Below are 72,089 nucleotides of genomic sequence, written 5' to 3'. Positions count from 1 at the left end.
CAGATGGAGATTGAATGTCAATATTGATACACTGGTTCATGGTTATATCAATATCGTCATCGGTAATTGGTGACCTGATGAACTGCATGTCAGTTAAAGGATTTTTCTGCGCTACATTATCCATTAGTAAAATGATCTTTGATAGATACAGTTTATATCGTCATGGAGGGGAGGAACAACGAAAGGAACAGCAGGAAACAGGAGCGTTATGCTTCTTTCAATCAATCCATTTGGTAAGCAGGGAAACAGGCATGACGTGCTTTTGGTGCTCTGGTAGAGAAGCATGGAAGTGTTTTTATTCCAACGTTTTCTGGACCAATAAACTGAGAAAGCATTCAACTCGTTTACCCAACCCCCTGAAGACACACTGTTTTAAAGCTATCACTTTTATACTTATCAATGCGCTGGATCAAAACCATACTTTATGTTTTTCATTATAGATTCCTTTACATTTACGATTTCACCGACCAGGGAAAGAGGAGAAAAAGTGACATTATGGATGAAAAATCAATATTCATATTCCGCACATGAACTGTTCTCCTGGGTAAATAAATTAAATATGAGTATTTCACATCTGAAAGAAGAAAAGAAGAAAGAAATATGCCATGCTGACTGAAAATCCCTTATTCACTCTCAGAAAATACAGCAAATCATCACAATTTCACAAATATAAGTGATTCTTAACCAAACTCATACTACGCAATTTCATGGGGGTTAGTACCCAAAAAAAAGGGAGAACAATTTCTCTTTTTTGACTTATTTAAAGATCTATATCATGCTATTTTTAGGCATATATTATGGGTCTCAGATATATACAAATATATGAAAAAACATGTCATTGATCATGCATTTTAGACATCCCTCATATCCCTCTGTTTCAGCCCTGTTAGAGAATGGCTGATTCTGGGTCTAAAGCTTTAAAAAAACACAAGGTGAGTTCCTTTTTTTATTTCCTGCTTTTTTATATTCTCTCCAGTACAGGTTAGCTCTGAGTGTTAGCGATGCTTGCTAATGTAAACAAAGACCATATTACGTCCAAAACACGGCGGGCATTGTTTCTGATAGCAACGTTTCTTATAGGGCCGTGGGTTGAGCCAGCCCACATTTAGGATATTCCGTGATATCGGACACAAATCTGGATCAGCTTCGTTGTTCCCCCGTTTTTAGAGATTTGGGCACGGGAAAAAAAACGAGAGATAGTTTTGCTTTCTGACACTTTGTGAGTTCCCTGACACACCGGGGACACATATTGATGTATACAGACATTGAAAAGTGCATTTTGCATGATAGGACACATTTAAGACCTCAACTTATACCTGTGTACTCTCATGTTCCGATTAACCCAGCTTCCCCAAATGTCTTTCTTTTTGGTGTCTATATATGCCGGGATCCGGAGTCATGGATGATCCTGCGGTCCTGTGTCCTGGATCGCGAGCCCTGGATCTTGAGTCGTGGCTGTGGTCCTGGATCATAGGTCCTGGGTGGATATCTTCGTGGATTCATCTTCCTATTATACACACATGCATTTCCAAACATTTGGACTACCTATGTTGCAAATGTATTATCTTTTCAATTTACACACGGCATCTATTGCACGTCTGTCCGTCCTGGGAGAGGGATCCCTCCTCTGTTGCTCTCCCTGAGGTTTCTCCCATTTTTCCCTTTAAACTGTGGGTTTTCTCCGGAAGTTTTTCCTTGTACGATGTGAGGGTCTAAGGACAGAGGGTGTCGTATTGTCATACTGATATTCTGTACACACTGTGAAGACCACTGAGACAAATGTAACATTTGTGATATTGGGCTATATAAATAAACATTGATTGATTGATTATTGATAGAACTAAAACAATAAAACTAAATATCTAAATCCTAAATATATATATAACAAATTCATATTCATGAAATGTTATATGATACTAGCAGTTAGTTAAGCAACAGCACTTCAGGTGGGAATTGGTGGTAAAAGGTTAAAAAATAGAAGCAACTTAAATCCTGATCTTAGTTAATTGACAAGAAGTTTTGGATATTCATTGTAAGTCATTTATTAAGTAAAAATGTAAAATATGTTCTGGATCCAGCTTCCAAAAAGCTACTTTGTGTGTTTGTATATATACTAATGTATATTGGACATGTGGTGGTGTTGCATTTTGCAATTCGAAAACCATGCTTTGCGTAAATTTGACACTTTGCAAGATGTACTCTACACTCAATCAACAGACTAATTGCTAATGAACATACTTTTCAGTGGCAGCTTCAATCCACACCTAATCCAGAAACAAATATCTCACCCACAGTTGTTTCACACACACACACCCACCCACCCACCCACCCACACACACACACACACACACACACACACACACACACACACACACACACACACACACACACACACACACACACACACACACACCCACACACCCACCCACACACCCACACACCCACACACACACACACACACACACACACACACACACACACACACACACACACACACACACACACACACACACACACACACACACACACACACACACACACACACACACACACACACACACACACTGTACTCTAGGTGGCTTTGAAACACGCACACAAACATATGGAGTTGTTCTTTTATAATGGTTTTGTGCCAGCATATAACGGATGTCTCCTAACAGTCCCATTTATTCCCATCTCCAGCCTGTCCAACCAGCAGCACCAAACAAAGGATGGAAAACAGCACAGGGGACACAAACACATCAATCTGCCACCAAACTACACACACACAATCACAATAGATAGATAGCCTAATAGAGAGAATGGAAACAATGCTATTGAAGATTTTAACTGATACCGTAGTCATGGATTGATATGGATCAACTACATTGTTTGAAAACATTTAAAACACAGCTATTCTTATTCCTTTTTCTCTCTTTCCTGAGGGCGAGGGGAAGAATGGAAATCATAAGAAAGAGTACAGATCAATCAGCTGTCAGAACGCTGTGTCTGTGAGGCGGAGAGGGCCCTCGGAGATAAAGTGCGTCTGATACAGAGAGAGGATCTTTGATTGGAGCCAAAGCTTAATGGGGCACCGCGCTGAGAGCAGAATGGGCTCGCCTCAGGGATCACAGAGCTGGATATTTGATAGAAGCACACTGCTTTCATCTGGGCACACTCAAATGCGTACAACATCTCAGGGAAGAAATGGAGATGCTACCAAAACAAACACATTCTCCTTTATTGTCTCAAACTGTTGCACTGAAAGCACAAGCTGCAGCCAAGACAGCTACTTTTATTTAAATAGTTTTTTCATTGCACGTAATATTGTACCTCTGCTGCGGTCTCTCCATCTGTATTGTTATTTTCAAACCCCACGTTAAGTAGTGCAAAAACACAAACCTGTTGAATGCGGTAACGGAATTTGAAGCACAGCAGCGGAACGAATGAAACTCAAACACACACACATTTATGTATAGAACTATTACAACAACAATACAGCCTGCTAACGTGAATAAGCTTGTGCTAAACCCTGCCTGTGTGGCAGCCATTGATTAAAGGCCCTTGTTAGCATGCACGGCCCCTCATATGTTTCTGTTGTGTCATTGATAAGGCCTTTGTATTCACACTCGCTGAAGGGAGTCGGCTAATTAAAAAACCAGTGACAGCCAGATGCCACGAACAAAAGCATCAATCCCACTGTCGCAGATTTGCATACGCTTTAATTGTTGTTATTCTTTTCTTCTTGAAGTTTGTACAGTAAGGCTTACACACTCAAGATCTGAATGGAAGTTTCAGCAAGCTGGCTCTATTACAGATGTGTGAATCTGCGTTTACTCTTCCCGTACATGATCAATCTAACCATGTTACATTAATACCACAGTGTAAAACAATCCATACAATTATCTATGACTTTCAATATATCAAGTCATTTTAGAGATACATGTAACTTACACTGCAAATGAGTCATGTTGTTGAAGCATTTTAAGTACACAGAGTACTCAGGTGACATATTTCCTTCACTTTGTTCCCTCAGTATCAGGTGCTACTTTTTCATTGAATGTTGAATAATAGAGGAAACATTGACTGCGTAATTTCTAACATTCATCTTTGTTTCATCATATAATATTACAGACACTAGTCACATCCAAACTGCCAAGATGATCTTTCCTCAACTTGTGCAGCTGTTATATAGAGAAGTACTAGACTCTCACACCACATCAAAAAAGGGTGTGATCACAGGTACAATGAACCAAGTGTCCAGACCTAGTGTGATATTGGATGTGTTCAAAGGTTGAAGATAACTCCAACTTCTTCCAACAGAGTCCAGTGCAGATTTGCTTTAAAGCTAATGGTGGTTGACGGTACATTAGGAACAGTAGATGTGCACAGTGGGATGAGCCCAGGGTACGAATGCTCTGCTGATCGGTAAAGCTATTGTGAGACTAATAGCAGTCAGATTCCAAAAAGTTAAGTAAAGTGAGCATTCAGCAGCTTACACACATACACATGTATATTGTAAGTATGAACATAATAATGTAAAAGTATATATTACATTACATTGCATTTAGCTGACGCTTTTATCCAAAGCGACATACAATAAGTACATTCGACCAGGAAGACACAACCTTGAAGAAAACAGAATCATATAAGTACATCAGGTTTCATAGAGCCAAAACATTTCAAGTGCTACTCAACTGGCTTTAGATAAGCCAGTCCTTTATTAGTATAAAAGTGCTTCGTTAATAGTTCTATCGCTCGAAGTGGAGTCGAAAGAGATGAGTTTTCAGTCTGCGCCGGAAGATGTGCAAGCTATCTGCCGTCCTGATGTCAATGGGGAGCTCATTCCACCATCTTGGAGCCAGGATAGCAAACCCACGTGTTTTCGCCGATGGGAACTTGGGTCCCCCTCGCAGCGAGGGCGCAGCGAGTCGTTTGGCTGATGCAGAGCGTAGTGCACGCTCTGGGGTGTACGGTTTAACCATGTCCTGGATGTACGAAGGGCCAGATCCATTCGCAGCATGGTAAGCAAGTACCAGTGTCTTGAAGTGGATTCTAGCAGTTACCGGAAGCCAGTGAAGGGAGCGGAGGAGCGGAGTTGAGAGGCGTGTTGAGAATTGACAGTCAGAACTGATATCTTATGCTGCTCAAATTATGTTTTTCCTTTTCTTATTGATCCCTCTTTGTTGTATCTATTAAATAAAAACGTGAAAAAGATTAAACTGTTAGACAGCAGAATCAGGAAAATAGTAAACAATTTAGGGTATATGTTTAAACCTTTAGCTATAAATATGTTAGTGCTAATGTTTTATGGTCCCTTTACTGTAAGGTGCCCCGTGTTTAACACTAAATCAATGAGTGACAAGGCATGAAGAAGATTGCTTATTCAAGCACTTATTTGTAATGAGACAAGTGGTCAAAAACTTTACATGTGCATAATACAAGTACTCAAAATGACTGTAATTCCTTGCTTAAACAACAGCACATTTTGTAATGAGATCTGAAAATGGGAAAAGGTGAGGCTGGATCAAAGCATTTGGTAGCAAATCACTGATGTTATTCAACAACCTTCACAATTATTTGAGCTATTTTGTTCTTTGGGAAACAAAAGTGGCGCTTTCATATTCAGTGTTTAGGGAAATAAGAAGTAATGTTGCATTAATCTGAAAGCCAGCGACCTCGCTGTACAGACATATGCTTGCCACTCTAATTAAACTGTATGCAGTGGGGCATGGGGGTGTGCAGCAGACCCCTCCATGTGCATCCAAGCGTTAGCACAGAGGGGACTTCAGCAGGTGAGAGGTGAAGGAGCCATTTTCCTCCCTCTGCCAAACAGGGAAGCCACTTATTAGAAGATACTGAAGTGTCAGCAGCATCTCACACTGCAGGCACACTTTCTGTCGCAGCAGTCAAACACACATTCCCGAGTATACTTTTTCCTCCATACACCTCTGTGTGTTACGATGAACACGGTTGTGTCACCACGCTTATCTGCTTATCTTACAATCTTTCTACCTCCAAGCGTTCTGCTCTACAACTACGACTGTTCAGATGTAATTAGCAGCGGGTGGCACCAAAGATAATGTCATGAGGGACGAAGACACATGTTGTTAAGAAGAGACACTGTGGCGGCGGGGCTTTGGTGCTGTAGTTGATTTTTATTTTTCATCAGAAGTCTGCAGTGAAGTGTAACACGCTGAGAAGGAGAACACACTCCAGTCATCTCAATCACATCATGCAAGACAGCGGCAATGAAAGAAATGGATCCCCGCTGGTACGAACGGCTAAAGAAATCTCTTTTAAGACACCAGATGAATCTGAAAAATAGCTGCTTATATTTATCAAATCTGAAGATAGCCAGTTAGTTGTGGGCTTTCCAGTACTTCAAAATGCCAGTTTCATTTTAGAGATATATTACACATGTGTAAGTAACAAACTTTTATAATCACAGGTCTAATTCTGCTAGAATTTCAAATGCATTTTTTAAATTAAAACTAAAATGCTTCTTGTCACCGACCCACTGGAACAGAGGAGATGATGCATGCTGTTGTCATGCCTCAGTAAACAGGCTTTGTTTGATGAGGAGATTAGGAAGAGCTGATGGGAAGGGCTGGGTGGTATTACATCATTTTATTATTTGTGCATTCAAATACTAATTCAAGAATAAACTGGTTAAAAAAATACGTATTACACAGGATAAAAACATAATATGATAAAAGTCAGAAGATAAACAATACTAAAGGATTCAGATGAGGATTTGTGGAAGAACATGTCACAGGGATTTATATAATTACATTATGTTTTTAGATTAGACACATGTCAACTCCGTTTGTATAGGAGGAAGCACAATGTCAGCTACACCCCCCCCCAGACTGTGGGAGCAGGAAATGAAAAGGACCGCAGTGCACATTGGTTTTTTCTGATGATGATTCGTTTTTTTTATGCATTCTACAACTGATGAAAGGCGGAGAGAGAGATGGGAAAAGAGCTGATAAGTGCAGTCCATTCACCAGTCTGTTCACCATGTAGACCTCTCCACATATAGAAAATGACAGAGATTAAGCATTAAATGCAAATTGTCTTCTTCAAATACTGTGATGAAAATTTGAAAACAATCGCTACGGCTATCGTAATTTAGATTTGAATAGGCTTTATTGGCATGGCCATTTCAACAATGTCAAAACACAATACAAATATTTGGATAGTACACAATAATTGTATTTATTTGTCATTGCAATTGTTCCTGGTTGGATCTGCACACAGTTAGCTTAGCTTAACCTCATTAAACTCATGCTTATTTAACTGTCGCTATTTGTAGCTGTCATTCCTTCATGTAAAAGAACAAGTAACACACATTGCATTGAAAGTAGCTTGGACAGGATAATCCATCACGGTAAACATGAAAACCTAATTTAGTTGTGCCAAGGTTTCTGTCTGTTTTATCATCATTCCTCTGTGCCGGTGTTGAGTATTTTCATGTCAGTGTGCACATAATGTTTTGCTTTGCTCCTGTCAATCACACAACACCTACAGCCTCCTCCAGGAAAGAATGAGATCACTGCAGAACTGTCAATCTCTTTATGAAACCTGTAAATCCCAAGCTGCTAAAAAACATGTGTTTTTCCAGATGATAAAACATTTAAAATGCTACAGTATATTAATCATGGCATTCGCTGCAGAATGACAATCTGAAAACTTGAAAGATAGTGTAGGAGGTTGGGTTAACGATCTCATCATAACTCTGTGTCAAAATACAGTAATAGGTGATAGTAACAATGCAATGGTGTAATTTAAGTAAAAGCACTATATTCAAAATCTAATTTGAGTCAAACTAACCTAAGTATTACGTTTCAGATAAATAAAAACATTTATAAAAACAAGTTGTTATTAAGCAGAACCCTGTCAGGGTTAGGTTTGTATGCACCATAACTGTATATAATGTAATACAGCATTACAGCAAGTATACAGTTAGGAGGCAGGCTTTTAATTCATTTCACATAATTTACATAATTTTAACGTGTACTATATATATATATATTTTACTTATATGACATTTTTTGATAGGCTATACAATGATGTATCAATTACAGATCATGGATGTGATCTAGCTCTGTGCACAGTTGCTCCTTTTATGGAACCCATCATACCTATACAGCACCTCCCTTTATCCTCTTAAAACCCATCTGCCCGTTGGTGAGGAGCCTGTTTGGCATATTGTAAACTAGGAACAGAGAACAATGGCGACACTTTTATTGTGTAACAGCAAGGTAAAGAAAATAACTATAAACGTGGTGCAGGAAGAGGAGAACATATTTTCAGTAGGGAGTGAGCAATGGACCTTCCATTACAACTTGGACGTATTATCATGAAAGAACGTTTTAAATAAACAAAATAATACAAATAATAAAATGTACCAACACGTATAGCCACACACCCAGCAAGGGTCTCCACGTTTTATTTGGGCTCTGCCTTTTTGAGGTTTTACGAAACCTCAAAGAACTCAAGTAAAACTACTTAGTAACATCCACCCCTGCTGCATCAACTCTCAGGATCCCACTAAACTGTATTGACCTAAACATATAAGCAAACATAGTTGAAAAATGTTGTTAAAGAAATTGAAAAATAAAGGTATAAGAGACCTAAACTTCTATGGGGCATGTTATGGCCAAGTTAGGGGCCTCACCTTGTCTTTCTTTCCTTAAAAGTTTCCAAGATGCTATGACAGCGCTGAGTTATGAGCCGCTGAGCCCCCTCACTCAGAGCTGCTTAATCATGCACTACAGTGGAAATTGCCCAATACTGGGGCTGATTTAGTAGCCCATAGCTTCTGGTGTTGGAGTTCAGCGTCACATCATTACTTTTTTACACCTTACACTGATTTGTTTAGAGGGGCAACAGGCCTTGTTGTGTTCTGCGAGGGGATAAAATAAACACGAGGAGAGAGCGCAGTCAATTGCACTTCCCATGGACACTGCACTCCGAGGTGGGTTAGATAGAGTAGGGATCGACAAAAGAGGAATAACTACCAGGACCTGCTTCCACAACGCAATGTTCCCTTTCCCACATTTACAATACCTTCACTTGCGAGGGATCAGGTAGTTTTCAGTGTGGGCGTCACATGGGAGCATATTTATTGCTGTGCGTTGATCCTGCCCTGGGCTCGGCATCATTTCCATACTTCCTTTCATCATGGCTGTATAAGCCGGAGAAGGAGAAACAGTCCAAGATCATGACTGTACAGTGCATTTCTGCCAACGCAAGCCATGCATATATGGCGGCATAGATAGTGTATATAAGCATATTTATGGTGTCAGAGTTTTGCTTTAAGGTAAATATGATCTGGAAAGACAGAAAATAAGCCAATGCTGACGTTGTGAAGGAAACCTTTAAAGTATGTTGTGCATTAGAAGGATGTGACAACTGTTCATGCTTTTATCTGAACACAAAGACATTTCTCCAATCTCTGCTACAGAATGTGAATGCACTATCAACCAGGGCTTTGTCTGCATTACTAAGCAACAGCAGCATATCTTTAACAAAAACGGAGCTTTACAGATGCCAAGTCCCACACAAGCAGTGACTAATCTACCTGGAACAGCTATGCCACATGGGAATAATCTCGACATGGAATACTTCGGAGACCCATCTGTGCAGCAAGATGCGTGAGAGGGTGCACATGTACTGTACGCTGTTCCATATGTGAAGGAAGCTAAAGACAAAATGACAGGTAAAAAGGTGTATCAATCACAGAGATGACAGGCATCCTCAGGGCTCTTTTATTAATGTCGGTGCAACGACCCACCAACACCATCACGCCTGGTGTTCCTCAGACGTTGATGTTCTCTCTGCACAGGTGGGAGAAGAGGTACAAACAGGTGGGATGCTCGTTCAAATGAGGCAGCACAAAGCATGGCGTAGGTATTTTGACTGAAATTAGGTCGTAGGCACGCAAATGTGACCTGGCTGCTACAGAACAGATCAATGACACATAGCAGTCATTATTTTGAGTATGCAGGAAGAGTCGCATTAGCGAAGCATTTCGTTCTGTGCATCACCATTTTTCGAGGGAAGTTCAGCAGTTTATGTTTTGTATTAAAGGTCACCTATTATGCAAAATCCACTTCTTCACGTCTCTTCTACATCAACACGTGTCCCCTCTTCTTCATGTCTCTTCTACATCAACATGTGTCCCCTCTTCTTCATGTCTCTTCTACATCAACATGTGTCCCCTCTTCTTCATGTCTCTTCTACATCAACATGTGTCCCCTCTGTGTAAAGAGATTCTGAAAGTTTCAGGAACAAAGATTCTCTCTCTTTTTGTCCTGATCCATTTCTATAAAAACCTGTCTGAAAATGAGCTGATCAGATTTTGGCCACTTTATGATGTCATAACGATGTTTTGGCTTGTGTAACCATTAGCCAATCAGCAACCAAGGTAACCCCCCCCCCACCTCATCACCTGAATCTCCTCCTAGAGCTCCATTGAGTTCTTTGTAACCAAATCTCTCTCAGAGGGGCGTGGGGAGGGGCTCCTTATTTTCATCTAAAGTAACAGACAGAGAATCAGCACTTTGGAAACAGGGCTGAAACAGAGGGGATTATGGGATGCTGCTTGGGTGTTTGGAGCCAAGAGACATGTTTTGTATATATCTGAGACCTATAATATATTGATGAAAAACAGTATAATAGGGGACCTTTACAAATGCACGACCATAAATTACATTTCAAGATGAGATGAGAAACACTGCACCACTCCTCCGCTCCCTTCACTGGTTTCCAGTATCTGCCTGAATCCGCTTCAAGATACTGGTACTGGCTTGCTGCAGTATACTGTATCCACGACAGGGTTACACCATATCGTCTAGATAGAACATGCACCTTGCTCTGCATTGGCCAATCGGCTTGCTACTCCATCACTGCAAGTAGTATCAACAAGAACACGCCTGTTAGCTATCCTTCCTCCAAAATGGTGGAACAAGCTCTCAATTGGTATCAGGACAGCAGGAAGTCCACACATCTTCTATTGCAAAGTGAAAACGCACCTGTTTCGCTTGTACCTTGGCCATTAAATCAAACCCTTAAATAAATTGGAGGGCTTAGAGGGTTTAGCCTATTTTAAACTAATGCTCCGGGACTTACAAGGGTTTGCCTTTTTTGCAGTTTGTATGCATGTTCCATTTTGTTCTGAGTTTGTATTTTTATGGTTCATTGCACTTAGAATATTGTAATATTCTTTGGATAACAGTGTCAGCTTGTAATCGATAATGTGATGTAATATAATTAACTATGATTTGTTTCTATCCATTCAAACATGCCCATCTTCCCTTAGCTGCACATTTGGGTTGATTTGTGCTTTTCTGAACCATCCAGACATCAAAACGATCTATTTGGTTGAGATGTTGTTGTAATGTGTAACTGTGATTGGTGAAACCATGATGTAAAAGGCTGGGAGTGTACAGGTGGCCATAGCAGGAGCACTTGGACACACCCCCCCCCCCCCCCCCTGCTCCCAAGAGGCATGGCTTTGTAAAATAGTCATTGCTCTTATGTGATTGACATTGGGATTTAAGTGTTTATACCATCCATTCCTCCCAGCATGCTTCATCCTTTCAGCATGAGGTGATAAAAGGTGTGTCCAACCATCCTGTGCCATAATCATTGCAGAGCGCCGTGAACAATTGATTGTGGGTTTACAGATGGGAGAGAGTGGGAATGGTGGAGGAAGTGTGTGTCAAAGGAATAACGAGTAGTGAATGCAGGTTTGGTTCCCTCGACAACGGCAATCAATAAAGCATTACAACGATCACGGGAAGGGGAACAAGATGTTGCAGCCATCTGGAACTGGTTATGGTATTAATCCATTTGGGAAGGCCCACTCCCCACATACATCAACTACAAACAACAGATTCAATAGAACAACATGAGTGTCTCAGGCCCCACACTGCAGAGAAAAGGGTACAAATTATATTGTTGTTGTGGTGCTCCTTTAGAGATCTCCTTCCACTGTCAGTTGATATTGTAGCCACGAGAGGACAATACACACCTTGTAGTCTGGTGAAGCAACAAATTAACTTACTTAGTTTCATACTTGTTTTCATATCAGCATATTTGTAAGCTTGCTAATGTAATAATGTGGGTAAGATTAGAGAAGCATCACAAGTAAGCAATATATTGAAATGTATTCAAAAGAAAAACCTATTTTTCCAATTCAGCACTTCTATAATCTTCATGTTAGCATCACTTACAGCAGCATGTTTTATTATTTATTTTGTCAGATATATCTACTTATTGATTGCTGTCTGGATGTACAGAGCCTTAGGGTTTCAAGAGTAAGATTTCAACAAATATAAACACAAATATTTCCAGTAAATATTACTTTGAAATGTGTATTCAGGAGGATTTCCGGATGCAATAATAAGATCAATAACTCCTTCATGGATGTTCACTGTTCAGTGCAGTACCACAGTGTACGACACAACATCCAGGGTTTCCCACTGTGCCAACACATCACCATCTCTGGCCTCACGCCATCACTATTATAATGTAGCAGGTCGTCTGTAAACACATGCAGAGTTTGCTTTAGGATTGTCTGCGGGGGGGTCGAATGGGACAATTATCTGATGGCCCTTGAATGATATTGTCCACAGCTTCTAGGCTCACATTGGCTCTTGATGTAATGTTACATTTTAATGACCGAAAGAACGAGATCGCGGATACAAGCGGCCGAAATGGGTTTTCTCCGCAGGGTGGCTGGCGTCTCCCTTAGGGATAAGGTGAGAAGTTCGGTCATCCGGGAGGGACTCGGAGTTGAACCGCTCCTCCTTCGCGTCGAAAGGAGCCAGCTGAGGTGGTTCGGGCACCTAGTTAGGATGCCACCTAGGCGCCTCCCTAGGGAGGTGTTCCAGGCACGTCCAGCTGGGAAGAGACCAAGGGGTAGACCTAGGACCAGGTGGAGGGATTATATCTCTTTGCTTGCCTGGGAGCGCCTTGGGATCCCCCAGTCAGAGCTGGTTGATGTCGCCAGGGAAAGGAACGTTTGGGGCTTTCTGCTGGAACTGCTACCCCCGCGATCCGACCACGGATAAGCGGGAGAAGATGGATGGATGGATAGATAGCCCCAAAAATCTAAGCTATTAAATCAAGGAGATTAAAATATCAATGGAATATGTTTAAGATTTTAATAAGGAGATTATGGGTACTGTTTAATCTGCTTTTGTAATTGTATTAAATATAAATTAAATATATTAAAGTTGATTTTGGATAATCGCTGGTAGGTGAAAAGTATAAAAACATAATTTAGCTCAACAGATAAAGGTTTTATTTATTTAAAGCTTTTAAATACCCTGCTAAACTCCTTTTACAACTTTCCATTAACCTGACTTGACCAACTTTTTTTGTTGCGCAAATTAGTGACCAAGAATGTAATTAGCTATTAAAAAACAGCGATAAAAAAATGATATAGATAGGATAGCTACCTAGCTGCTAATTGTCTGAAAAGGTTACCATTCCGCTAAACAAAATGAGGATGTTAGATGATGCCCTGGTCAGAAATGTGACAGTGGACATTAATAACAAACTGTTCTGCAGAAAACTAAAATAGGATTAAACAAGGCTGGAATATTTAATGCTCAGCCAGATAGCGTTAATTGGCTTCAGCTGAAAGAAATATAAAAATGATTACCTTCCTCACAGAAGACTCTGCCCTTGATTTATTAGGAGCTGCAAGAAAATCGCAGTGATGGGGAAATATTAGCTTTAAGGGGTATGAAAACCTTAATAAACAAACATTGTCAGGAGGGCTGCGGATGATCACTGTGAAGAATTGGATGTTATTTTGCTGAGAAGGAATAAAGACATATAGCTAATGTTGCTCCATGTATGTTGGATGTGTAAACAGACAAGTGTGTGCTGTATCAACTTATCACCGTATCAACGTCACATGATAATAAGCCAATATTGTGTTTTCATACCTGAGGTCAAAAGCTTCCAGCTTAAACATTGTTATTTTAACTATGGATTTCCAAGTCCTATTTTTATCCTGCTTTGTGATTTTTTTTATATTTTAAAAGGCACTTTCTTTCTATTATTCAACTATTTATTACCTGTTTCTCTTTTTTATTGTCTTTTTAAAAGACATTTTATCTTATGTTTGATATGTCACTTTGATTTGCCTTGTGTCTGAATGCTGTCATACAAATAAAATGGCCTTGTTCCATTGCCACTAAGATGTTGAAATAACTTGAGTGTTTATGTTTATTAGCTTCACCAGCGTGCTTGTGTGTACTCTATAGCCCATAAGCCAAAGCTAAAGGTCACATTGACTTTTCGTGACAGTTTGGCAGAGTATACAGAGGGCGGTGCTGAGAGCGATAAATAGAGCCTTTTATGGCACATGGCATTACATATGTCAAAGCCTGCTAACAACAGTGTCTGTACGAGAAGAGACTGGAATGGAGAGAAGAGAAGATTGAAAGGGAGAAGACGAGAGGATAATGGCTTCTCCCTCTTGGACAAAGCATTTGGTATGATAAGAACAAGCTGGTGTACTTTCTTCAAACTATCATTTCCTTTCTCTGCCTCTCTCTGCTGTCTGGGATTAATAGCTAGCGTTGTGTTTGCGCCGCTGGGTTGTGCTGGTCAGTAAACAACCGGCAGCCACTCCTGCCTGGCTGCAGAGTACTCCATTAGGAGTATCTCCACTTCTTTACACACAGGATGCACACATATAATAAAGTTCCAAGCAGCAGTTTAGGATGCAGCAGCAGTCTGTGGCGAAATGAAGAAGATTGAAGATGTATGTGTCCAGGTATTGAGACAGACAGAGATCCCTCCTCACCAAATTACCCCCATCCTATACACCCGTGTGGAACACTTTGTCTAAATATATACGGCTCTACACGCACCCATGGGCACACACTTTCAATATGAACACACTCAGACACGCACACAAAACCATTAAATGTCACATCCTGTAGCAGATTATATCAGTGAGCAATTTTGTGCTCTCTGGTAACATCTAGGAGAACAAAACTGGCGGAAAATAAAAGCCATATTGAACGATATGTGAAAGGGGAAATCACAGGGATGGTCGGAAACCTCCATAAAAGGTTTAGAAGACGCACAGACTAAAGATAAGTAAGTAAGTCAATACTTGTAATAAGGCTCCCAGAGGAAAGACTGCTTAGTCCTGGTATAGAAAACAAGGAATCATATAAATGTACCACCTTATTGTGAATCGTACATGCTCAAATTCAATTCCAATAGTAGCTCTCCAATTGTACTACATCCATTCATGTCTGTTGTGTGGTTTGAGGGCACAAAAAAGCTGTTGCTAGGAACAAGTTTGACACCTTAAAGTATGGCACTGAGTTCTGTTGCTCTGCATGCCAGAAAAGAAAGTGCAATTATGTGCAGAAAGTGCCAGGGTTTGACAGTTTTACAGAGTCACCTGCTGACATGCTTGACACACCTACACTCCACATGTTTGGCGAGTGTGGCAAAGTAATCCACAGCCTCACATCTGCCCCCACACAAGCTGCTTTGTAGCGCAGTGTTTCTTACTACATGCTACATCCTCTGCTCTACCTCCAACACGTTTCTCCTCTTTCTCTATGTCCTGTCCTTTAAAAAACAATATAGTTCTCCGCACTCTCACCTAGTTACTTAAATGGAAAGTAGGCTATAGCTCAGATATTATGGATTATTGCATGAGGCTCTATTTATCTCTCTAGTTGGAGGCATTAATATAAACTTGTCAGATATGAGGCTTCATCTGCCTACAGAGGCTAAAAGAAATACCAGCAGGATGACAGCAATGACAAAGTGAGTCATACCTTTCTGTAGAATGGGAAAGTCAGATGATGTCAAAAAAAGCCACTGAGGAAAATCATTTAGGGAATTCATTTCCCCATGAAGGAAAACAGCTTCAAGCTGTGAGCAACACAACAACAGTCTTGCAGGTCCCGGCGCTAATCTACTAGTACATTTGAAATACTGTTTGTCTCAGTGCCTCTTTGATCCAACATCACACAGCGGAAGGTGATAGATATCTCATGCAAGGGTAAACACTCGCACCTCCATCACTCTGCTGGGCACTGGGCCCAGCAGCGCCACAAAGGGGTTCCAGTCACGCGTGGAGCGGGAGACAAACGACTTCACAGAGATGAGTTGTGTTTGTGATCGATTGTTATTGTGGCAAACCCAATGGATTCCCCCCTGCATGGCGGCCCAGACACCGGCACTTCTCTGGTACTCATTTACATCACTTGTTTTTCTTGGCATGGATAAAATATGTTCGATAACACCTGCGGTTACCTGCGCTCGTATTTCTAGTTAGTCTGTTGGCAGCTGTGGCTTCGTCTTTTACGCTGGGATTTCTGAGTGGTGGGAAAACGTTGTGGGATTGAAAAATTGGCATGTGAACACACACATACCTGTATGATCTAGCGTGCACAAAAGCAGATACAAAACCATCGCAAAATTGATTTGATAAAGAGCCGGTAGACCAAGATGGGAATGGCAACTCAGCCGCGCGCAGCACTGAGCAAGGACAGCTGTAAATCAATGGCATTGAGCTGCGTGGCATTATCAAATCCAAAAAGAAACCATAAACACACAGTACACCAGGAGTAGCAGGATTACACACACACACACACACACACACACACATACATACCATGTATACATCACTTCGGGGGACATTACATTGACTTACATGCATTTCCTGGAGTCTTATACTAACCTTAACCATAACCAACAAATGCCTAACCCTAACCCTAAACCTAACCATGTCTTCACCCTAAAATTAATTATTCCCCTCATGGGGACCTCCATTTTGTCCGCATAAGGGAGGCGAGTCCCCACACGTGACTGTGTAAACAGATTTAGGTCCCCACAAGTATAGTAATGCTAGGCCACACACACACACACACACACACACACACACACACACACACACACACACACACACACACACACACACACACACACACACACACACACCCTTGTCTTTATTACATTCTGGGGGTACCTGACCAGACCATCCCTTTTGGGGTCCACCCTTTCTGAAGGTTGTACAGCACTGTAAAAAATCAGGCAGAATCCTGAAGTGGACTCAAACAAAGATTTCACTTCAAATTATCAATCAGAGAAAGTAGAGGTCACTGACCGGACTATAACCCGTTTCATGGGGTCTTGTCAGGTACAGAGTTACAGGAGGGGTCCATATATACACACTGTCTGGCTTTTAGTCATGTGTGGGCTCCAAAAATACACTGTCTGGTTTAAAACATTAGTGGGGCCACTTAGCACACTATTACTAAACTTACTTTAGGTAACAATGCAACACCTTTGACTGTCAAAGTGAGGGCTATCATGATGCAGAAGGATTTTCACCTTTAGTGTCAACATGTAGCTTCTGTTGTGACACAATTATATTGAATTCTAATGTACTGATAGCATTTTAATTAATATTTAAGCTATTATAGTAATGCTTTTTATTAGTCTATTTAACCACTGTGACACAGGGATGTCTGAACTCGTGAATGAGACTCACAGTACATTTACTGAATTTGCATCAGTTTCCTTCTTTTTAAATAAAGAGGGGTTTGTGTTCTAAGTGTTAATTATTGGAGCCATACAAGTCATGCTTATATGGGTATTCTGCTTAAATAGTCATTGTAATTTCCATTTAAGCAATACAATGTTATTATAGAGCTTTCCAGTAAATACAAGGAGATTGTCGTTATTAGACTTTTAATTATTACATACAATACATTAGAATACATTATTATTTATATATATAAATATATATATATAATAATGTATTTCCAGATGATATTGAAAGAAATGAGGAAATTGAAAGTGTGAAAAGGGACAAGATTAAATTGTGTTAAGAAAAAAACAAGATAATATGAGAAACTAGAAGAGATGATAAGGTAGTTCAGATAAAAGGAAGATTACAAAAAAGAGATGAGATTTAAAAAGCATAGAGGTAAGAGAAGATCAAATAGATAAGGTTGAAGAGGAAATTGTGAATAATTCAGATAAAAGAAAAGGAGGTATTAAGAGGACATCAATGAGGGGTGAAAGAAGAAATAAAGTATGATCTATATATTTGTATAGCGGCTTACATCAAACATTTAACTTTTGCAAGCATTACACTTTACAAAAAAAAGTAATGGTGTCAACAGACATCAATGATCACTTTACATTTTGCTCTTGAGAGCTGTGATCCGATTCTTTATATAAAACTTTATGGCCAACCAATTTCTTTGTTTGAGTGCTTCTCCTTCCATTTTAAGACACTTATCGCAGTCGCTTTTCCGCGGAACGCGACATGTGTTAATGAAAGACATCAGGTGCTTCTCAACAGCTTGGATCTCCGTCTTTTCCCACAGCTTTTTCTTGAAAGGCTGCCGACCTGTATAAAAATGACAAATACATTATTTTGTGTTTTTCTGGAACTGCTATGGAAAAGTTATTTGAGAGAAAAAGTTGATAGAATTTATTTACATATTATGCTACTTGTTGTTATTCATATATGTCTGTCTCCATTTTATATTCTGTAATAAATCAATATTGATTGGTACAAAACATAATAATAAATAATAATACACATTAAGTAGTTTTACGACATTCTCCCAGAATGTCAGCAATAATTCTGATTCCATTGACCTTAGATATAAAGGGCATGGTGGCAGAAGTTTCAGAGGAGAATATCTCAAAACCTCACACATGAACGTACCAAAACTACTGCATAATCCTGGTGGTAAACTAGGTATACATTTTCTAATGCGTTTGAAATAACCCCTTTACATTGGATTGAAACAAAGAAAAATTGCTAACCAGTAACTGAAAATGCAAGAGAGCAAATAGAAGATGCAAATGTAATGTTATATATTCAAAAGAGTTAACATTATACACAAGCAGATCTAAAATATGTCAGTGTAGAACCATGAAACATTACATCAACCATGGAAGAGCATTCAGTAACAAAGTATGGTCTAAAAAGTTGACCTTTTTGCCTTCTCTCGGTCTGTGGTTGAGCGGCTGGTGGAGGTGTCATAGGGCCCTGTTGCGATGCTTCATCTGTATTGCTCCCATCTCTCATTGATGTTTTATTCTCCATCTGAGTGGATGTGACTTGACCCTCTGAAAACCAGATATACAAAATAATCAATTAGGTGTTGCAAGAAAATTAGATATATCCCGAGCTAAAACTCGAAGATTTGATCCGGCTTTTTTTAATGGGTGTATAATGGCTAAAAACTAAATCTGATCCTTTCTTTACTGTGTTCTCCCTCCTTTTGTCTATCCAAACAAACTTGTATTTCTACGCTGCTTTTATTTACAGCTGAGCTCTACAGTGTGAACTGGTTTGTAATATCAAAGTAATCTTTCATTCATATCACATCAGTAATTTAAGTCTTACAATTTTGTATTTATGACGCAATATTTAATGTATTTTTATGAAGTAGCTCAAAAATCTAATCAAAATTATGGTAATTACAACAATCTGACTTGCCGATACAGCTGATACAAAATGGTACAGTACTAAAGATCAGGATCATATCCCACAAACTTGAATGGGACATAGCATGGTCCCACTTAAAAATAATATTTACCTTGTGAGTCTGACTCACACGCTGTCTCATTGTCGCTGTCCATGTGCACATTCTCTGTAAGTTTGGGGTTAGAGGAAGGAGAATGAAGAATTAATTAGTAAAAGCACAATGCACTTAAATGTAGTCTGACATGCTCCAATAATGCCCTAGAAAAATATGTTTTTATATACAAGTACAATTACTTTGGAAACAGAAATGGTATTTCATGTATGAACATGTAAAAAAAGATTTTACCCTCAGGATCAATGCTGATGTCATCCAGGGTCTTGCCCTGGAATTCTGCCAGGCGTCCTTGCTCCAAGGCCATGAGAAGTTTGCTGATCTTAGCAAGCTGAAGGGTGCCCTCAGGAAGTCTGTAGAATTGCCGATGCACTCTTATGTCATGGCCGAGAAAATCTGCCAACAGATCCAGCTCTGTATTGGTGAGGTTAAGAACCTGAGACAGAGTTCCAGTTTGCTTGCGTAGTTTTGTAGAGGTGAGACTTTCAGGATTCTTTGCACCACAGGCCTTGGCAAAGTATCGAAGGCAATCAGAACCGCGGTAGCAGGTGAAAGCAGATGGTCTCGCAAACAAGTAAATGTTCTCCTTAGGAACCCCACATTCCTGCCGTGTGCCGACGAGCAGATCCAGTGCTTGCTGCATTGCTGGGGTCAAAAGCACAGGGACCTTTCTTCCCCTCTTTCCTCTTATCTCTATCCTCCTGAAGTATTTACATAGTTTCTTTTCTAGTTCTGACAGGGCAATATTTACATCTTCCTGAGGATGTGATGGATTTTGAGACAAATATGCAGATAGGGGCATTTTTGAAACTTCCCCTGCTCTACGTCGGTTAAACAAAATGACTTGTGTCAAAGTGACCTTTGCTAACTGTGACCATGTCTGGGGAGATTTATCTGCAGACAATTTAATGTGAACTTCTTGTTGTTGCACATCTAAATAAGAATGGAGAGTCTGGACATCTTTTGTAAATGGAAGCAACTGAGGAGCATTCCACTTGGATTCCTGAAGGGTTCTCAGTGATGCGGCAGAAATCAGTTCATTCCATCGGGTTTCATATACTCTGCGGAACGTACGAGCATCTTTAGCTGCTGAGTAGTTGCTCTGTACGTTTGCACGGCTTTCAACAAGCATTGACATCTTTTTCAAGCTATGTCCAATTTTAAGGGCAAGACTTGGGCACTTGTATGTATTGGTTTCACTGTCGAAGCCTGCCACATGTTTGACTGCTTGCACAACATACAAGAAATTGATGGGTTTGACATGGTCTTGAATAGTCTTTAAGGGAGTAGTTTTCCTCGAACATACCAGAAGCCTTCCAAGCTCCCTCAGTTTCTGCCGTATGTATTCATGCTTGCCAACATCATATCCAAGCCTGTTATACAGGTGCTCACCATACTCCATGATACATACATCAGATTTGACAGCAATGTAAACATCATCTTGAACCATGTTGTTTAACAGCTTCCAAAACTCTATCTTGACGCCAGGTGGTGGAGGTACTGCAAATGCAGACAGGGCCTGGGCACGGGTTTTGCCAGGTTTTTGTGGAACATCGGGTTTGAACTTGCAGATCTTCATGTGCCGCCAAAGGAGTTTCTTGTTGAACAATCCTTGACAATAAACACAATGGAGGAAATTCTGTGCTTGAGAGTCCTGTTTGGGTTGCTTGCGAGAAACAAGATTTCCAACGCCAGCATTTAATACCTCAACATTGTGGGCGAAGTTGCCTCTGTTTCTTAAATGTTCCAAATGCATTCTTCTTTCTTTAGAACCTTTTGGGAAGGACAAAGCCTGTGCAACGTCAGGCTTATTGTGATGCGCACGCTCCAAATGCCTTGCTATTTTTCCAACTCCTATCTTACAGTACAAACAATATTGCTTTTTGTTGTACATTCTTGACCCATCCTCCTTTTTACAAACGGCAGGTATGCAAGGTGAACGTGAACCTTCAGCTACTTTGTTTTCTGTAAGAAGGGAAGAGGCCCCATCAGGAAGATTTGGTTCAACTTCATGTGTCGAGTTTTCAGATACGGATCCAGTGTCGCCAACTATACTCTGTTTTAACGATTTACCCCCTATGGTTCGTGTTGTGGGACAGGATCCACTGCCTAAACATTGTCTTTTGCGTTTAATAATGGAATTGCTATCTCTTCTTGAGGGGGAGCGTCCTCTCTTGGGCACCTGCTGTGAAGAACTACTGTTCACTTGGGTTGGTAAGAGACATTCATCACTGATGTGAGACAGCTTTTGAAAGTATTGGCGTCCAAGCATGCTGTCTTTTTTGTGGACTATGTCAATAACTTCGCTTGTGTCTGTACCAGAAGAGTCTTCACTCGTTTTAGGAATATATTCCTCTCCACTGTCCGCTGAGCTGGGGTCAAAGAGCTCATCTGAATCAAACTCAATCTGGCTGGTCATCTTAAGAAAAGAAATTATAAATTACTTCACCTATTAAACAATTGCTATTCAGACTTTAAATTACAATGTATTGAAACCACCAGTAACAACATATAAGGATTAGTACATTGATCATCTCTACATAAATGTTGCTTACCTGTATGCTTTTAGTCCTCCTCAGCATTGGGAAAATATCTTTGTCTTCTTTGAGTTCAATGTCAGTACCTGGACTCCATGCCTGGAGTGTCCAAAATAAATGTATGTAGTTGGCATTTGTACCAATAAATCAATAGAAATATATATGATACATAATACATGAATACACGAAAAACTGAATGTATGACAATACCTGAGAGCTATCGTCATGGATGGCAATTCGGGACGGACTCTGAGATTCGTCTGAATCTGTGTAGTTTACAAGGGAAACCATCATCCCATATTTTTTCTTTAAAAGATAGGACTCTGTTTCACCTAAATGCTAAAGAAAAGAAAACATAGTAAAGAATATGCTAACATAACACGCAAACATTGATGTATGTATATGAACTAGCATTAAGAAAACTGAAAACGTTTGATATTTCTTTCATAACATGTACCATTTCATTGAGCAACGTGACATTAGATTTGTGTCAATATAGAGCAAAGCCATTACTTTAGCTTCTGGCTGAATCTATAACAGTGAATGAAATATAAAAAATAAATTATTCAAATGTTGAAGTGCTTTTTTCAAATTAATTAACTTATAATCATATGGAAAGAGTAACGGCTGACATTGTTAATATAAGTATACATTTAAAAAAACATTTAAATGTCTTGATTTAAAAACGTATGAAAACATTTCAATGATTTATTAGGACTAAAAAATGAATTACAGATAAATATTAAATTATCTTTCTTTTAAATGTTTACTTTATCATCCAATTACCATGGACCCCACAACAACAGGACCCCTGACATGTGTGTGTGAAACTACTCTGCTATAAGCCCTCTGACTGGACCCCATTTAATCACAAAAACCTGACTGTGTTCAGCAGCACACATTCAGAGATACACTGATCTACAGAAAAGCCAATTGAACCATCAAATGCCAATACCAAATATCAATAAAGCAGGACATTTGTAAATACTGAATTATTAGGGAAATGTAGTCAAGGGGAAAATCCATTGAAGACATACCTGTGTGTCGGAGATTGAAGATCTCTGAGGAGCTGGCTCACTCGTACTGGGGATCTCAGCCTCAGAAGACTCGATGGCAGTAGCTGGCTCTCCAACCTGAAGAATAATTCAACATTATTAATATATTGTTTCAATGCAACAACACTAAACGTGAACAGAAAACCTACACACAATGAGTAAGGAGGTATTGGATAATGTTTATGTGACTCATAATCGTTTTTAATATGATATGTTAAGTTGGCTCTGGTATCTGCTATAAATATGTTGCCTCATGTAACTCAAACAGTTAAAAAGAGGTGTAGGTGGAGTCTGGGAGCATGAATTGACCTCTCACCAACAGCTGGTATGAATGGTACAAAGCAAACTGAGCTAACGTTAGAGCACACATGTCAAACATGATGCTTCACCAAGTTTATGGTCAGAAAAACCAAAAGAAGTGTAGTTGAATGTGGTGATAGTAACACAGTAACGTGGACCCCACAACAACAGGACCCCTGACATGTGTGTGTGAAACTACTCTGCTATAAGCCCTCTGACTGGACCCCATTTAATCACAAAAACCTGACTGTGTTCAGCAGCACACATTCAGAGATACACTGATCTACAGAAAAGCCAATTGAACCATCAAATGCCAATACCAAATATCAATAAAGCAGGACATTTGTAAATACTGAATTATTAGGGAAATGTAGTCAAGGGGAAAATCCATTGAAGACATACCTGTGTGTCGGAGATTGAAGATCTCTGAGGAGCTGGCTCACTCGTACTGGGGATCTCAGCCTCAGAAGACTCGATGGCAGTAGCTGGCTCTCCAACCTGAAGAATAATTCAACATTATTAATATATTGTTTCAATGCAACAACACTAAACGTGAACAGAAAACCTACACACAATGAGTAAGGAGGTATTGGATAATGTTTATGTGACTCATAATCGTTTTTAATATGATATGTTAGGTTGGCTCTGGTATCTGCTATAAATATGTTGCCTCATGTAACTCAAACAGTTAAAAAGAGGTGTAGGTGGAGTCTGGGAGCATGAATTGACCTCTCACCAACAGCTGGTATGAATGGTACAAAGCAAACTGAGCTAACGTTAGAGCACACATGTCAAACATGATGCTTCACCAAGTTTATGGTCAGAAAAACCAAAAGAAGTGTAGTTGAATGTGGTGATAGTAACACAGTAACGTGGACCCCACAACAACAGGACCCCTGACATGTGTGTGTGAAACTACTCTGCTATAAGCCCTCTGACTGGACCCCATTTAATCACAAAAACCTGACTGTGTTCAGCAGCACACATTCAGAGATACACTGATCTACAGAAAAGCCAATTGAACCATCAAATGCCAATACCAAATATCAATAAAGCAGGACATTTGTAAATACTGAATTATTAGGGAAATGTAGTCAAGGGGAAAATCCATTGAAGACATACCTGTGTGTCGGAGATTGAAGATCTCTGAGGAGCTGGCTCACTCGTACTGGGGATCTCAGCCTCAGAAGACTCGATGGCAGTAGCTGGCTCTCCAACCTGAAGAATAATTCAACATTATTAATATATTGTTTCAATGCAACAACACTAAACGTGAACAGAAAACCTACACACAATGAGTAAGGAGGTATTGGATAATGTTTATGTGACTCATAATCGTTTTTAATATGATATGTTAGGTTGGCTCTGGTATCTGCTATAAATATGTTGCCTCATGTAACTCAAACAGTTAAAAAGAGGTGTAGGTGGAGTCTGGGAGCATGAATTGACCTCTCACCAACAGCTGGTATGAATGGTACAAAGCAAACTGAGCTAACGTTAGAGCACACATGTCAAACATGATGCTTCACCAAGTTTATGGTCAGAAAAACCAAAAGAAGTGTAGTTGAATGTGGTGATAGTAACACAGTAACGTGGACCCCACAACAACAGGACCCCTGACATGTGTGTGTGAAACTACTCTGCTATAAGCCCTCTGACTGGACCCCATTTAATCACAAAAACCTGACTGTGTTCAGCAGCACACATTCAGAGATACACTGATCTACAGAAAAGCCAATTGAACCATCAAATGCCAATACCAAATATCAATAAAGCAGGACATTTGTAAATACTGAATTATTAGGGAAATGTAGTCAAGGGGAAAATCCATTGAAGACATACCTGTGTGTCGGAGATTGAAGATCTCTGAGGAGCTGGCTCACTCGTACTGGGGATCTCAGCCTCAGAAGACTCGATGGCAGTAGCTGGCTCTCCAACCTGAAGAATAATTCAACATTATTAATATATTGTTTCAATGCAACAACACTAAACGTGAACAGAAAACCTACACACAATGAGTAAGGAGGTATTGGATAATGTTTATGTGACTCATAATCGTTTTTAATATGATATGTTAGGTTGGCTCTGGTATCTGCTATAAATATGTTGCCTCATGTAACTCAAACAGTTAAAAAGAGGTGTAGGTGGAGTCTGGGAGCATGAATTGACCTCTCACCAACAGCTGGTATGAATGGTACAAAGCAAACTGAGCTAACGTTAGAGCACACATGTCAAACATGATGCTTCCCCAAGTTTATGGTCAGAAAAACCAAAAGAAGTGTAGTTGAATGTGGTGATAGTAACACAGTAACGTGGACCCCACAACAACAGGACCCCTGACATGTGTGTGTGAAACTACTCTGCTTTAGTCCCTCTGACTGGACCCCATTTAATCACAAAAACCTGACTGTGTTCAGCAGCACACATTCAGAGATACACTGATCTACAGAAAAGCCAATTGAACCATCAAATGCCAATACCAAATATCAATAAAGCAGGACATTTGTAAATACTGAATTATTAGGGAAATGTAGTCAAGGGGAAAATCCATTGAAGACATACCTGTGTGTCGGAGATTGAAGATCTCTGAGGAGCTGGCTCACTCGTACTGGGGATCTCAGCCTCAGAAGACTCGATGGCAGTAGCTGGCTCTCCAACCTGAAGAATAATTCAACATTATTAATATATTGTTTCAATGCAACAACACTAAACGTGAACAGAAAACCTACACACAATGAGTAAGGAGGTATTGGATAATGTTTATGTGACTCATAATCGTTTTTAATATGATATGTTAAGTTGGCTCTGGTATCTGCTATAAATATGTTGCCTCATGTAACTCAAACAGTTAAAAAGAGGTGTAGGTGGAGTCTGGGAGCATGAATTGACCTCTCACCAACAGCTGGTATGAATGGTACAAAGCAAACTGAGCTAACGTTAGAGCACACATGTCAAACATGATGCTTCCCCAAGTTTATGGTCAGAAAAACCAAAAGAAGTGTAGTTGAATGTGGTGATAGTAACACAGTAACGTGGACCCCACAACAACAGGACCCCTGACATGTGTGTGTGAAACTACTCTGCTATAAGCCCTCTGACTGGACCCCATTTAATCACAAAAACCTGACTGTGTTCAGCAGCACACATTCAGAGATACACTGATCTACAGAAAAGCCAATTGAACCATCAAATGCCAATACCAAATATCAATAAAGCAGGACATTTGTAAATACTGAATTATTAGGGAAATGTAGTCAAGGGGAAAATCCATTGAAGACATACCTGTGTGTCGGAGATTGAAGATCTCTGAGGAGCTGGCTCACTCGTACTGGGGATCTCAGCCTCAGAAGACTCGATGGCAGTAGCTGGCTCTCCAACCTGAAGAATAATTCAACATTATTAATATATTGTTTCAATGCAACAACACTAAACGTGAACAGAAAACCTACACACAATGAGTAAGGAGGTATTGGATAATGTTTATGTGACTCATAATCGTTTTTAATATGATATGTTAGGTTGGCTCTGGTATCTGCTATAAATATGTTGCCTCATGTAACTCAAACAGTTAAAAAGAGGTGTAGGTGGAGTCTGGGAGCATGAATTGACCTCTCACCAACAGCTGGTATGAATGGTACAAAGCAAACTGAGCTAACGTTAGAGCACACATGTCAAACATGATGCTTCACCAAGTTTATGGTCAGAAAAACCAAAAGAAGTGTAGTTGAATGTGGTGATAGTAACACAGTAACGTGGACCCCACAACAACAGGACCCCTGACATGTGTGTGTGAAACTACTCTGCTATAAGCCCTCTGACTGGACCCCATTTAATCACAAAAACCTGACTGTGTTCAGCAGCACACATTCAGAGATACACTGATCTACAGAAAAGCCAATTGAACCATCAAATGCCAATACCAAATATCAATAAAGCAGGACATTTGTAAATACTGAATTATTAGGGAAATGTAGTCAAGGGGAAAATCCATTGAAGACATACCTGTGTGTCGGAGATTGAAGATCTCTGAGGAGCTGGCTCACTCGTACTGGGGATCTCAGCCTCAGAAGACTCGATGGCAGTAGCTGGCTCTCCAACCTGAAGAATAATTCAACATTATTAATATATTGTTTCAATGCAACAACACTAAACGTGAACAGAAAACCTACACACAATGAGTAAGGAGGTATTGGATAATGTTTATGTGACTCATAATCGTTTTTAATATGATATGTTAGGTTGGCTCTGGTATCTGCTATAAATATGTTGCCTCATGTAACTCAAACAGTTAAAAAGAGGTGTAGGTGGAGTCTGGGAGCATGAATTGACCTCTCACCAACAGCTGGTATGAATGGTACAAAGCAAACTGAGCTAACGTTAGAGCACACATGTCAAACATGATGCTTCACCAAGTTTATGGTCAGAAAAACCAAAAGAAGTGTAGTTGAATGTGGTGATAGTAACACAGTAACGTGGACCCCACAACAACAGGACCCCTGACATGTGTGTGTGAAACTACTCTGCTTTAGTCCCTCTGACTGGACCCCATTTAATCACAAAAACCTGACTGTGTTCAGCAGCACACATTCAGAGATACACTGATCTACAGAAAAGCCAATTGAACCATCAAATGCCAATACCAAATATCAATAAAGCAGGACATTTGTAAATACTGAATTATTAGGGAAATGTAGTCAAGGGGAAAATCCATTGAAGACATACCTGTGTGTCGGAGATTGAAGATCTCTGAGGAGCTGGCTCACTCGTACTGGGGATCTCAGCCTCAGAAGACTCGATGGCAGTAGCTGGCTCTCCAACCTGAAGAATAATTCAACATTATTATTGATAAGACGGTGCATTTACCTGATCCAAAAATTAGAAGGTAGAAACAACTGTTAGTCTAAATGCGAGGAAAGAGAATAACTCCTAATCTAATATTTACTAACACACCCATAAGAAAATAAATCGTTGTCAAATCTACTTGAAATTTTGCAAATATATTTTTCAAACCTGTTTTCTCCAAGGCCAATCAGTTCCTCCGTAATCGTATATTATCTCTTCTCCAGGATTAATGTCTCGAAGAGCAAAGAGACAGAGGTGTGGCTTGTTCTCTGCCATGACCTTCTTCATTTTGCAGTTTGGATGTTTGTGGTCATCATTGACTAATCTTCCTAGACTGGAATCTTCTTGTGCAGCATCAACACTTAATAAATAAAAATAAACCACGTTTTATGTTCATAAAATAACAACTTGCAACTCAATTTCAAATATGTAAAATTGTATTTAGGACTTACCACCATGTTCTTTCTTGCCAGTAGAAGTCAAACATAAAGACAGCACAGCTGACATGATATATCCTCCTCCTCTTTTGTGATTCTTCAGAATGTATTAATTCCCCTCTGTACTCCACCACAAAGTCTCCTTTTTGGAAATGAGAAGTGGCAAAGACCCCTCGACCTATCCCAATTACAGGTTATTATTAAAATGATTAAATGTACAGTTATTCATCTTCTTGCCATGGTTTTTTATTAAAATCCACCAAAACTAGAGTTTTATATTTATAGTAATAATAGTTATTAGCTCTGGTTTGGTTTATACATTATCCTGGCACACTAGACCAGGCAAACAATTCAGCTTTCCCACCCTTCAATACAACATCTCTCAATAGTATGAGGATGCAATTAATGCAACAGTACTTTAATCAATGAACTCTAAGTACTAGTAAGGTTGTAGGATCTGATAAAACTTTGAACATAAAAACACAAATTGTACTGATGACAAAAAGACATACCTTTAAAAGAGTTGATGTACATCACTTCCAATTTTGCAGTCTTGTCAACTGCCTCGCTTGCATGTTCGATCGCATCCTTGAGGGGGGGTTTCCTGCGTCTCAGTCCCGCCATAGTGTATCCTATAATCAAAAACAATGAAGCGTTAATGTGACCAGACACCACCATAATTATTGCAATTCATTCAAATACTTTAAGTATTAGACAACTACATCTAGTTGATGGATTGAAGTAGGGCTGCTCGATTATGGCAAAAATCATAATCTCGATTATTTGGGTCAATAATTGATATCACCATTATTAAAAACGATTATCCATTTACCTTGAAAACATCAATTTATTGGAGAAAAAAAATGTGAACAGTATGTTCTAACAGTTGATTACCCTGAACTGTAATTACAATTCAACTGAAAAACCAATAAAAAAATAATTTCCAAAAAAATAAATAAAAATATAATCGTTTTATTTCAATTACATTGTTTTCGTAATCGTTGCAAGCCATAATCGTAATTGCGATTAAAATACGATTAATTGAGCAGCCCTAGATTGAAGCAGACTAAGCAGGTGTTTCAATGCTAGCAACGTTAGCTAACGTTAGCTAGCCTGCTAACATGAGGTAGCAATCTCTCCAAAGTGAAATTATTAATATACAAAACCTGTTGCTATAACTGTTTTTTACTGAGTTACTTCATGTTGATTGCTACATTTTAAAGCATGCAAACACATTTTCATAGTCTGAATGTAAGCTACCTGGTTAATGTTCAGTAACATATGTGCCTTTAAAATAATAACTCACCTTTTTAGCTACGATCCCACTGCCAGTGAAGTGCAAAACGAAATTCACGTGGTTCTGTCCTCATATGGAGCGCTTGTTTTAAAGAGTCAGCACATCCTGTAAGGGTGGTCATGCTATCACAATGAGAATTCCTGTCTCCGCCCACCAGGAATGTCCCAATATTAAATCAAGGTGACCCAATCTGACCATTAAAACAAGGCTAATATTAAGAACATTTTTATTTGTATTTTATATATATATATATACAGGGATGTAAACTCATCAGGTATGAAAAAGGTGACAAGTGCAATATCTGAGTAATCTTTTACTCAAGCACAAGATCTGAGCACTCTTAGAACATAATATTTTAGCATTTTGCAAATGTTTAGCTTGTCTATGGCGTTTTCAATGTTAAGTTAGCATTTATGCTAACGGTTAGCTTGTCTAAGCCGATTTCAATGTAAAGTTAGCATGTATGCTAACGTTTAGCTTGTCTATGGCATTTTCAATGTTAAGTTAGCATTTATGCTAACAACAGCTGTAGTCTGTAATCTCTCAAATCTTTTTATATTTGTTATTTACATAATTAATGATTAATGATTCATTGCTTGTTATTGTGACAACACAAGTCAAACTCACCAAAAATGTATATATTTGTGTTTTTAATTCTGTATTTCATTAAAGACACTAAGCTAAGGAGCTAAGTGCTACCAGCTAATCAAACAGCTCAATATGTTGGAAGATGGCTGCTTGCACATGCGCAGTTCAGCAAAGTGTGTGTGGAGAATGGAATGTGTGTGTGGGATGCAGTACCTGCCTTGGCCAGTAGTGGCTGATACTGAGTTACCTCCTGTTAGCACACTTATACACACTAAGTCGGTAAAAGTGATTTTTGGGGACAACCCTGAAAACTTCACAGGGCATAGTTCTGACCTTAATTATAATGAATATGAGGTAAAATTTGTGGGGTCCAGGGTTTTGGACCCCACAAAAAAATTGGACCCCACGGCGTGACTGGGCTGTCTGATGCATGGCCACACAATGTAATAATGACAAACACACACACACACACACACACACACACACACACACACACACACCGTTGGGTTTTTGAAGGTCTTACATGAGTATTTTCCCAAGATAAGAACAGAGACACAAAAACATTTGATTTGATGTGTATCATTTCCTTTTTTATGTTATTTATGTATTAAGAAAAAACACTTTGCACTTTAAGAAAACAAGCAAGAGTAGCTTCTAACAATCCCAACTGGTGTGTTTTATTTTTAGTTGCAGGTAGTGTGTGGATTCAGAAAATAACTCACTCATGTATAATTCATTCAATCAGTGACTCACTCGGTGTGAGTCGTTCCGGCGGGGATGTACGCATCACAATGTACAGGCAGCATATTTCTCTTTTCTACACAAATATGGCACTGTGCAATGTTGTATCAACATCCAGATACCTTTCATCATTTATGGTTTGCTATTTTAAGTCTCAAAATAGCACTATTTCTCTTTTTTTAACATTTAGAAAACCCATCATACAAACTGAATGTGTTCATGTGTCATTTGGTGATTGTTGCACCTGAGTAGTATTTCTCTTGTAGCTTTAGTAGATACTTGTTATGCTGCATCATACATACTGTATCTGCTCTGAAACACATGTCCTCTGTCTTCATCGGACACAAAAGGATCAAACATAGGGAGATTTTCAGAACCTTTTATTTCCCTTTTAAAGTAAAGTTTTACTCATTCAAAAGGACATGTGGCATTATCTATGACTGCAAAGGAGGCGAACTAAATGTGATTTCAAGCAGCCATTAGTTTCTATTTTCTTCACTGTGAATGGACACTTACAAAAATATTTCAACCTTCCCTTTTACATTTTGTAAAAATGGGGTTGTAGGTTTGTTCCAGACGTATAGTGTTGGTCCATTCAAGGACTCATTGACTGGAAAGATTTCAAAGTCGGTTGTTGAGAAAGCTCCATAAGCTACAGTGTTGAAGAGTTGTCATAAAGTCAGACAATGAGCCGATAAATGTTCACCTGGACAAATGGACTGTGTGAGGAACAGGGGTTCAATCAGGAGTGACGGTTTTGATGTAAGAATACATATTTATTGCCAGGAATACACAAATGAATGTAGTGGAGTTTTGGCGATTAGGCCCCGTTGTGCAGAAAGTATCATTCGGGAGGGGAGATCCGATCCGATGAAACCCCCCCGGGGTCTAGACCCTGGTGGTGGTGAATGGATGGTTGGGGTCGGTCTGAAGGGGAGTGGCTTAGCTTGACCCTGGATTCAGAGGGACAGAAGGTGTAAAGGGGTGGAGGAGGGTTTCGTTGATTCACCTGAAATGACAGCTGTCAGAGGGGAGAGCAGATTTAAAAGGGGTTAGCGGAGTGCTGTGATATGCTTGTGAGAATAGAGCGAAGTGATTGGTTAAGCTGGGGAGTGACGCCCCCGATCACTTAGGAGAGAGAGTAGTAATGAATGAGTAAAGAAGGTCTTCCTGGTTGAACTTGTGCTGAGCTTCATGTGTTAAAATGGTTGTTTCTAGCATTGACACAGCTCTTATGAGTCAGTCACCTTTATAATCCCAAATATTGGAAGTCCTTGAATGCACAAAGAGGGATTTTATAACTGATTGCAATTGCATCATTAACAATTGACGAACACCTTTAAGGGAAAAGAAGGCTGACAAACAGAGTGATGGATTACCTGTTGCAAGCAATTTGACGTTCATTGCAAGTTAAATAACTTGAAAAAGTGGATTAAACATTTCGAAAACGATATATTATTTGGTTTAACATGCCAAATAATGTCTATACTCTGGCGTTGGAATCTGATGATTACTAGTGTGTAGAGGCTGGTTGTATTTTCATCATACATTAATACATGGATTTAAAAGATGCAAAAATAGTAGTACATCAGCAGTGAATCAGAGATAGGGAGAGATGCAGAGCAAATGTACTATTTAGCATCAATAATGTAATTGTATTGCTCTGTTTCCTCACCAAACAAGCTTACTGTATAATGTTTACATCATTTCACTAACAGCACGCTGCCTGGTCTAATTATAACTGTTTAACATGTATTTAAATCTGAGAAGTGTCACATGCCCTAGTTGCAGAAATGTCAATCTACAATTTATGTGCAAATAAATGCAATGCATATTGTATGCATGTAAGAATAAAGGATGAATACTAGAGTTATACAAGGTGTGAAAAATAATACAGTAAGTGAAATAAGGTCTCTTCTGAGGGGGCACACTTCCTAATCAAAAAATATTTCTCCCACTCACACATACTCATACACACACATGAAATCAAGGTTATATTTTCCTCACAATCAGTGTGTGTATTTGTGGTATTGGGAGTTGTGTGACCTTGTCGAGTGGAGCTAAATGACCGAGGTCCAGACTAATCTTATTCAGTCTTGGCCACAGCCTTGTTCTAATGGACAATCAGCACTCTACTGTATATCTGGCTGACATTTTCCTCTGGTGATCATCTGCTTTCTCTTTGTGCTGGAGTGATGTTGAGGCCTGTGATTACGCCCTGACCTTTAAAGCGTGACACGGAGATAAACAACACAAAAAGCTGCTAAATTACAACCGAAGCACAGAATCTCCTCCTCAGGATCAAGTGTGACATTTACAAAAGTTGATGTTGTGTATTGGTCTGGCATAGTTACTGGGGGTCTGTGTCTTAAGGCCCGGACACACCAAGCCGATGTTGGCCGTTGGGGGGTGTCAGGCCGACGATGAGTGTCGACACGCCCTACTCAGATTGGTGTGTCCCGCACCGTCGTGTCTTTTCAGCCGGGCCGACGCCTTTTCGGCCGAAAACCCGGCAGTCGTCAAAATAAATCACTCTGATTGGCTGTTCAGTTTAGCGAATCAGTGCATGAGAAGCGAAACAGAAGTGAGGGACCCAAACAAACTATTAAGAAGGCAAATCTGAGATTTCATTTAACTCCAGCTCTCGACACAGGTTCGGGAAAGCCCCATGAGCTTCTCGCTGTAGAGTGAAAATGGAACGCACACGCTATTTGTTGTTTGTTTATATCACGCAATTTGTTCCTCTTCTCTCGGTTATCACGCAGTCTGTCTTCCGGTTGTTGCCTCTTTTGAATGACGAATACACACTACCGCCGCCTGCTGGTAAGGAGAGTTATTGCCACTCACGCATGCGCAGTTCGTACGTGCTTCTTGGCCGTCGGCTGAAGTCTTTGCGGTGTGTTCCAGTGCGACTGCGACACATGGCCAAGACGCAGAGAAGTGAGGCGACACAACAGTCGGGGGTCCGTCTGTGTCAGTTCTTTGGTGTCAGCTGTCCGGGCCTTTACAAAGAAGTGGAATACGTTTTTTTGGCCCACTTGGGGACATCAGAAGCTTTAAAAACACCATTGACACAGTGTAAAAAGTGTATAGAGGGAACATAATAACAACGTTCACCCTTCATCCCCCTTTAAGCTCTTATTTTAACTTTATTTGCCTGCTGCAATCAAATACCAGATTGATGTGTAAAGAAAATATAAACCAAGGCTGCAAAACCGAAAATGTTGCTGAAATTTGGCATATTACTCTCAATGAATATAAGAAAGCACTGCGTAAAGCGAGAGCAGCCTACTACTCTTCATTAATAGATGAGAATAAGAATAATGCAAGATTTCTTTTCAGCACTGTAGCCAGGCTGACAGAGAGCCACAGCTCGATTGAGCCTTCTATTCCCATAGCACTCAGTAGCAATGATTTTATGTGCTTTTTTAATGATAAAATTGTTACTCTTAGAAACAAAATTAATGACCTCTTGCCTTTGACCAGTATAGTGTTATCAACAGCTCCCGGAAACGTAAGTTCTAATATTACACTAGATAGTAAACTAGAATGCTTTTCAGCCATAAACCTTGAACAATTAAATTCAATGATTCTCTCTTCTAAACCATCAACGTGTATGTTAGACCCAATTCCAACTAAGCTGTTGAAGGAAGTTTTTCCATTAATTAGCACTTATTTATTAAATATTATGAATATGTCTTTATTATCAGGCTATGTTCCACAATCATTCAAAGTAACAGTGATAAAACCGCTTCTTAAAAAGCACAACCTCGATCCAGAGGTTTTAGCCAATTATAGACCTATTTCCAATCTTCCGTTCCTCTCAAAAATTCTTGAGAAAGCGGTCGCAAAACAGCTGTGTGATTACTTAAAAAACAATGATTTATTTGAAGATTTTCAGTCTGGCTTTAGAACACATCATAGCACAGAGACAGCTCTGGTTAAAGTCACAAATGACATTCTAATAGCCTCTGACAAGGGACGTGTCTCTATTCTTGTTTTGCTCGATCTCAGTGCTGCATTTGATACTATCGACCATGATATCCTATTGCAAAGACGAGAGCACTTAGTTGGCATACAGGGAACTGCTTTAGACTGGTTTAGGTCCTATCTATCTGAACGCTCTCAGTTTGTACGTGTCAATGATGAATCTTCCACGCAAACCAAAGTTAGCCATGGAGTGCCACAGGGCTCAGTGCTCGGACCTATTTTGTTCACATTATATATGCTTCCGTTAGGCAATATTATAAGGAATCATTCTGTACATTTTCATTGTTATGCGGATGATACTCAACTATATTTATCAATCAAGCCTGATGAAATTAATCATCTAAATAAAATTCAAGACTGCCTTAAGGACTTAAAAACGTGGATGACCTTAAACTTTTTGATGTTAAACACGACCAAAACTGAAGTTATTGTACTTGGCCCGAAGAATCTACGAAACAAATTATCTAAGGATATATTAACCATGGATGGCATTAATTTGGCCTCCAGTGAGACTGTAAGGAATCTTGGTGTTATATTTGATCAGGATTTATCCTTTAACGCCCACATAAAATCAATTTCAAGGACCGCCTACTTCCATCTACGTAACATTGCAAAAATCAGGCATATCTTGCCTCAAAACGATGCAGAGAAACTAGTCCATGCATTTGTTACTTCAAGGCTGGATTATTGTAACTCTTTATTATCAGGGTGTACCAAGAAGTCAGTCAAGTCGCTTCAGCTGATTCAAAATGCTGCAGCTCGTGTACTAACCAGAGTTAGGAAAAGGGACCACATTACTCCTGTTCTGGCTGCCTTACACTGGCTCCCTATAGAACACAGGATAGAATTTAAAAATTATTCTTCTCGCCTACAAAGCCCTTAATGGGCAGGCGCCATCTTACCTTAAAGAACTCATTATACCCTACTGTCCTACTAGGGCATTGCGTTCCAAGAATGCAGGGTTGTTGGTTGTTCCTAGAGTCTCTAAAAGTACAATGGGAGCCAGAGCCTTTTCTTATCAATCTCCACATTTGTGGAATCAGCTTCCAGTTTGTGTTCGGGCAGCAGACACCCTATCCGTTTTTAAGAGTGCGCTTAAGACCTTCCTTTTTGATAAAGCTTATAGTTAGGGCTGATTAGATTCAGCCCCTAGTTTTGCTGATATAGGCTTAGTTTGTCGGGGGACATCTTACTTCTTCCTTCTCTCTGTCTATACCTGTGTACTCTCATGTTCCGATTAACCCAGCTTCCCCAAATGTCTTTCATTTTGGTGTCTGTATACGCCGGGATCCGGAGTCATGGATGATCCTGCGCTCCTCTGTCCTGGATCTTGAGTCGTGGCTGTGGTCCTGGATCATAGGTCCTGGATGGATATCCTCGTGGATTCATCTTCCTATTATACACACATGCATTTCCAAACATTTGGACTACCTATGTTGCAAATGTATTATCTTTTCAATTTACACACGGCATCTATTGCACGTCTGTCCGTCCTGGGAGAGGGATCCCTCCTCTGTTGCTCTCCCTGAGGTTTCTCCCATTTTTCCCTTTAAACTGTGGGTTTTCTTCGGAAGTTTTTCCTTGTACGATGTGAGGGTCTAAGGACAGAGGGTGTCGTATTGTCATACTGATATTTTGTACAAACTGTACTGTAAAGTCCACTGAGACAAATGTAACATTTGTGATATTGGGCTATATAAATAAACATTGATTGATTGATTGATTGATTGAAATACACCAAAAACTAGCAAGAAATAATATTAAAAGTTTGAGAGACATCTTGCAATAAGTTGTTTGATCCATCGTCAATGTTAAACTATTAATGAGTGCAACTTTAACTACCAATATGTCCACTATCCATTATACAGAGTTCCCCTTTCAGAATTTTACATGATTGTGTGTTTTAGTGTTGGATTATTTCCTAAGAATCAAGATGTTGGCTGGTCGAAGTTTCTAAAAGTTGTTTTCCTGATCTTTAGTAGCATCCTAATGTTGCTAGAAATAAGAACAAGTATAGCTGAATAATACATACATGTAGTGGAGTGACAGATATAAGCAATATATCCATCTGAAGTGTAGTTTAGAAGAAGTTTACTTTATATTTAGATGTGACTTGAGGTGGGGAATCCTGCCCCAAATGTGACCTTTGACGCACCCTGTTTAATGTATGATTCCTAAAGTTTTTGTTTGTTTGTATCCCCAAAAGGTCTCGGCTGAACTCCATCTTTCTTCTGTTATAATTCATGTTCTTCCCCACGTCTCTTTCTTTCTTTCTTCTTTCAGTCTTTATTTCGAACAGATTAAAAAATAACAAATAAAAAATGTGAAAAACAGAATACCGTATTGTTATAATACAGTATTTATCCACATTCATGGTAATATTTGTATATTCAACAAAAAAAAGTCTTCATATTAATAATAATAATATGTGTCCGAAAGGGAGTAGGAGGAAGCAAATGCTTATTAATTCGCAACCCTTACTTGATCAATGATTGTCCTCTAAATCATTATGCAAGTTATTCCTACATACATTTACATTTATACATATACAATCATTTATCATCTTCAATCACCTTTCTTCATTCTCATATTTTTCCAAAAAGTGTTTCTGTACATCCTTTTAAACTGAATTATGCTTGTGCTTTGTTTTAACTCCTGCTCCAAACCATTCCATAAAATTACCCCACAGATTGTTAAACTCATACTTCTCAGTGTTGTTCTGACCTTGAGTTGTTTAAAATGTAGATTTCCTCTCAAATGATACCCACCCTCTCTGTCTACGAACAATGTTTTTAATTTCCTAGGAAGTAGATTATGTCTGGCTCTGTACAAGATTTGTGCCGTTTTAAATGTAACCTCTCTCATTCAACGCTTGCTGGTTGGCTTCCTTTCCTCGGTTCTCTCCCTCATTGATTTCTGTAATCTGCATCAGCTGCCCAAATTAGTTTGATTCTCCTGCTGCTGAATAATCATGTGTGGCTGCCTGTGCAATCATTAACACTTTGTACAACAAATAAAGTAAACCACCCACATCAAGGCTGTAATTGCCATAACAACTCTTTTCACTGAGACAACTGCATCACTCTATCTATTATGAACAATAAACCGCCCCATTGATGTGCACCTTGTCCTTTTAAACACACATTACAATAAAGAAGTAATAAAGAAAAACACTTTTTGCCACAAGATATCTATAAGAGCAAATGCCCTTTGTCAACTGTATTGATTATTTGAGACTGTGTCCATTACCACAGCTTATACTGTACATTACATGCAAACATATTGCCCAATTCACATACATACTTGAGTTCAAGGTGGACTGATGCATGATAACACAAAGGAGAAGATGGAATATGTCCACTCTTGTCTTTCTCTGTTGTGACTGCAGTGTACATACAAAAAGAAAATGTAACATTATTGTCAAAACAGATATTTTGTAGAAGATCCCTCTTACCTGTTGTATTATCGAAATCATTGAAGTTTACATTACAATAAAGACATCATAAGTGACATTAATGTAAGAATATTGTGTGCATGTACTGTACTACATTATAATAGTTTTTAAAGTGGTTGGAAACGGCTGACAAGATCTAGGAAGAAGAGTATTTACCTGAATATAACATAACCCAGGGACATATGAGACCAGCGGTTCCCAACCTGTGGGCCGCGGCCCCCTAGTGGTCCGCAAAGGCATTGCAAGTGGGCCGCCAAATATATTTTTTTTTGTACAGGCTAAAGACACAAACATGGACATTACAATAACATATAGGAGCTGACATTCCCATCTCAGACAAAAACTAAACAAAAACAGAAGAAATAAAGATACAGTCAGTAGGAACACTTCAACATTTGACAAACAAAAACAGGTTGACAACCAAATTAATCCCACCCTTCGTTAGAGCAAATTATTTCCCATTTCATGGAGTGTTGAGCCCCCCTTAGATTTTTTGTGGCAATAATTTGTTCAAACACCTTAATTTAAGATTACTCCTTTAATGAAAACTTAAAAACTTAAAAATATGTATTTTAGCCAGAAGAATAGTTGTAATTATGAACTGTGTGCGGTCTTCATCTAAAAGCCCCAATTAAATATTAAAGGGTGTAAATGTAAATTCAATATTTGCCGCCAAATAATTTGCAAAACATTATGATTTGTGTGGAAACATTTTCATTATTTGTTATTATTTGAATCTATTTTCCTTTCTCTTTCTTGATCCTCCTTAGCAACGGTCATTACAGTCCTTGACAGCGGTCTGTTCTACTGGATTTACAACGTGTCACATGTTCTGAATTGACCAATCACAACTTTATTTAGCCTCCGTATTGTTTATGGTTGAATGTGGGCCGCAAAAACATTTTAGATTTTTAAGCGGGCCCTGAGTTGAAAAAGGTTGGGAACCGCTGTCCTAGACCTTTCACTTACTCTCTAAAGTACAGTAGTTAGCGGTATGCACTTCATAAGTAACTACCCACCATAAAACTAAAACATGAAGAAGAGGAAAAGACAATGAAATGAATGATAGAACAAACCGCAGAGAGCCTATGAGGATTTTATGTTTGAATAGCAGGAAGCTTCTCTCTCCAGCACCTGCCTGGAGAAACATTACTTTTCAACAATTTCATGAGCAATGACAATATCCTGATGCATGTTGATAATAACCATAATCAAACATCACAGAGGTAAGTGCATTGCTTGGCAACCGGTGGCTGAAAAACAACATTGATTGGCAGTAAAATGTGTACTTTTATATTTGAATGACGTTGTTTCTGGTTCATGTGTCATAATGGTGGCAGATTATGTAGTACATAGATTTCTGAAGCAACTTGAGGAAATTGTACTCTGATTTTAGAAAAGTGAAGGGGTTTTAGGCACAACTTTCTGAAGTTTCACTACATAAGATGTATGAACTCTATCAAACCACACTGTTCTTCTTGTTTCTGTACATCTACGTGGAAACTTGTATTTGTTTTAGACAAATACATTATTGTTCTCTCTGAGTTCATCCACAGTTAAGTGCTGTGAATTAAGTTCAAGCCTACACCGAATCAGTTACACACTGTGTGACTGATGAAAGAAATGAGATGAAAAACAAGGTTGATGATAACAAGAAAACAAGATTCAAAAGGTAATAGAGGCTGTGAATTACATCATCAAATTCACACACAGTAACATCAGGATGGATCAGACTCACAGCCACGTGTCTTCCTGTGATAAAAGGTGCAACAGTGTCAGTGATGTGCAGAGAGAGAGAGAGTGACAGTGACTTACATGTCTCCTTCACTGGAAAGAGAGGGGTCCTTAAAGTCTCCAATTCAACTCACATCCATTTCCCCTCAGGCTTTCATCTTCACGGCTTCCAAAGCTTTCACAAGATGATACCTATTTCTCTGATTGTGTGTGGGTGCGTTCGAGTGTGTAAATATGTGTGCACATACAGTGAGTGTGTGTGTGAATGCCAATTTCACCAAAGACAGACATGCAATAGTGTGTGACACGTGGCCGCAGTAAATTGGACAGAAGAGGTTAGAAATACAAGGACTCACGCACTGCCGGGGCTTTTCCACACAGCAGAGATAGAACAGGAAGAGGTCCTTTGGGGGAAGAAAACCATCAGCAGTCAATTCCTTGGAGAAAAATGTCACAGGGAGCGGTAGGCCTACTGAAAATGAGAATACTCTGTCTGTTAAGTCAGCTTAATGTGGTGCGGCCGACCAGTCGTCACACAATGCTTTCCTTTACTCAAATGTATTGTATTAAACGGAGAAGCATTTTTATGCCGAGCAGACGCCTCTGGCATCAAGATGATCTTCACTAGCCAAGCAGCCCACAAAATAATATCCTTGCGCTCCTTCCACCGGGGATTTGTGTTTGGTCTCGTCCCAAGTAAGTGGCAGAATTGGCAACAATAGTGTGTGGATTGTGTTTTCATTGAGAGGGAAAATAAAATAAGCGCAATACACTGTTGACTTATTTTTTCCCAAATTAATTACAACCCTGAATGGAACAAAGACAAACAGCTCACACCTACTGAAGTCAGAGTCACTGTGTATTGATTGGGAGGGAAACTCTGCAACTGAAGAAGAAGACAATGGAGCTTCTGCTAGTGGTTTTCCCACCACACACATCACAACACACACACACACACACACACACACACACACACACACACACACACACCACACACACACACTAACACACACACACACACACACACACACACACACACACCACACACACACACACACACACACACACACAACAGCACACACACACACACACACACACACACACCGACACACACACACAGCACACAGCACTACACACACACACACATACACACACACACACACACACACACTTACACACATAGTTGATGTCCTCCCGAGTGAGGCAGTGTATTAACTGGATGTCCATAGGTCCCCCACCTCCTCTCACCTCTCACCTCGCATTTACATGACAGTTATGTCAGGACCTGTTACAGTCTGTTAGTGTCACTCAACCACCCCAGTCCACCCCCCCCCTAACGGACACACAGGCCACTGCATACAGAGCCAGCCTTTCCGACATTTTGATTGTTTTGACACAGGTTTATGGAAGTGAAAGAATGTTGGGTTTTTCCTACATACTGTAACATTTAAATCATTTTTTTTAATAAATGAATGAACATGTGTGCAGGGTCGGAGCATTCTGCTTCCAGTGTTGACATTTTGGATGTGTGTGTTTGCAGACATTAGCAAATACTCTTACCATAGAGCTCGGTTTTTGATTGGTTGGCTATTTGTCATGCACACGAGTGGATCCGAAAAGTCAACAAAGGAGCAGAGAGCAGGAAGTGACATGTGTCGCACTGTCTTGAGGATTACAATGTTAGCCTCTCTGGCTTAAGGGCAGAAACTGAGCTGTATACAGCTGCATCAGTATGTTGCTTTGAAACACTTTTTTATAATTTACTAATGTTCTCATTACCATCGAACAATAAATAAAAGGGATCATGGTGTGATTTCTTTGCAAGGTTATATAACAAAAAACAATGTCAGTCAGCAGTAGTGATTCTTATGTCAGCGCCGCCCCAATCAACACCTCCCAAGGTAAGGATGGAAGAGAGGAATGGAGACATTGAGAAACAGCAACATCACAATGTTGTCACAATGTTTCTAGTATACACCGCTGTTACGGCTGCTGCCTTCCTGGTTCTCTTAACTGTGTTAATGTGTGTTGCATGTAAATGAGCTGTGCGATTGCCCTGTCGTGATTGGCTGCCATCTCCTGGTCCGCCCCCTGAAGATTGTGATTGGAGCACGCCGGGCCCGACGCACTCCAATCGCAGCGCACAGCCAGCGCACACCTGCTGGAGACGACTACAAAGCTGAGGACAATCATCACTCTGGAGGCTCTGCTGCAAGTAGACGCCTCGCGCATTTTGCTCTTGTGTTGTGGACACTTTGGACTTAAGCTATTAGACTGTGTTTAACTCGTGTAAGGCAAGGCAAGGCAAGTTTATTTATATAGCACTTTTCAACACAAGGCAATTCAAAGTGCTTTACAAAAAATGAAAGAGATTAAGAAAATGGCATTTAAAATCAGTCATTAAAAAGAAAAGCTAATAAAATAAACATTAAAAGAAAAAAATACATGGCAGTCAATTTAAACATTAAAAGAAAAAAAGTACATGGATAAAAGTTACAGTGCAGTCTAAGATATGAATAGTTCAATTAAAAGCAGCGACAAAAGAAAAGTCTTCAGCCTGGATTTAAAAGTAGTCAGAGTTGCAGCGGACCTGCAGGTTTCTGGGAGTTTGTTCCAGATATTTGGAGCATAATAACTGAACGCTGCTTTACCATGTTTAGTTCTGACTCTGGGGACAGAAAGCTGACCAGTCCCTGAAGACCTGAGAGATCTGGATGGTTCATAATTTAGCAGGAGGTCAGAAATGTATTTTGGGCCTAAACCATTCAGTGCTTTATAAACCAGCAGCAGTATTTTGAAATCTATTCTTTGACACACAGGAAGCCAGTGTAAAGACTTCAGAACAGGAGTGATGTGATCCACTTTCTTAGTGTTAGTGAGGACTCGAGCAGCAGCGTTCTGAATTAGCTGCAGCTTTCTAATAGATTTTTTAGTGAGACCTGTGAAGACACCATTGCAGTAGTCGAGTCTACTGAAGATAAAAGCATGGACAAGTTTTTCCAAATCCTGCTGTGACATTAGTCTTTTAATCCTAGATATATTCTTTAGGTGATAGTAGGCTTGATTTAGTAACAGTTTTAATGTGACTGTTGAAACTCAGGTCAGAGTCCATGACTACACCTAGATTTCTGGCTTTATCTGTTGTTTTGAACATTGCAGACTGAAGCTCAGCGCTAACTTTTATACGTTCTGCCTTCGCTCCAAAAACCATTACCTCAGTTTTATCTTTGTTTAATTGGAGAAAGTTCTGACACATCCAGTCATTGATTTGTTCAATGCACTTACTCAGTGTTTGAATTGGAGCATAGTCTCCTGGTGAAATTGTCACGTAAATTTGTGTGTCATCTGCATAGCTATGGTAACTTAATTTGTTGTTCTTCATTATCTGAGCCAGTGGTAGCATGTAGATGTTAAAGAGAAGAGGCCCCAAGATGGAGCCTTGAGGAACCCCACATGTCATATTTGTCAACTCAGATGTGTATTTACCTATAGAAACAAAGTTGTTTCTGTCCTTTAAGTAGGATTCAAACCAATTCAGAACTGTTTCCGAAAGTCCCACCCCGTTTTCCAGTCGGTCTAGTAATATGTTGTGGTCAAGAGTGTCAAACGCAGCACTGAGATCTAATAATACTAACACTGAAGTTCTGCCACTGTCTGTGTTTAAGTGGATGTCATTAAAGACTTTTACAAGAGCAGTCTCAGTGCTGTGGTTTGGACGAAAGCCTGACTGGAACACATCAAAACAGTTATTTAAATGCAAGAAATTACTCAACTGTTGAAAAACAACTTTTTCAATGATTTTACCTCGAAATGGGAGGTTTGATATGGGCCTGTAATTGTTCATTACTGAAGCATCTAGATTATTCTTTTTTAAGAGCGGTTTAATGACTGCAGTTTTCAGGGCCTGTGGAAAAATACCTGAGTGAAGAGATTTGTTTACTATATGAAGTAGATCTGAGGCCATGCAAGGCAAAACATCTTTGAAAAATCCTGTTGGAATAATATCAAGGCAGCAAGAGGAGGATTTCAGAAGTTGTATAATGTCCTCTAGGTTTTTATCATTAATCTGATGGAATTGTGTCATGATGTCTGAATTGATGTTAAGTGGAGATAGGGACAACACATTTGCTGTTCCTGATGCAGAGGCACTGACTGCTTGTCTGATTTTCTGAATTTTGTCAGTGAAAAAGGATGGCAAAATCATTGCACGCCCTGGTGGATAGAAATTCAGAGGCTACTGACACTGGGGGGGTAGTTAGTCTGTCGACGGTAGCAAACAAGGTACGTGCGTTGTTTTTGTTTTTGGTAATGATGTCAGAGAAGAACGATTGTCGTGCGTTTTTCAATTCCAAATTCTAAAGGCCAAGTCTCCTCTTTATAGATTTCAAATGAACCTGGAGATTTGTTTTCGCCACCTGCGTTCAGCTTTTCGACATTCTCTTTTTCTGTTTTCACGGTCATGGCCTTTCTCCATGGAGATATTTTCTTGACAGACACTTCCTTTACCTTAGTTGGAGCAATGGCATCTATAACATTTTAATTTTTGAATTAAAATGATCTACTAGCTTCATTTACTGAGATGTTGGCAGGGGCAAGTGTGGAAGAGAAATTCTGAGTAAACATTTCCCTAGTATTTTCAGTTAAATATCGCTTTGTGGTTACCTCTTTTTTGAACATTTTTGTGAACAGAAATAGAGCTCTCAAAGAAAACACAGGAATGGTCAGAGAGTGCAACATCAGTCACCACAACCTTAGAGACTATTCACACCCTTTGAGATAATTAAGTCCAGAGAGTGCCCCTTATTGTGCGTGGGCTCCGTCACATCCTGAGTCAGTAGTGTGATTATATATGTGCTTAGTGTCGTGTTGAGATATGTGTTTAGAGTAGTGTGTTTAGTTGCCTTATTTAGCTGTGTTTTCTTGCAGCCTCCTTTCGTTAGTGTTCAGTGATTTCAGGTGTGTAAATAGGCTCCTTTTGTTTGGTTATTTGTCAACCTGTGCCCTTTTGGCCTTTTTTGTTGTTCCAGGCTGCATGCCTGCCATTTTGTTTACCGCTGCTATTTATAATAAAACCACTTATAATTATTACCAATTCCACTCTGGTTGTGTTGCTTCGCTTTGGTTCCCCTAGCCAAGTAGGGAACGTAACAACCGCACACATGTGGTCAAACCCAACACCACCATCTTCTAATAAAGCCGAGACAATAAAAGTGCAGCTCAGTGGTGAGATGGTATTGCTGCCATGACGCTGTCTAGTGGTGCAAATCTGCTTTTTGTCTCTTCTACTTTCATTGTAGTATATCAGATAATTGAAACAGATGATTATAAGTATGGAACAAGTTACTTTACCTATAGATGAATGCCTTTAATTGTGCTATTATTGGTACATTATGTTATTATTTGAAGAGTAAATGTAACTGATCACATTTTTTTTTATTAACTAGCCCAGCCCTGGCAGAGATAATAAACGAGCTGCATGAATAATGATCAGACTGCTTCATAAACCTGCTTGTGCTTTGTCACTGGTGTGCAGTCAGTTGTGCTGCTGTTATCTACGGTCTAGAGATAGTGTAGATACCCAGGCGTTATTGAATGAATAAATTCAATAACTGCTGTTTTTTCCATGCGAGTCCCTTGGGTGATGACCAGCCTGACTGCATAAATCCTGGTGCCACAAATGAACGGGTGCACCAAGGCTTTGATGGCAGTGCCAACACCTAGTGCACACAGGACATGTGCACACTCGCACTCAAATGAGGCGGTGGGCAATTATAAGCCCTCACATTGGTTAACTGCCTTTAATATTTCATCAAGGTTGTATCATACAGATGCAAAGTCAGATACATATAAAATGTAACCCTGCAGAGGACACATAGTCAACAATAAGCCGTAAATTTCATCCAGCTGCCGTAGTTTTCTAGCTTCGATTGATTTATTGACTCTGGTATTCTACGGCAGATTAGTCAACAGTGCAACCTTCAATGCATTCCTTCAATATAGCCATCACTAAATCTGCCACTGGAAATAATGAGGTACACACTTTCCTCTCACGAGAGAAGTGTCTGTATGACCTATAGCTACATGTAAAGCAGGGTCAGGGGTTAGTTTGCCAATACAACCGGTCTGATATTTGACAAAATGTTGGTTTATGTCCCTTACTACAACAACCAAAAACATTTTTTTTTTATTGTGTTTTCTCCTTGCTATCATTTTACAATTCAGTGGTTTGGCTAAGATGGAAGATTTAGCTAAACAATGCCTAAAGTGATAGTTTGTGCTTTGGATATAACATGGATGTTTGGTGTGTGGAAACCACTTGGGAGTAAATAATGATATTCCATGCACTATACACACCTTGCCAAAACATGTTTCAAACCAATCACAACACAGTAACCAAGACTCCCATTTGCTTCCACATCAAAAATGTGTCCTCAAAAGTAAAAGGTAAAGGTTTGAAAGAGAATACAACAAAATACATGTTCAGATGTTTCACCCCAATCTGATACAGACATTTGTTTTACTTTCAACAAAATGAACAATATTAGTACCAGCTTTGTAGAATGATATTTGACTAAATGTTCTGGCACATGATAAATTCGGAGTCTGCAATTGCTACATAACTGCGGCAGGCAGATTTACTAGATGATTGCAGCAAATGGTGGACAAATGGCTCCAGGGCAGTGATTTACATTTCATGTCTTTTTGAATGACATATTCCACTGAGTCATTTCTGATAACATCAGCAGGGCTGTGTTGGATTTAGCTTCACAATTGCCCTTTTCTGTCTCATGAAAGAAGAGGCTAGTGTAAGACAGACATTTAGAGATCGATAGATATTTATGGATGGATGGTTGGATTAATGTGAGAGACACATACATATGGATAAATGGATGGATAGATTGATGAGAGATGGATAGACAGACCTTGTGTCCCTTGTTAGGAGTCTGCTGCTTGTGTGTGTTAATCTCCCCGCAGGTATGTTTTTGTGTCCCACTTCAGCGTGCTGCCTGAGGCATTTTTGGACCCCTATTACCCATGGCATGTGGATAGGAGTTTGGGTTTTTACCTTGTAACAGATGGGTGAGGCATCATTTGCAGAATTCTCTGACTTCCCCTTTTCCCTTTAGGACTGTTACCTCCATTAGGTGAGACCTACTTGGCAGCCCCAAAATATCCACACAGACGTCACAAGCTGACAAAACACAACCGAGACGCATCGACTCTAAGGCTTCGTTGTACTCAGACTCAGGAGAACAAAACACACACACACCCACACTCACACACACACTCTTAGATCACAGAGAACACCAGTTTCAGGTGAGTGTGAGGCTGCCTGTTGCAATCTTTGCTGAAAATGTGTGTGTTGGTGGGGTTTGAATGTAGGAAAATGTGTTGTACACGCTACATATCTGTGAAAAAAAATTATTGCGACATGTGTCGTTTGAACAGTACAAAGATATGTTTGTATTTAAAGTCTGAAAATCTGTAAGAAATCTGTGTTTATGTTGTAATATTGATGGAAACAGTGCAATTTTGAGGTGCTGTTGCATACAGAGCCTGGATTATTATTGAATATATCTGAACTATACTTATTGCATGTTCATGCTTGCAGACTCACCTTATTCCTGATTCATTACCGTGGTGTAGGCTGAAGAAAAATCTATTTCTGCAACAATGACATGTGAGCATGCAATGAGCTCTGAAAGAGGACACATGTATCCCAAACAGTCATGTGCTTCATGTTTTTGTCATTTGTAGGATAAACATCATTTAATACCTACATTTGTAGAGCCAACCTAGTCTGTAAATGTTTTCATTTAATCAAGCAAGCATCTAAGCGATCCAGCGTGTTTGAATAAGTACATTACATTTTGATATATTAATTATGCTATCTATCATAGTCACTTTTTTGGAAGAGAAGTTATTACAGATAAGATGAAAACTCATTAGTTTGGACTGACAAAGGGCATTTGATTCCTTACTTAGAATTTGTTTTTAAGTGAAACGCAGAAGAGTGAAAACATGACACTCATACTCAGACTCCTCATTATCGGCGGACTCCTGGGGGCCAGCCTCAGGAGCTTTATGGAAGGACAGCACACTCCTAATATTTATCTTTGGATGCAAAAAGTACCATTTAATTATATTCTTCAGTTCGACAACTAATGAACATGATGAACATTTTGAAAACCTTAAAGGTCAAATACAACATTCAAAAGTGATCCTATAGCAGCAAATAGCTCATTGTTAAGAAATATTGGAGTAACATACTGAAGGAAGAGAATGAAGTGACAACCTGTGTGTGTTATAGTCCAAGCTTCCTTTTCTTGATTTCTTTAGCCACATGATGGCGCATGCATGTCTCTGTGAGTTTCTGTCAGGCTAGCTAATTGCCAGCACTCTTTACTGCTCTTATATGACCAATACATCTGACCGTTGTCATGGAAATATGAGGCCTACAACATTGTCAGCCATGTTCAGTCATGTAGAAGCTAGCTCAGCCCAGACTGTGAATCAAAGATGCTCTGAATTGTACCTTTTTTTAAAGACAATGTTGCTGTCCAACTATTTGTTTTCTCTGGCAAGCAGGTGTTATACAGGCAAATCAGCTAATTCACTTTATATCTGTGTGGAGGTATCACGACATGCCCAAGAAAGTCTTAGCTGCCAATAGGAGCAGCCGACGCATGAACACCCACCTTATATTAACACACCTTTCTGAGGTCCCAACTTGAAAGTTGCTGAATCATTTCTTGCCAGTTAGAATTGCAGCCATACAGTACATGGAGAGAGTTACCACCACATTACAGATTAGTTCAGTCCAATAAAGCAGCAATTGTGAGGAAAGTCTTTTTCTTTAACACATTTTAGCTTTTTAAAGACCAATCAATCACCATTAGCATACCTCTTGGCTCTTGTTCATTCAATTAATTAAATTCAATAGCCTCATGTTGCGCTATCTATTATCATTCATTAAGAATGAAAAGGTTTTAAACTTCAATATGCTGCATATTCAGCAGCAGCAGCGAGAGAATTAAGTTAGGAAAGATGAAAGAAATCAAACATTTGGGAATGTATAATTATCATTCTAACTGCTTTGTTTGCCCACACAGATGCACAAATACCTCAGAGGTCCTGAGAAGTAAAGTTCAGCAGATGGGAGAATAAAGCCTGTAGCAGGTGGCTCCTTTTCTTCCCACGTACACCCTTTCACTTTCATTACAGCCTGCAATGCAGCAGAATTGAAGCAAATGAGCTTATGGATCCAATTTTGGACAATAGAATATTAACAGAATGTTCATGCCAGCAACAATAGCACTGATTTAAACATTACATTTTCTCTTTTTGACTGCCCAATGATGCATGAATTATTTCTGAAAGGTTAATAGCATGCATTCACAACTGAGCAGTCAATGTTACCTATGTCTTTGATATGGAAGATTGAGTTGGAGTTCCTGTAACACTGTTTCATTCTGATTTTCTGTTTCAAGTATACTTTATGAGACTGTAAAAGACATCTGTTCATTCTTTATGGACTGACTGATTGCTGAGCCAACCAGTGATAAACACATAACAGTTTTAACACCCTGCCAGCAACAGGCCTAATTTATAAATGAATGAAGCTCTACTATTAAAAGGTAAAAGATTGTCAACATGCTATTATAAACGACTTGTGTGGCATTGCAGGCGTGATTCAATTAAGCTAAACAGAATGATGTAAATAATCTTGATTACTAAACGGAGCAGAAGGTAGACTGTGCAGGAGAACTAATAAGTGGATAGAATAAAATAGGTGTAGGTTTGGGTTAGGACGACTCGTCGTGAGGCTATAAAAGTTTCTCAAACTAACTTAAATGTATTGATTCAGCGTGCTTGATCTCTCCTCCGGCGGACTGTTCTGGAAGAGTAGAGGCTTTTTGATGGAGTAAGGCCGATCACCTTTATTTTTCAAACTTGGCTCTGGAAGAAAGAAAGGGCCTGACTTAAAGTAATGTATAGCTGTATTCTCCTCAGTGGGAATTGAAAGGTGTGTGCTACAGCCGGGGGAGGTATAATCAGCAATGCTTTAAAAGCCATCAGTGAAATCTTACCGGCAATTTGGAAACCTGCTGGTATGCTAATCGTTCATTCTTCCATTATGAATGTGTCAGACAAAATGTTCCATGTTTTTATATTATTTTATTCATATATTGTAATGGCCAACCACCTTGTGTGTTACCATCCTAAACAAAAGTTACAGTTGTTAGTGCAGCAACAAAGACATGATCCCTCACCAGCTTCCCACCATGAGTACTGGAAGCAATGACAAGATTAACTGAAGCTAGATAAGGATATCGTCCTTTTACTCATTTATCAGAAGGATAATGCAATGACAAGCACATGATCTCTCACTGGCTTTCTAAACATGACATTACTGCACATGGGAGAGGGGTCACCTTTGCCTGCATCTACAAAATGACACTCAAAGAGACAAGTACCAACCAGTTAGATATTTAAAATGAAAACGAGGAAACATAAAACAAAGAGACAAAAAAAGGACTACAAAAGACAACTGTCAAAGAGACACAAAGGCACCACAAAGAAACTCACAAGAACTAGGAAAATAGGTACAACATAAATTATAAGCAAAACGACTTCAAAAGGGGACACAAGCTAAAATGACAACAAAAAGGGACAAAAAAACTACACAGACAAGGACCACTTAGAGACACACTATTACCACACAAAAACACAAAACAACAACACAAATGCTCAACAACTTAAAAGGATTTACTTCTCCACTTGAACCCAGGACCCTGCATTGGTTGGTGAGTACTTTGTATTTGCCACGATTCTTGTGTTGTGTCACGTTTTTAGTTTGTGTGTCTTGCTGTTCTCCTTGTCATGTTTTCTAGTGATGTTACGTATTGCGCCGAGGCTTCGGAGCGTGTGTCGAGTAATCCCCGAAGCTTTTTGTGAAGCATGTATCGAGGCTTGTATCGTTTTTGGCCAGTGCCGTCATCGATGACAAACGAAGCCTCGCTGCCTGTCGATACCACGTGACTGCTTCACGAAGCGATTCAGATCGGTTGAACCGTTGAACCACAACGCTCATAATACCCATGGATGTATAATAAGAAGAACGATATTACCCCTCCTGTACCCGGGCCCGGTGACACGATGGAATCAAGAGAGCTCAGACCCTCACTTATATAGAGGTCGGAACATGTCATAAGTATAAATAGATACAAGCATAAATAAATGTAGGAAAAAAAACATGAATGAATATATACAGGAATACATATGTTACAGTGTTTTCAGGGAGATTCAGTGTGTGTGCCAGGGTGGGAATTTCACGACGGCCACGACGGCCATGGCCGTCGTTGCCCCGCACTTTGGCCGTGATGCCCTGTGAAAAAAAATGCAATTCACGGCCAAAGTGGCCTTTGTGCCCCTGTCAAAAGTTCCAGTGTAAACAACGCTAGTAAAGTCATACTAGTGCGCGCAGTAGGATAGTCCCGGGCGATGCCTGTGCCCTGTGGATCAGAGCGATTGCTCTGCTGTGATTGTTCCGTCAGAAATGCCTGTAGGGGCCCGACAGCCTGCTCCTCAGCCGCAGGAGCAAGACAAGCACAGGTAAGCAAGCGGACCAAGCTGTTTTGATATGATTTAACTGAAGTATGTGGTAGTAATTGAAAGGACTTAAAATTTACGTGTTTATAGAAAGTACTATTGATAGGTAATTACCATTGTATTAGCCTATTTAAAGTCGACTCGTTACATTTTGTCATGAAAACTAGCGATAGCTAGCTAGTTTGGATAGCGCTAACGTCTTCCCTTCAAGGGAAGACAGATAGCTGTCACCTTTGAATCTATTATTTTTCTTGCTAAGCGGTTTTAATATAATACATGACTGACTTATGTGGTTTATGGCTGAACTTAACGTATACGTTAAAGAAACACTATTGCTATTCAGCCATTTGTAAAACGACTGGTGTTGACGTTAGTGCTACACTTTTCAGTCATGTTGATTGACCAGCGTAATTGAACCAAACGGCCTTTGTGCCCTGTCATGTGGCCTTTGTGCCCTTGAAAAAAATGTGAACGGGAAGGCCAAATGGCCTTGCCCCTAAAATGACGAAATTCCAAGCCTGGTGTGTGCTGTGGCTCAGCTGGAAAGCAGTTGACTCATGACCGCAGGGTCCCTGGTTCAACGACTGAACAATACGTATTTTTTGTTGTTTATAAAAGCTACAGCTAAATGAGATAATGTCGTTAATAAATGTATTCTTTGATATGGTTTAGCCTTTCTCAGGCTACAACATGGTTACGTTTACGAATATTATTAAGGAATACAAATCCCTCTTTGCAATGTTTACCAGCCTCCTTAGGCTTTTCAATCACAATCATTAAACTGGAATAAATACAATATTGTTAACATGAAAATATGATTTTATGTTCGTTGTTTAGAGTTATTCTAAGGCTTTACTCAATGGGAACTCGGTATGAGATGATGGAGCACACTGTTGAGATGTCCAATCTGCCTGTTTTACACACTTTGACCAACAGGGGGTTTGTGTTCAAATGAAGCCTCATGAGATGAACCCTTTTGCGAAACAATTGGCTCGAAAGCTTCATAAGGCTTCATCTCACCATCACTAATGTTTTCCTCCCTGTGTATTGTCTGGTCTTTTTCCCTGTGTTTTCCTGTCTGTCGTTATAACGACAGACAGGAAAACACAGGGAAAAAGACCAGACAATACATAGTTTCCCTGGTGTGTCTAATTTCCTGATTGTTTTCACCTGTCACCCCTTATGTGTCTCCTGTGCTCATCAGTGTCAGCCCCGCCCCTGATTGTTCCCACCTGTGTCTAGTTACCCTGTGTTTAAATTCCCCTGTCTCCCAGTGTTCAGTGTCAATTCGTTTTTGTCTATTGCCATGGTCAGATCTTTGCTCTTGTCATGGTCAGGTCTATGCTTTTTTGTGCTCTCGTAAAGTTTCGATCCTCACTACGTGAGCGCTTTCTATTTGTTCTAATTTTTGTCATCTCAGCTAGAGATTTGATAGTGACCATTTTTTGTTGTTCATTTAGCTGTTCTTGGAAAAATAAAGTATCTCACAAATACTTTACCTCTGTCTCCCGGGTCGTGCAATTGGGTCCTACCTCCTAAGTGTCTGAGTTCTTAAGAGTATTCTGCGCTATGGGTGTCAGGGCTCTTTGTAGTAAGCAAATAAAATAATCCATACAGTAGCTTTGTTCTTGTGCAGAAGACACAAATTAAGTATGATGTGTGAGGGTAACTTCCACTTTGTATGCCATTTAGTTTCTATGCACGATTGCTATGCTACAGAGTAACGTTTACTCATAAAATCTGTTCCACATACAACAAGTCCTCCAACTCATACGACCAAATGGGTCGATTGTTTAAGCCCTTATTACGACGAAATATGTTGTTTGTTCAAGCGCTTAATACGACCTATAATTACGTTTTAAAGTGTTTGGCCTCTAGTGCTCCCGTTGAATACGTTACAGATGGTCGTTTATTCACAAATAAATAACCCTCTCTGTCAAATCCTAAATTGTAGGATAGTTTGGCCATTAAAACGCTTTATGATTAGATTTCTAGCGAGAAGTATATATTGTACTTTTAGAATCCACGTCCAGTCGTTATGTAGGATCTATAGTTTGATAGATATTACGAAGATGATTTGAGGTTTCGTCAGGAGAACGTGTATATGCGGCAAGCTTCCATGTAAAGTTACGGGTTGAAAACAGTATTTCCGGTCTCGACGTTTTCATAATAAAACCAATGATCAAATGATTTATGATATCTGCAGTACTCATCCACTAAAAAACATCAGTTTATCCTAGTTAATTATACTACATTAATTGGTTTAAATTGTGTACAATGCTTTTGTGTTTTTCCCATAGGGTTTTCTCTTTCGATTCTGAGAGACATATTTCTTTTTTCAGAGGTTTTGATAGGCTAAAATCACGCCGCAATGCACGTTGGGATATGGTGTTTATGTGATATGAAATCGGAAAACATTAAAACAAATAAAAATAATACTTTATTCCGAGTGTTCTTGCTTTTCTCTTTGAAAGTCATCACATAACGGCATTGTAATACACGGTTCGGCTGCATTAAATATTACATATCTGCCGTAGATATGTATTTATAGAGCCCTGATCAGAAGACCTTTTGACAAACTGGAAGATGCCGCCAAAACTGAATACGTGACGTGGACCATAAAATATCAACAATTAAACAACATCTTCCATTTCTTTTCACACAATACGTCTCCTTGCAGTATCAACACTAATTCGGCTGACTTTTATATTTGATCCAATAAGTAGATAGTCTGTATTTACACCATAACGGTGCACAGCTGATAGAAAGGGATTTTTTTGTAGTTTTTAAAGATATTACTGATTTTCTGAACTACCTTTCCAACTCCTCATGCAGTTGACTGTTACAGGTCTATAAAAGTTTATGGTACAATGCATAAGCTTCACATCGAGAGACTGAAACTGTATTTTCCTTTACCGTTCTGTTTTAATTTCACAATAAAGTGAATAGTCATATTATGTTTGATATTATTATGTTTTATTAACTAGACCACTGGTCTAAACCGTACCTCCTAGTGGTTAAAGCACGTTATTGAATTTAGTTGTTGAATAAGTTTAATTGTTATGAAAACATTTAAATATTAAGAGTAGCCTACATACAAAATAGGGGTCAATGATAGAAATATAGAATAGAAAATATCAAGAAGATACTGTGATCTCTACAATAAAACAGTTTAGTGCAGGACATCCAAAGATATTAACAGGAGGATGTGCAAAACAGACAAACTGATAAGGCTGAATTTTACTCAGGTGTAACGAAAGTCTGATTTAAGGGTTGTTTATATTTCACATCATTAATCAGAATCTGCAAAGTAACAAAAATAAATGTAGTGGAGTAAAAATACCAGGTTGACCTCTGAATTGTAGTGGAGTAGAACAAAGTAGTACATGTTGCTGTAACAAAAACATTTCCCAACTTGGGATCAATAAAGTATCTTATCTTAAGATGATCGATGGCTACTGCCATATTTGCTAAATGTGCATCTGAACCTTGACAAGTGCATGTTTCAGGCTTATCAATTAACAACAGGAGGGGTCACAGACATAAGACCAGCTGTTAAATAAAGCTCTTCTGACCTTAGCTGTCATGTGGGTATATTAATGCTGCCCATTATGGGCACAAGCAATTTTCACCCATGTATTAATGATATGTTTTAAATTTGATAACACCAATGTGTTTCGTATCCCCTAAATCTCCAGGGATGTATACAGTTTAATACTGGCAACTTCTAATTGTGGGAAATACGAAAACGTCTTATAAAACTACAATTCCCAGTAGAGACGTGCCATAGAACATATTGCGAAACACACAATAGCCAGATTGATTGATTGATTGATTGAAAAGTTTATTAACAGCTTGTATATTGGGTACAGTACAGTACAGCTCAAAACATACAATTGTTAAGGGGATGCAGACCAGAGAAATACTTTCGTCTTGTTTACATCAGGGTCCCCCATTTCCAATTCATCATGTCATTTGAGACATATAAGACATATTTGACATACAGATGGCTTATTTACAATTTACATACAGGTGGTTTTTTACATACAGATTGCTTATTTACAATTTTCATTTTAGATTTCGTTCTAATACATCCTAACCGGACATTTAAGACATACCAAGTCTACAGATATACAGTTAGTAACAGAGTCTAAAATGCGAGTATATACATAGATGGGGGGGGGGGAAGCTGTCCATTGAACGACAGGTTGAGATTTGTACCATTACCGGGGCCAGTTTTGCAATGCTCTCCCCCGAAGGTGCTCTTTAAGAGAGGTTTTGAAGGTAAGTATAGTTTTACTTTCCTTTACAGTTGTGGGAAGAGCGTTCCACCTTGATGTGGCATAATTGCGAAACGTGTATTCCCCCTTTTTTGTGCCAAATCTGGGTTTCACATGATTTGTGGAGCTCCCTCTGGTGTTATGATCATGGTATTCCTTGACCTTTGGGAAGAATTTTGACATGTACATGGGTACCATAGAGGTGTAGTGGATCTTGTAGACCAGGCCCATTGCAAGTAGCTGTACTCTGTCGTCTACTCTAAGCCATCCTAGGTTGTCAAAGTGGGCAGAGGTGAGGTGGGTTCTAGATGAAAGGTCAAGCAGTAGTCTGACCAGTTTATTTTGCGATGTTTGAAGTTTTATTTTTAGCGCCTTGGAGGTGCTATGGTACCATGACGTGCAAGCATAGTCATAGTACCCTTGAATGAGTGCTCCTGCCAGAGTTTTCAGGGTGTTTTTGTTTACCAGAGAGGAGATCCGGTATAGGAATCTAGTTCTTTGATTGACTTTTTTTATTACATTGGATGCCATTTTGTCACAGGAGAGGTTTGCCTCAAGAATAGATCCTAGGTATGTAATTTCCTTCTTACTTGTGGCAATAATGTCGCCCACTGCAACTGAGAAGTCGTCGGATTTGCTGAGATTATGTTTCGAACCGAAGAGAATGGACTCTGTTTTACCCAGGTGTAATGATAATTTATTATCGGCGAGCCAGGTGCAGATTCTGCCGAGCTCGGAGCTGAGGGTTTTTTCAACCTGCAACCTGTTCCTGTCAGAGACCAGCAGGGCTGAGTCGTCCGCGAACAGGAACAAGTTGCAGTCACATGCTGATGACATGTCATTTACATAAATTAGGAACAGTAACGGACCAGCATGTGTAATTCTGGGGGGGAGAGCTGGGCTGGACCCGTCCAAGTCCAGTTTTGGATAGTCTGGCGTGGTTCCATTCCATTTCAAAGAGCTGTTTGACATTCGGCGTAACCTTGTCGCACTGCCACTCCAACATCCAATCACAGAGCTTGAGGGCTAATCACGGGGTTTGTAAAGCAAGGCGGATGTTGTAGTCCCAAACGATAGCTGGGGATTCTGGGTAGTGTAGTGTCTTCGGAAACTCTGTAGTGTCTAAACTCCGAAAAAACTATTTGTTTTTCCGAATCGAAGGTTAAAAACACAAAAGCATTGTACACAATTTAAACCAATCAATATTGTGTAATTAACAAGGATAAACTGATGTTTTTTAGTGGATGAGTAATGGAGATATCACTGTGTAATCATTTGACAGTGTGGGGAATACTTCCGGTTTTATTATGAAAACTTCGAGACCGGAAATACTGTTTTCACCCATGCTAACTTTACATGGAAGCTGCCCCATATACAGTACACGTTCTCCTGGCGAGACCTCAAATTATCTTCGTATATCTATCAAACTGTAGATCCTACACATCCACTGGACGTAGATTATAAAAGTACAATATACACTTCTCGCTAGAAATCTAATAAAAAAGCATTTTAATGGCCAAACTATTCCACAATTTAGGATTTTCCAGAGGGTAATTTGTGAATAAACGACCCTCCGGAGCGTTTGCAATCGACAGGAGCATGTTGTTTCTTACACGACCACTAGAGGTGCTACACTTTAAAACGTGACTCTGGGTCGTATTTAGCTGCTGAACAATCGACCTATATGGTCGTTTTTTGTAGGAGGACAGGCTGTCCACATAATATCTGATAGCTGCTGCAGCTGCTACTCGGTATCAAAAGTACAGCTTATCATGTTTACATTGCTGTTTTGTATGCCCACTGCTGTGCCTGATGAAATATTTGGTGTTGACATACTTTATAATAGGTTTATGTGAGTTTTATATCTAACTAAAAGCTAAAATATGTTTTAATGCATTACCAACAATTATTTGGTTATCTACTACAGTATAACACATTTGCGTCATACCACAGATGGACTCTATTAAACACGATGCTTTTACTTAATTGAGGCTCCCAACTTCGTCAACATTTTCCAAAACAGTCAATATAAGTACAGAACAACTCGTACTGATTGTATTGCCCCTCTAAATATAGAGTTGTGTTTCAGAACAAACACATTGTAGAACACTGACTTGATGTTCTACCGCCTTGAGCATTCATTCTTTCTGCCATTTGAATTGTTTGTAAAAATGTACAACAACAACTTTTGTTCACAGTCTGAATGATTAAACTGAAGGTCTTCTCATTATTGTTTTCCGGAGCTTTCACCAACATGTTATGGTTTAAGGCTAAAAAGTTTCAAAATGACTAATTTACTCAAAGTTGATGCATTGACTGTCAGCGAAAACCAACCTTTAACAGCAAGTAGCTACACGGTGGAGTTTTGGATAGTCACTATGGAACGGGTATCTTTGCAATTATTGTGTGAAGATAGAAATATGTTTAACGTATTAATTTCATCTTAAGAATACTTGGGTGTTTTTAAACCTCTAAATAACTCTTGGTAAGGGTGTAACTATCCATTTATCTGGATTGATATAACAATTCATCATGTTTAATCATCACATTTTACATTTTTAGTCGTGGTTTTATTATTATTAAGATTACATATTTTCTTTTTAAATAATATTCATGGAAGGGCCAATACTGACATTTTCAATTTGAGTGGGTATTGAGTTTAATATGAATGGAACTGGTTGTGTTAAACGATGAATGATATTTTCTCATATTACAGGCCCCTGAATCCAAACATATCAAATTCTTATCTTGACAGGATATCGGGAGACAATTGTAAAGTTGTCCACAGAACCAATTTAATATGTCACTATGATCAAACTTGTGATTTACAAACCAATTTTTTTGCAAACCAAATTACTCCCACTCTGTGATACATAACAGTTTTGCCCAAAATCATTATCTTCTTCAAGAGAGAGCATTACTATTATGCACTTGGAACAAAAAGGATACGAGAGGGGTTCTCTTCACATTTTTACACATTCTGTACTGGAGTGCCTCTTGACTTTAAGGCTTCTTGAGAAAGCCTTTATCTGTAGTTAAAGCTTGGTACATTTTGCAGAAAGGCTTTTGTGAGCAGCAGCTCTTGGCCTTTCACACCCACTCTGTCACCCAAGCTAAAATGTCAAGCCTGTGAAGCCCTGTATGGACCCAACTGGTAGTCTGACAGCCAGGGTTCACATTTACATACACACCAACACAGAAACAATACACACCACATCAAGATTTCAATGTACAGTAGCAGACACACCATTTATTTGGTTCCAGAATCCGAATGATGTGAGGTAACCACTAAAATATTTAATATATGACATCTCAAAGACCAAGAACACACATACACACACCTGACCTGTCATAGGCCAGCCTCCTGTCATACAGTCACAGCCAGAGGAGGCAGCAGCGGTGCAGAACAACAGGAGCACCACACATATACAGTAAGCCCACTCATACAGAACCTCTCAACACAAACACTGCCTAAACCACACACACATATCCTCCATGGCAGACATCATCTCTCACTTTGACATGGCATCTCATAAGTTAGCTGCCAAGGCTGGAGGGGGGGGGGGGTGAAGCGGAGGACGAGGGGGTGTTGAGAAAAGAAAGGGAAGGCAGGTAAAGGGTAGAGAGCGAGAGAGGAGGAGCAGGAGAGTGGTGGAGCGTGATAACCCAATTTGTTAGTGATGGATAAATAGAGGTCTGGGAGGTAAATCACCAGGAGGAGTGAAAATGAAATAAGGACAGGTGGAAATGAAGGAAGGAAGAGGAGGGGGGAATTGGGCAGAAATAAACAACCTGGACTTATGTAAATAATGCCAGTTTGTTGGTGAGAGGCTATATTTCAATACTGAGCATATGAAAAGGCCTCCGAGAGGAATTATAAATGTCTGCCTGTATCCAAATGCCATAAATCACATGTTGAAAGTGACCAATTTTGAAGACAAAAACATTTACTGGATTGCATCTTTCTTAGCCAGCACAGTTTCATCTGCTATTGTGTGTGTGTCTGTTCATTTTATATTTTGTATTGTAATACTCTTAATAGTGTCATTATGAAGCCTTTTTATACCTGCATCTAAATTGTTTTTTAAGAACCGTTACACAGTAGGATTTTCTCAAAGGGAAAACTATATCGCCTCACTATCAATTTGTACACACACTTTTGTACACAAAGATTCAGTAACAAAAGAGAAAGATCGGATAATGTCGCTCACTCAGCTCTGTCAATGTGCGCCTTCCAATTATGCTGCTAAAAAACATGGCTCAGCACTTTACACTTTGTTCCTTGTTCATCAGAGTTACTTGCCAAAGATCTTCGCAGAGTACTTTGTTCTGTCGAATTTGCTTCCAGATAATGGCCCATAAGGGATGTGCTGCTGAATTAAAAAGGACAGCGAATTACCTCTACATGATGTGCCTCACAGGGTGGGGACGCGTTGAGTCTGTCGTTGCTTCATCATTTACACGCAAGTTGAATTTATGATAGGAAATAATAAACATCCATTTCCAGGGTCGGCTCTAGAACAAATAGAATGGGGGGGCAATCATTTACCAAGGGGGGGCACACACTGCCATCAACAACCAACACACAAACACCAACGCAACTTCAATTTAAAAAAACATGCTGTAAAGCTATTGTCTCTCACACGCATTGCAGGGTGTAGTGCTATTGTATAGCGCACCTATGACTTGTGCAGACATGCACGGTTGTGGCACGACCACCAAAACAGAAATATATGGACATAGGCCACAATATAAAAGGGTGCAAATGTATTTAGTATCCTATCCATGTGAGCATGTTTTAGGTGGGGGTGGACCTAACCTCCTCTAGGAGGGTCTGGGGGCATGCTCCCCCGGGAAGATTATTTTTAAATATTGAAGTTAAAAGCATCAATCTGGTGCACTTTGAGAGCAACATCAAGAGATCTATGGATAGCCTACATCTCTCAGCACCCATATGAAACAGAACTGTACACAGATGTACTTTTTCTTTATGGATATTTTACTAATCACTCCCCTTTTAAACTGTATTCATGTGTTACTGTCCTATAGTATTTCATACCCGTTTTTCATTTATTCTCTTATTTTTTTAATAACTATAGGCTAATGATAATATAAATGTGTTCCTCGCAAATACTTGTTTACATAAATGTTGACCAAACCGTTTGAGACCCACTGAGACTAAAGTGAACTATCTAAACAATGAGAGAGTCCTTACCTCACTGAGCTGAGGTTATAAGATCCTCTCAGTCTGACAGGAGAGGACTGTCCTCCACCTTGGTGTAGAAACAGCACTTTATATCCGTTAGCATAGCTAGCTAACCAGATGCTAACAACAACATTCCACGTTACCACTCGCGCACTCACAAAATGCGCTCGTGCCACACACACACAGAGCCGAGCTTGAATGAAACACAGAGACCCAGAAGTAGGGTACTTGTACTGTACTGTATATCATATTATTTTCGATGGCTTTACTGTATAATCAGTGTAACAGATGAACAGATCGCCACGGGGCTTTCATCTAAACACACAGCCACGTAATGATAACAAAACAAAAGTCGGGGATCATTGGTCAAGCAACACACCAATCAGAGAGCAGCAGTGAGCACACCTCAGGCTGTGTTTTATATTTGTATTATTTATTTCTGATGTATTTCACACAAAAAACCTTTAGTGGAAACGTTTTCACTTATATGATTAAAAAAACAAAACGGCAAAGTGGCAAGGCATGGCCCGCGAATGACCCCCCATGACGCCGACCCTGTCCATTTCTTACCGGACTCCTGATCGATTTAAATGCAACTGTATAGTGTTATAAGATGTAAAAAGTGCAATCTTAACTCCATGGTTAAATTCTGTGGTGGGACATTAGGTCCAAATGACAACTCTCAGATCCAACGCTGCCCTTCTTTTCGAAGTTCCTAAAGTCCATTATAAAAAAATACAAAATCTGAAAAATGTATATGTCTTTTTTGGGGGAGAACTAAAATGCACTTGTATCATTGTTAATGTTATGTTGTATTTTGATCAAAGTGTGTGTCATTTGATCTTGCTCTAAGCACTTTTGGCTAAATCCTGTGCTATGCAACAAATACAATTATTATTGTGCCTTCCCCGTTTCTTTGCCAATGTTTCCAGTGTACTACTACGATAAAATAAAAGATAAAACCTTCAAAAAGTATCTCAAAAGACACAAAATTACTGCTAAACCGCTAAAAGCTTTTGAAAGTAAGATTGTGCTGTGATGTAGGCCTATTACTATGTGTGTTACAGTATGCCTCAACCTTGACAAGACTGAACTGCTTTTCCTTCCGGGAAAAGATTGTCCCACTCTTGACCTAACAATCAACATCGGCACCTCTGTTGTTTCCCCGACTCAGACTGCAAGGAATCTGGGTGTGACCCTAGATAACAACCTGTCCTTCACTGCAAACATCGCTGCTACAACCCGTTGCTGCAGATACACGGTTTACAACATCAGGAGGATACGTCCCCTCCTGACCCAGAAAGCTTCTGGTTCAGGCTCTCGTCATCTCACGCCTAGACTACTGCAACTCCCTCCTGGCTGGTCTACCTGCATGTGCCATCCGACCTCTGCAGCTCATCCAGAATGCAGCGGCTCGTCTGGTCTTCAACCTTCCTAAATTCTCCCACACCACGCCGCTCCTCTGCTCCCTTCACTGGCTTCCGGTAACTGCTAGAATTCACTTCAAGACAACGGTACTTGCGTACCATGCTGCGAATGGATCTGGCCCTTCGTACATCCAGGACATGGTTAAACTGTACACCCCAGCACATGCACTACGCTCTGCATCAGCCAAACGACTTGCTGCGCCCTCGCTGCGAGGGGGACCCAAGTTCCCATCAGCAAAAACACGTGGGTTTGCTATCCTGGCTCCAAAATGGTGGAATGAGCTCCCCATTGAAATCAGGACAGCAGATAGCTTGCACATCTTCCGGCGCAGACTAAAAACTCATCTCTTTCGACTCCACTTCGAGCAATAGAATTACTAACAAATAACTGCTAACAGAGCACATATACTAATAAAGGACTGGCTTATCTATAGCCAGTTGAGTAGCACTTGAAATGTTTGGCTCTATGAAACCTGATGTACTTATATGATTCTGTTTTCTTCAAGGTTGTGTCTTCCTGGTCGAATGTACTTATTGTAAGTCGCTTTGGATAAAAGCGTCAGCTAAATGCAATGTAATGTAATGCCAAGTCAAGCCAGGTGAGATCACACTATGCCGCATTAACCTCAAATCATCTTCGTAATATCTATCAAAATATAGATCCTACACATCCACTGACGTAGATTATAAAAGTACAATATACACTTCTCGCTAGAAATCGAATCAAAAAGCATTTTAATGGCCAAACTATTCTACAATTTAGGATTTTCCACTAAAAATAAATCGGGTGACATCGTCTTTTCTCACGCTGGGAAAGTTTGCGATCACGTGACAAAGTCACGTTTTGAGAGGGTTATTTGTGAACATACGTCTTGCCCTGTGGACCAACGTAAGGCAAGGCAAGGCAAGTTTATTTATATAGCACTTTTCAACACAAGGCAATTCAAAGTGCTTTACAAAAAATGAAAGACATTAAGAAAATGGCATTTAAATCAGTCATTAAAAAGAAAAGCTAATAAAAGAAACATTAAAAGAAAAAATACATGGATAAAAGTTACAGTGATAAAAGTTACAGTGCAGTCTAAGATATGAATAGTTCAATTAAAAGCAGCGACAAAAAGAAAAGTCTTCAGCCTGGATTTAAAAGTAGTCAGAGTTGCAGCGGACCTGCAGGTTTCTGGGAGTTTGTTCCAGATATTTGGAGCATAATAACTGAATGCTGCTTTACCATGTTTAACTTAGCTATTACATGTTTCTTTGTGAGACTGGGTTGGCATTAACACCATCTGAACTGTTTATTTCCTCAGAGTAAAATAGTATCTCTCTCTGGGTCTCTCCCTCACTCTGATCTGCTCTGAAGGGCCCGGTGAGATCGTGGGTCTCCTCTGCAGAGCCTGATGAGCTCCTTGACAAACAAACAGCATGTGTTCTCCACGGCTCCTCCACTCCACTGCAGGGACTTTTAACCTCAATATTTGGACTCCTTAATGAGGAACCCTGCATAGCATTTGGTTAACAAAAACTCCTCGACAGGAAATGATACGTTGAGACAAACAGGTGCTCTGTATGCTATGGTGAACTTTTCTTTAGCAATGCAGTGCAGGGACCAGAGGCAAAAAACGACATGCACCATCTATACAGTATAAAGTTACAACAGAGAAAACACAGACAATACAGGCAGACAAATACAGCTGTAAAACACAAATAAAATGGCACATTAGCCCGTCAATATGCAAAATAAAAGAAACTATTAAATATGATTAAAAACTGGGAAAATGTAAAAGGACTATCCATAGGTGTTATAATGCTGGACGGACAAGCCTCATTTAAAAACCTATCTTTTTCATATGGCTTTTAATTTGGGTTAACTTTCAATTCTCACTTGTATCATTATCCATGTTTTTTATTTCATTAGGATCACTGTTGTGTTATCTTGTCTTCTATTTATTTTAATATTGTTGTTGTGTTTTCTTCTTGTTCTGTAAGGCTGCTTTGTGCATGAAAGGTGCTATACAAATATAGTGTATTATTATTATATTATTTATTATTTTCTACCCTATATCTGCCCTTAAATGGATGCAGAAAAGCACCATAAACAGCTGTTTCCTTATGAACGCCTGTGCCCTGTATGTGTAATTTAACAGATTGTGTCACTTTCGCTGAGATGCCAACAGAAGCACAACGGCAGTCATACGTATGACCGTTCTGCACGGCTGTGGTCATTAATATTGCTCGCAGCACTAATTCATCACATATATCTGTGGCCCATTAACGCAGTGATATCTAAGCTATCATTATTAAACGTCAGAAAGATGATCAATGGTTAATTTATAGCGTTCATATTAAAATAGATTTTTACAAAGTGCTTTATAATTCAGGGTCAAATTAAAAGATAAGTAACACAGGAGGAGGATGTCTCAAATACAAATAGAAATAATGATTAAATTCATCTCTCATTAGAAACATTAAATATACGTTTATAAATGTGCTTCTTATTGACATTTTAAGGAATGATGCCATTTTCAAACAACCTTAAACAATTATTTATAATTACGTTTTTTTATTTCTAGAAAACTGTGTATATTTTAGTATGCATGAGGAACACACATCCATCTTTGATGAAGTGTGTAGCAGTGTATGTGAGGGAAATGGCACATGCAGAACTGTATGCATTTACATAATGTATACATCTGTCCTCTAATGTTTAAATAAATACGCTGGGATTTTTTTCAGGAGGGAAAATCCATAGACTGTATATTTATTTCCTCTCTATTTATTATTTCCATTCTCAAGAAATCTAAGCCATAAAAATGTGTAATATTTGGTTTCTTGTTTAGATACAAATTCAGTTTTTCTTTTCACCACAAGGTTTTCTAACTTAATGAACGGTCATGGCTGGAGAACTGAGAAGATAGGTGCAGTGCAGAACTACGTTTATTTCACAAGTTGTTTATTGTCAATTAACCCAGAATTCACAGAGCTGGGCCAGGCACAACAAGGTGACAAGGTGAAAAAACAAAAACAAAATGATCTCTAAATACTTTCAACATCAAGACTCTGACGACAACTGAAAGACAAACTAAGTGCACACAAGACTAATCACAAGAAGAAGAAACAGATGGGGAGGGAAGAGAAACAAAGGTGAACACAATCAGGTAATCAAACAGGAGGGAACACAGAGACAGGAAGTAGGGGTTGGTGAACACTTTTCAAACTAAAACAGGAAAACAAAGACAGATCATGACTAATTACGGATCGTAACACTACATGCATATTGCCCTATTATGTGCATTTACTTGACACCAGCATCACTGAGTTAGGACTGATCCCCTGTCATGACAGATAATATTAACCCAGAGTATCATGCTCAGTGTGATTCTGATGCCTGAGTATGCAGCTATTCAACATTAATTTACTGAGTAAATGTATAATCTGTGTGGAACCGTTTTAACTCTGGTGCAAAGACAAGCGCACAAAGTCGTTCACCTACTTTGTCCGAGCTGATCCTGGGTCAAAAGCTTGATTCATTCATTAAGTGTGCTGCACCCCATTTGACCATGAAGCAGAAACATGAAATCAAACACCTGGGACACATTATTATTATTATAGACTGTGCCTCAATTATATTGAAAGGAATACAGTAATCATCATATAGATAAAAACTAACATGACAAAATTACTTTAGATACAATTTGATGTCCTTCTGCATTTAAAAACAGCAACAAGAAATTGAACAGCTGATCTAAACATTACATTCATAATGCAATTGTTGGCTAAAATGAGCCTGTGCTGTTCCAGAAGTTTCTTCAGCTGTGACATTTAACCAAACCACTACTACAAAAGGTTTTGTTTGGAGCAACACAATTCATAACACGATAATAGTGTCTCTTTTAAAACCTGATCCATTCACTTTTTCATCCTGGATAAAGTTATCCTCTAGTGTTGTCACATACAGGGCCCCCCTTTGTGCCATGGAACAATCAAAACCAGTTCTCCAAATCTTTAAATATTCAAAACACTTGACATTTCGTGTTTTCATTTTGATGTTTAAAAAAAGTTTTTGTTGGTTAAGAATAGATGCTGTTTTTTCCACATTGACGATGACCTTCTCACTTATCAGGAAGAGGCGGCCTTAAGAGACTGAATGGCATTTTGGCAGCAAGCACTAAAGTTCCACCATGCTGAACACAAGCTGGAGTTATTGACTTGTTTGCGTGTGCGATTGTGTGTGTGTCGCCGGGTGCAAGAGTGTCGGCCTCGGGGAACAAGTGCCTGTGTCCTTTTGCTGCAGTTCAGACATGGAAGGATGGAGCGAGCTGGCAGGAGGTCAAGGGGGGGGGGCTCCCTGTAGCTTTTACCAGTAGACACAGCACGGCGGGTAAAACTTTGTGCTGTTGTGTTCTGTTTAGAAGCATGGGCAGGGGATTACAGGGTTCAGTAAAGGGACACAGAGCGGCACCAGGATGTGTGTGTGAGCCCGGTGAGAGAGTAAGTGAGAGCACAATGTGGCTGAAGGCAGGCCAAGGAACAATGTTGCACTGGGAGTTATCAGCGGAGGATTCTCTTACTTTTCAGCACTTACAGGTCACTGAGAAAGGCTGAGGGACAGCACACAGAGGCACAAAGTGCTGGGGATCTGCACTCTGGTATATGCAGTTTACATCGACTAAAGAAAAAGAAACAGCTACAGTATACATGTACATATTGTTTATTTCATCTATTACATTTATTATTCCCCTCTCCTGTTTAAGTTTAAATCATTCTTCATTTAATCAGACTTCTAATAAAATATGATACGGTAAATATAAAGAAAGATATGATATACAGATGTATTTTAATAAAGAAAGAAGAATAAAGAATAACCATATAGTACATTATTTGTTCACAACATTCAGTCTAGCTAGAGTCATCTTTGAAATTAGATTTTTTTCCAGCTAATACTTTGAATCGAAACATTACAGGAAACCAAGAGACTACTACGATGAGTTTTCACTAGAATACATGCACATTGAAATCAATGCAATCCCAGCTCCAGCTCCCAAAGCACTAATAGGGATTCCTGGGAAAAATATATCGAAAAATTAAAGTTTGATGGATGAAATGTTGCTGTACCTGCGAGCTACTGTGAATAGGAGTGGTCAAGGTACAACAGGTAATCACTCAGCGTAAGCAAATAGCTGAAATCACACCCTGCAGGTTACGTGAAAATATCCATGTAGTGTTAGGGTTAAGCAACGTTGTGGAATTGTCATTACGCAACGCTTCTGGCTAGTATTTACATTCATAACTCAACTTCTATTTAACCATTTGGCTGTGGGATGATTAAATAAGGGTGTGGAAAAACAATAAAAAAGAACATTATGTGCCAGCCTCAGAGGCTCGATGCAAGATATGGATATCATCCCTATGTCACTGGGGCCGAACCTTATTGCCTATTCCTCACTTGCTTGGAGATCTTATCAAAACTGAATCATCCCATCTCTTTATAAATTGTGTCTGTTCTGTCCAGAGACATGTATTTATTTGCCGTGGTTTGATACCATCACACTCAATATTTCATGGCTTCAAACGGTTACAGGGATAAATCTCCCTCCATGTCCCAATGGTACCTCAAATCTCTGTGTTCCTCCCAGCTGACTTTTAGCAGGAACACATCCCCAAGCTTTTAGCGCTATAGCAGTCTGGCTTTACTGCAGTGCATACAGAGGCTTGTAGCGTTCAAGCTGGACGGAGCGGCGGCAATTCAGATCAGATTAACCGGGTCAAGTTGAAAGCGTTTCAGAGATATATATATAAATGATTTCACATACGTATGGATGGATGCAGAGGCTGTGTGTGTGTGTGTGTGTGTGTGTGTGTGTGTGTGTGTGTGTGTGTGTGTGTGTGTGTGTGTGTGTGTGTGTGTGTGTGTGTGTGTGTGTGTGTGTGTGTGTGTGTGTGTGTGTGTGTGTGTGTGTGTGTGTGTGTGTGTGTGTGTGTGTGTGATGACCCAATTCCCTGTGGGGACGCCACCGGTCATTTATTTTGACCTTTCTGTGTGCACAGGCAAACAAACAGCTGCAAAGCGATGACACAGCAAACAGCCTCAATTCATACAATATTTATACAATATGCAGTCTAACCTCACAAAGAAAATACGAGTACACAGCTTTGTTCATGTTGCAGGAAACCGTACAAAAATAAATAAAGTCATTAGCTGGCCACTGTTTGGTATTATTATATCTTATGTTTTCTGCTCCTCATTCATAGTCCGTTTAATTGATGAATGAGAGTACATCCTAGAGAATAAAGGGTACAGTCAAAGGGCAAAGAAAGGAATATGAAGGTGTTTGACAAGACAAATTACTTCATAAATAATAGTAATAATAATAATAAGACCAAAGGCCTTTTTTCACCTCCAAGAACAGTCAAAAAATAAACTCTGGAATGAAAAACTGTGCTTCTGTGGCACGCAAACCTCCTTGCCAGACACAAGAACGAAGCTATGGCAAAAAACCAGACTTAAAGTTGTTAGTGCTACAAGTTGTTTGTTTGTAATTGTCCCCCTTTTAAAACGTTATTGACATATTTAGCCTAATTGCCTAACAGTTCTTTACACTCACAAACAAACATCGGGACCCAGCAGGGTTCAGATAAGGTCTTCTCATCTGCAACCAATGACTTTCAGATTGTATTATGGCCCATTAGTATTTAATATAGCTGCGAGGCTAAGTGTACATTAATTCCCCATTAGACAACACAAGTGAGAACCCAGGTCAGGTCTCAGTAATAAGTAATATGAACAATTACGTCAAGGCTTTTAAACTGGAATGCATTGTATTCCTGAGTTAGGCCAACCCTGTATGGGTTTTCTTGTGTGTGTGTTTATGGAATTTAAACTTTCAAACACTTCCAAGTACATAACGTAATCCCTCTTGACAATAGCATTTCTTTTCCCTGATTAACTAAATAAGCCTGAAGGAAACATGTTTAAGCAGCTATATTTGGGAGAATTAAAAACGAGATCTCCTAGGAGACAAACATTTGTACCTGGAAGTTTAATGTATTCATTATTTGGAAAATAACAAGCTCAAAAATAAGGATTATTATACAACTAAAGGAATATAAACAGCCTTGGTTGTTTGTGATAATGATGTGCGGCTCCTTCCAGGTGCAATGAATGATGTTTCTCTTTCCTCAAACTACCTTTTCACTCCATATCTCTGCAGCTGTGTATGGGTGCCTGCATCTGTGTTTCAAGTGATGAAGCAAGAGATATTCGGAGGGGAATCAGGTACAAACACAGAGCGGAGAGAATATGAGAAACGTTATGTAAAGCAGGGTGGGAGATATCAGCCAGGTGGAAACCAGCTGTGAGCGAGCTCGGTAACATTCAAGGAAGTCTTACTCACGTCCCAGAAGGCAGGCCAGATTAGACAAATCACAACGCTTGGAGAAAGCATTAGTCATATCCCGGAGCGGCCTGCTCTGGAGAGCGGCGTGGCGCTGGAGAGTCAGGTATCATGGCTGAAATGATAACTCCGAGATGAATGAGTGTTTGCCATGTGCACCTGGATCACTCAGCCTGCATCCTGGGAGAAGATGAAAGGACGATTGCAGACACCAAGAAAAAATGAAGAGCGGGAAAGTGGAGAAACTGGCCTTGCCTTTTTTACATTTTGTGTTTACCAGCTATATTTATTATGATACTGTAGAAATGTATGGACAGAACTTAAAGGTCCCCTATTATGCTTTTTATCAATATATTATAGGTCTCAGAGATATACAAAACATGTCTCTGAATTGTTTGGCTCGTAATACCAAACGCAAAAATAGAACTCAATGGTGCTCTAGGAGGAGATTCAGGTGATAAGGGGGGGGGGGGGGGGTTACCTTGGTTGCTGATTGGCTGATGGTTACACAAGACAAAAAATCGTTATGACATCAAAGTGGCCAAAATCTGATCAGCTCATTTTCAGACAGGTTTTTATAGAAATGGATCAGGACAAAAAGAGAGAGAATCTTTTTTTCTGAAACTTTCAGTCTCTTTCCACAGAGGGGACACATGTTGATGTAGAAGAGACATGAACACGTGGATTTTGCATAATAGGTGACCTTTAAATGCCGTCATTGCCCGAAGTAAAACACAAAGATCTGAGTAGAAAGGAACAAGAGGGTAAGATAAATGAAGTAGAGGGCACTGACGGAGGAGTGCAGGGGGACTTTGATAGTTGGAGCGACAGCTGTGTCCCCGATGAGTGTCTTTGAAGAACAAGAGGACGCCTCGAAATAAATGCATTAATTGTAGATGTGTGGAAAAATGAAAGAAGAGCGATGGAGATGAAGGAGAAGAGAAACAGATTGTGTTTGTTGACTCCAGCTGAGAGAGATGAAAGGCCTTGCAATCGTCACATCAGAGGTTATAGACACTTGAATGTAGAGCTGGTGGAAATTGCATCAGAGCGCTGGCATGAACTTAATTAGTTTTATATTCGGTAAAACCTTAGAAAACGTATGTAAGACTTTCTTTGATTATACACCATCAACAAATGTGAATAGGTGGTTATACAGTATTTCCCTCTGTGTACAACATAGTACTTTTAAACATGCCTTGATTGTACTGAAATAGAGCTCAATCAAACAATACCAAGTACTGCTGCTAGATTAATTCAACTTGCTCGGTCTTTGATGTAGACGTTCTGTTCCTCCAGAGACAGCTGTCAATGTTTCATGACCTTCAATATTTTGCTCTGCGTCCTCAGTCCAACCTCACCGGTCTATCTGCAATAAATAAATGATTGCAATCGAGAAAATAAAAGCAGGAGAGGCGAAAGCTCACTCAAATAGAAAGAAGAAAGTCAGACGATGAGGCAACCAAACTTTATTGGCATAATAAGACAAGAGGTGAGGAGGAGTGAGACCATAAATGTTAACAGTATCTTCCTAAATCACTCGGTAGTTCTTGTCAAACTTTTGAAAGCGCCAGGATTTCTCATTAAGGTCTT

General features: G+C 39.5%; 1 protein-coding gene across 2 annotated transcripts; it reads right to left on the bottom strand.

Moving 5' to 3' along the window:
- Positions 1 to 16,917: 16,917 nt before the first annotated feature.
- LOC117559977 lies at positions 16,918 to 31,143 on the bottom strand. 2 transcript variants are annotated; one of them, XM_034236742.1, is made up of 18 exons: positions 30,082 to 31,143; positions 29,288 to 29,407; positions 28,791 to 28,953; positions 28,507 to 28,699; positions 28,219 to 28,314; positions 27,499 to 27,594; positions 26,779 to 26,874; positions 26,059 to 26,154; positions 25,339 to 25,434; positions 24,619 to 24,714; positions 23,899 to 23,994; positions 23,179 to 23,274; positions 22,352 to 22,480; positions 22,160 to 22,240; positions 19,839 to 22,023; positions 19,605 to 19,658; positions 18,997 to 19,131; positions 16,918 to 18,400 (listed from the first exon to the last, which is right to left on the bottom strand). In XM_034236742.1, exons 2-18 carry the CDS (start codon positions 29,397 to 29,399, stop codon positions 18,186 to 18,188), a joined length of 4,035 nt encoding a protein of 1,344 aa, XP_034092633.1. In that variant the 5' UTR covers positions 29,400 to 29,407; positions 30,082 to 31,143; the 3' UTR covers positions 16,918 to 18,185. The 2 variants fall into 2 exon arrangements, with proteins under 2 accessions (XP_034092633.1, XP_034092631.1); XM_034236740.1 differs by having other exon boundaries at positions 29,288 to 31,143.
- Between the last annotated feature and the right edge of the window lie 40,946 nt (positions 31,144 to 72,089).

Source organism: Gymnodraco acuticeps, unplaced genomic scaffold (assembly GCF_902827175.1).
Source record: "Gymnodraco acuticeps unplaced genomic scaffold, fGymAcu1.1, whole genome shotgun sequence".
Taxonomy (NCBI): Eukaryota; Metazoa; Chordata; class Actinopteri; order Perciformes; family Bathydraconidae; genus Gymnodraco; species Gymnodraco acuticeps.
This window is presented reverse-complemented; position numbering and strand designations above follow the sequence as displayed.

Bases quoted from the DNA above. Each gene is read 5' to 3' on its own strand.
- LOC117559977 (XM_034236740.1), bottom strand. From the start codon at position 29,453: ATGGTGGTGTCTGGTCACATTAACGCTTCATTGTTTTTGATTATAGGA. The intron at 28,315-28,506 runs GTTTGAAAAATA...ATTATTCTTCAG, and splicing joins ATTGGCCTTGGAGAAAACAG to GTTGGAGAGCCAGCTACTGC. The intron at 23,995-24,618 runs GTATGTCTTCAA...ATTATTCTTCAG, and splicing joins CTTCAATCTCCGACACACAG to GTTGGAGAGCCAGCTACTGC.